The 69,951-nt window shown below is 54.6% G+C and overlaps 1 protein-coding gene across 7 annotated transcripts; it reads right to left on the reverse strand.

Annotated features, from left to right (window-relative positions):
- Positions 1–225: 225 nt before the first annotated feature.
- Positions 226–28,225, reverse strand: CDK18 (cyclin dependent kinase 18). 7 transcript variants are annotated; one of them, XM_045456259.1, is made up of 16 exons: positions 27,775–28,225; positions 9,766–9,915; positions 9,441–9,580; positions 8,719–8,844; positions 7,838–7,894; positions 6,915–7,029; positions 6,627–6,721; positions 6,341–6,403; positions 5,317–5,440; positions 5,094–5,214; positions 4,227–4,324; positions 3,885–3,990; positions 3,712–3,754; positions 2,959–3,049; positions 2,563–2,617; positions 226–1,810 (listed from the first exon to the last, which is right to left on the reverse strand). In XM_045456259.1, exons 2-16 carry the CDS (start codon positions 9,887–9,889, stop codon positions 1,729–1,731), a joined length of 1,440 nt encoding a protein of 479 aa, XP_045312215.1. In that variant the 5' UTR covers positions 9,890–9,915; positions 27,775–28,225; the 3' UTR covers positions 226–1,728. The 7 variants fall into 7 exon arrangements, with proteins under 7 accessions (XP_045312215.1, XP_045312212.1, XP_045312214.1 ...); XM_045456256.1 differs by having other exon boundaries at positions 2,563–2,640; positions 27,775–27,992; XM_045456258.1 differs by lacking the exon at positions 27,775–28,225 and adding an exon at positions 27,662–27,759 and having other exon boundaries at positions 2,563–2,640.
- Positions 28,226–69,951: the final 41,726 nt, after the last annotated feature.

Raw genomic sequence — 69,951 nt, forward strand, 5'->3', positions numbered from 1 at the left:
GGAGCAGGAGGGTCAGCTACAGCAGCCGGCACCCCTCCCCGGGACTCCCTCTCTGGCTGGCTCCACCCCTCCAGCCACCACCCTGGGCAGAGGCCTCCTCCACTCCACCCCACAACACCCAGAGCTGACTTCCGGCCCTGGAGGCGGCAGCATCCGGAATCCAGCAGGAAGGGTGCAGGGAACCCCGCCCAAGCCCAGGGTGGGCTCAGAGATCCACACGCACCAAACTCTCTGTCCACTTTATATATATATACATCTACAAGCACGCCCCAGCCGCACTCACGAGGCCTGGAGAAGGGCCTTCAGTCGTCCATCTTTGGCATCAATCTGTCAAAATCAGCTTTTCGGTACAGACTGCTCGCTCCTTTCTGTACAACATGAATTAAATATATTATCTGTCTTTGTGCTGAGTCACAGGACATTCACAGTACAGTGGGGGAGGAAGGGAGGGACTTGTGGGGAGGCCAAGACCCCCCAGGGCTGCCCCTCAGGCTGAGGGGTCGGGCTGGGCAGGGGTCTTGTGTAGCAAGGCCGGGCCTGGCCTCCTCTTGGCCTTGCCATTCGAGATTCAGCCAAGTGTTGAGAAGACCTTGGGGATACAACAGGCGTGCTCTGAAGGGGCGGTGAGGGCGCCTTCTTTGGGGCTGCGGCCCCTCATACTCCCAGCCTCTCAGGATCAAAGCCTGTGCGTTCTATCCCACCTTCCTCCACCTCAGACCGTGGCATTTACACCCTACCCTCTGGGGAGACGGGTGGGCAGAGGTATGGGGAGGCTGGTGCCAGGATTGGGTGGAGCATGGATAGGGACGCAGGGGTGGGAAGGAGGGAACGGGGCTGGGGGGAGGGGCTGTGCTAGCCCCAAGGAGCCGAGGCCGGCCTGGCACCAGTGTCAGGGTGACCTTGCCTATCTGCGTGTCACCCCCAGGACCCTGGCCCAGGGCCGGCTGATCAGCGCCCGGGCTCGATAAGCAGGAACCGCTCTCAGGAAAGGGTGGATAGGCAGGGGCTCGGGTCAGAGCTCCAAGGGCAGTGAGTGCTCTACCACCTGCCAATTTAAGGCAATCCCGTTCAGACCAGGAAGAGGGGTGGGAGCCAGCTGAGGTGACAGAGTGAAGCTGGTGGTACCAGGGCCACCTCTGGACTCAGCTGGACTCCAGCAGCATATGGGGCCTCTGGCCAGGAGAGGGGATGGGAACATGATGAGGGTGTGGAGAAGGGGGGGTGGGCTGCTATTCTCTCTGTTGCTCCCGGGACACCCTCCCTTCGAGTGGGGGGGGGTGGGCTTTGGCACACACATGGGCACGCAGGACTCCAGGGTCCTAGACAGGGTGCCGTGCTGCTTCCTGCTCTCAGAGGGGAAGAGGGTGAGTGAAGTGTGGGCAGGGGTGGGGGGGGGGCACGGTGCTGCCCATGTCCTGGGCACGGTGCTCAGTCTGGCCCCTGGAGTCTCCCGCCTGTGTGGGTCCCACGCTGGTGCCCGAGCACTTCAGGGTGAGACGGGGTCTGAGGTCCCTCCCCGCCCCCTCGTCTCCTCCTAGGACAGCGGCTCCCGCCCCGGCTCCAGGGCCGGTGACAGACGGTGTGGTGTGTAGGTGAAGGCTGCAGGGGAGGCATGTGGGAAGCAGGAAGAGGAAACAGCCGTGGCCAGAGGTCTTCTGGGCCAGCCATCAGCCTTTGCTCCTCAGTCCTGCTGGGGCCACACAGGCCCCGTCCTGCCTGTGGTTGTGCTCACTGTGACCTGTCGTCTCTTGGGCCGCAGCAGGGGGGGTCACGGCTCAGAAGATGCTCTGCCTCCGGCTCTTCCCTCGTCCTGGACAACAGAGGGGAGAGGTGGGGCTGCAGAGAGGGGCCTGGGCAGAAAGGGGCCCGAGATCGGGAGGGACGGCCGTGCTCCGGTGCCACTCTGACAGAGCCAGCAAAAGTATGGTCTCAGAAGCCAGCAGGTCCTGGGTTCAAATCCCATCTCTGTTACTTACTAGCCGCATGACACTGACTTAACCTCCCCTATGCCTCAGATTCAGTGACTATGGGATTATTCAGCATTAATAGTACCTACTTCAGGGCACCTGGCTGGCTCAGTTGGGAGAGCCTGTGATGCTTGATCTTGGGGTCGTGAGTTTGAGCCCCACGCTGGGTGTAGAGATTACTTAAGAAAATATATATACACACACACAAGCACTAGCCATAAGGGGTGTTTTAGGATGGACTGGAATAACGCACCTGTCACCCCCTCAGCTGTCCTAGAGACATGGTATGGAGGTGACAGTATTCAGAGTGTGAATGCACCAGAGAGAGCACGCACCTTCATCGGGGCTTTGTCAGTGCTGTGTCTGGGGTGGGAGTTGACAAGGGACACCCTGGAGGAGGAAGCCTGGGCAGGAGATAGGGAAGCCAGCCCCTTCCCCGCTCCCCACGGGCTCCCCGAAGGAAAGCCCATGTTGCGGAGGCCATGCTGATTTCCCCGCTGCAGGAGGGGCTGGTGGGCCCCATCTCTGTTCTTCCGGAGGGAGGAGCAGCCTGCCTGGTCTACTCCAATAAGGGGAACGGTGGGGGAGCCCCTACCTGGCTGCTGAAAGGCCAGGCCCCGGTAGCCCGGGTCCTTCTGGAGCTGGATCTCCTTCAGGGAGAAGATGGAGGCAGCTGTGACGAGGGAGGGAAAAGGCAGGGAGAGAGCTGGGTAGGGGCGACCTGCTCCTGGAGCCCGTGGCCCCCCACACCTCCTGGCTGGGGAACCCCTTCATTCAGGACTGGGCCTTTCAGGCGGTGTCTTAGATCCCACAGTTTCTCCCCTTAGTGTCGGACGAGAACCCAAGGAAGAGAAGCCCCGGGCCCAAGGCTGCTCGGCTAGACTGGGACCTGTGGCCTCTTTGCTCCAGCTCTTCCGCCCACACCTGCTGCCCCTTCTCTGGTTCCGGGGCGACCCTGGTCCCCCTCCCCCAGCCTCCCCCAGACACTCACTATCTTCGAGCTGGTGCACACGCTCCCCCAGAGACCGGAAGTAGGGGTGGCTCAGGGCAGCCTCTGCTGACATGCGGCTCTTGGATTCATACTGAAAGGCAGAGGGTAGGCTATTGGGCCCTGGCTGGGGACTCTGGGCACCCCTCTGGGCAGGGCAACTACTGCACTAAATGAGGTGGCCAGGATGCGAGGGGCCGCAGTCTAACCCAGGAGCCCCCGGGGTCAGCCGCCAGCCTCCAACTCCAAGCCAGTCCTAGGTCTCCACTCTTAGGGTCTCCAACTACCAAGAGAAAGACAGAAACGGGACTTCCAGAGAGCGACCTCCTCTTGGGATGGAAACACAGACGCTAAAGCAACCATGACCACAACATCAATAATAGAAACATTAACCTGTGATATCACCAACTACCCTTCACTGCGTATTTCCTTCACGACAGGTCGCATACTGTGTTCCATGATCTCAATTTGTCCTCGTGACCATCTTCAAAACTACGAATTATTAATTCCTCTTTGCAGTTGAGGAAAAGGAAGCCCAGAAAAGTTCTAGAACTTGCCCACGGCTACACTGCTAGTAGGTGGGTCTGAACTGAGGTTCGAGTTCAGAGCACGCCCACTCCCAAGTCCCTCTTGGGCCTGGGTTGGGGCGACAGGGTGGAAGATGGGGGAGACGCCTGAGCTCTGGCGGAGGGCCCACGTGGGGCACGGGGGTTCGGCGCTATTTGGCTGCCTGGGCCCGGCCAGGCGCACACTCACCAGGAGGAGGCTGGTCAGGAGGTGGATGCCTTCGGTGTCCAACCTGCACGAGAACGGAGCGGGCACAAGCCTGATCTGGGTGGGGTGTGTGTGTGTGTGTGTGTGTGTGGCCACCTCCAGAAGGGACAGCCGGGACCACGAGCAGGCCAGGAGGTGTGGGGAGGCACGGCTACCTGGGAGCGTGACTGATGAGCGGCTGGGGGAGGTATCGTGGGAAGTTGTAGGCTCTGAACTCCGACAGGGCCAGCACACCGGGCCACGTCTCTTCCGTAGGGGTCCCTGGGGAGACGAGAGGGGGTGGGAAGGGCATGGTGAGGGGCCAGGGCCAAGGGCGGCTTGGAAAGGTGCAACGAAGGAGGCGGGGGGGGGGGGGCAGAGAATGGCCGAGACCACAGGGGTGGCCGCTCGGGTGAGAGCGAGGGGGAGCCCCTCTTCCCAGTCCCTTTAGGCGCCTGGGCTGGACAGAGTCCTGGCGCCCCCTGGTGGCGAGAGGGAGGGAGCGGCCGGAGACTGACCGAGGAGTCGGAAGATGAGGTGTAGTTCCTCCTTGACCGTGGAGCCGGGGAAGAGGGGCCTCCCCGTGGCCATCTCGTAGTGGATGCAGCCCACGCCCCTGCGGGGAGCAATGGGCAGGGGCGGCGTCAGGCTGGGCCTCCTCGCACCTGCCCTTCCTAGGGCTGCTCCACCAGGGCACCAAGGATGCCCTGCCTGCCACGGTGGCTCGAATGGTCATGGCTCTGGGGTGGGCGGCCCGGGACACTGGAGGCTGGCACAGCCCAATCCGCCACCGTGGCCTGTCTCTGGGGCTTCTCTCGGCTCTCCCCTCACGCTGTGGAGTTTGCGGCTGCACCCATGTGGCATCCTTAAGCAGTGCTGTCTCAAGCTTTGTCCACGTGTGCCCCCACCGGAAGAGGAAAGTCCATAAATCCACTCTCCTGGGGAACCCCTGGCACAGAGCACAGTGGCCATTCATCGGAAACCTGTGTTTTAGCTTTAAAACTGGGCTGATTTTTCATTCGACCCCAAATCATACGCGTGTTAATTTTCACACAAAAACGATATATCCTTTCCGAAATTTTCAGTAGAACCGATGCTTGGGGGAGATTCCTCACGTTTACTCTGGAAGACCTCCCGTACCCTCTGGTCACCTCCTAGGGGTCCCTGGGGGCATGTTTCAGAAGCATAGCCTTGGAGGGTCTGTTTAGAGCCAGGGGAACCCCGGGGTAGTCCAGACTTAGTTTTTCATATCCAGCTACTTCAGCAGGAGGTCACATGGTTTCTAGTCAAAGGTTAGGCAGTTCTTTGCAGAGGGACTTGAGGCCGCAAAAGGGAATGTAGGGGTGTGAATGCCCCCTCACCTTGGCCCCACGGCGCTCACTCACCACATATCGATGGGGGTGGAGTACTCTGTGGACCCCAACAGCACATCGGGGGGCCTGTACCACAGGGTCACCACCTCATTGGAGTAGGTCTTCGTGGGCACCGACTTGGCCCGCGCCAGGCCTGGGGACAGACATGTCACTGAATCGCCCTCCCCCCCCAGCCCCCGCCTCCCGAGGACACCGCGGCGGATCCCCCCTCGCCTTGCCGGGCCGTGGCCCTCACCAAAGTCAGCCAGCTTCAGCTCCCCCCTCTCGCTAATGAGCAGGTTCTGTGGCTTCAGGTCCCGGTGCAGGATCTTGCGGCGGTGGCAGTAGGCAAGGCCCCGGAGCAGCTGGAACATGAAAATCTGCGGGAGGAGGGGAAGAGGACGGTGAGTAAAGGAGACAGCGTGTCCCACGTGGGAGACCCTGCGTCTCTGCCCCACGGCTCGGATGGGGAGGGGGCAGGGACGGAGGGGCAGCGAGGTGTCCGGAGAAGAGCTACCTCATGTTTTACCCATGCTGCTCCCCATCCTGGGCTCCGTCCGTCCCAGGGGATCGCATCCACAGAGGAGGGCATCAGGTGTGCTGGAGGCCAGAGAGTTCTCTGGCCTGGGAGCTGGGGGAGTGGGGGGGGTGGGGCACGAAGGTGCCAGGAAGGGCCTGGGCGGGGAGGTGTGCCCTTGATTCTTTAACAATGACCAGAAGAGGTCACTCATCCTTTTACGCTTCTCCAGAAGGCTCCCTTTATCCATACACTCATTTGACGGATGGGAAAGTGGTGCTCGGAGCTGGCGAGGGGATTCTATGTCAACAGCTAGATGGTGGTAGAGGGTGTGTGTCTACACTGGTGGGGTAGAGAAGGGTGCTTACCCCGAATGGCAGTGACCTTGCACACCCTCATACATTTGAAATTTTTTTTTAACGTTCATTTATTTATTTTTTGAGAGAAAGAGACAGAACGTGACGGGGAGAGGGACAGAGAGAGGGAGACACAGAATCGGAAGCAGGCTCCAGGCTCCAAGCTGTCAGCACAGAGCCTGATGCGGGGCTTGAACCCACGGGCCGTGAGATCGTGACCTGAGCTGAAGTCGGACGCTCAACCGACTGAGCCACCCAGGCACCCCCACCCTCATACACTTGAAGGTCTGAGCAACCTCAGCAGCTGGGCCCCTATTGGTGAGCGTGGGTTCCCACGCTGGGCTTGCAAACAGGTGGGTGCCAAGATAGGGTGTCAGAGGGGAGGCGGCCCTCCTTGAGGCCCTCACCTTGACATTGTGCATGCTCATGAGGTTTCCACAGTGGTCCAGATACTGCTTCAGGTCACTGTCCTGGAACACAGAGCCTGGCTCAGCCCTGACTTGTCCTGACCCCCAGCCGGAAACCCCTCCCTGGGCAGAGCCCAAGCTCCGAGCTGCCCTTTAAGCCCCCCTGGCCCACTCCCGCATGGGAGCATCTGAGAACCTGGTTCTAGAACAAGGCCTGGGCTGCCCCCTCCCGCTGTCCCCACCCCTACCACTGAAAGGAGAAGCCGCTAGCCCCAGCCCAACTCACCAGGTACTCAAACACCAGGGTGAGAGACCGCTCCGTGTGGATGAGGTCATGCAGCGTCACAATATTGGCATGCTTTAGATTCTTCAGAAGAGACACTGTAGGGTGATAGGCCCACCTGGGTCCCTGGGGCCCCACAAACCCCTCATTCCCTCTCTTCCCGCGATCAGCCTCGGGAGCCCCCCCCCCCCCCAGCAATGGCCCTCTGTCCCCAAGCTCCCACTGGGGATCAGGTCAATGAAGCCCTCCTCCCAGGAGCCCCCAGGAGCACAGGACCCTAGGACGTTGTACCCTCTCGGATGGCGGTGCAAGGCGCCCCCTCCTCATGCTCCAGCCGGATCTCCTTCAGGGCCACGAGGTTCTCTGTCAGTTTGCTGCGCCCCTTGAAGACTGTGGCATAGGTACCCTGGGGACAAGAACCCCAGCCGCACCAGCCACACTCAGGGCCCACAGTCCTCTGTCCAGCACCCTCCCCCTCGTGCCTCCGCTTGGGCTGGGCCCTTCGTCCCTCTTCTCCTTTCACTGATATTCTCTGTTTCCTCCGAGGGCCACCTCTCTATGACTTTCTCCCTCCCTCCTCCCTGTTCAGGATGCACTGTCCTCCCCCGAGGCCCCCAGTAGGCGAGGTGCCCTTCTATTCTAACACCAGTTTTGCCCTTCCTCGTGTCGACGTTTACAGGTCGGTCTCCTCTTTGGGTTCCGGGTGGGAGAGGGCTGTGTCTGTAGACCTCCGCCCACCCCAAGGCTCTGACACCAAACGTGGTAACAGAAACTGCGGACGGCACCCAGTGCTTACCGTGTGCCGGGCACTAAGTGTGCACACGAGCTTATTATAGTAACCTGTTCCGGCCTCACAACCCTAGGCGGCAGAGCAATTGCATCTCCGTTTCCAGAGGAAGAAACTAAGGCAGAGAGAGGTCATACGACTGGCCAAGGCGACAGAGCTAGCAAATGCTAGAGCAGGGATTTGAATCCAGAGAAGTACTTTCAGGCAAAAAAAAAAAAAAAAAAGGCTGGATTATGCCCAGAGCCCACGGGCCACTGTGTCCTCAATGTCCTCTCTCCAGGACCTGGGCCCCCCTCAATGCCTGCAAAAGGCTGGGCCAGACTGGCCGGCCAAAATGGTACGCCTCTGTGGGGCGGGGGCAGTGAGAAGGCAGGGAGGGCAAGGAAGGTGCTGACCCCACTCTTGAGCGTCCTGCCCGGTCTCTTACCTCCCCCAGTTTGTCCAGTTTCACGTACGTTTCCAGTTTCCCAAAGCCGATATCTGACTGAGAGGGAGAGACACAGGGTCCTGTGAGCTTCAAGGCCCCAGTAGCCCCACATACATGACACCCCCCCCAACCAGCCTCCAGGAGGGAAGGGAATGAGACCCCCATTGGTGAGAGGGAAGAACAGAGGCTAGCGGGGACGAGGGCAGCCACAAATCCTGCCTCTTGGCCTCTCCCCTCTATCCCTGTGATAAAGGAAGGAGCCTTGGAAGTAAGAGTTCCCTCCTCGCCTGGCAGTGGAGGGTGTGGAGCCAGGGCTGGGGCACACGGGACTGCCGCATACCTTCTCCCTGTCTGTCTCCGCCTTGCTCGGATGACCAGCTCCCCCTGGGCAGGAACTGTGCCTTTCAGGACCCACTTCAGAACCCGCCTCCCCGGCAGCCTCTCTCATCAGCATACCTTCTCTAGCTCAGTGGTACCCGACCCTTAACGACAAGATTCCCGGACCCCACCACCCGGAGTCTGATTCTGTAGGTATCTGGAGCAGGGACCAGAGTCCATGTTTTTTGCAAGATGCTCCCAAGGAAATCTGATAAGCGTCCGCGACTGGAAAGCACGTGACAGCTGGTCTATGGATCTCACCCCAGTGGAGATCCTGCGGCCCAGAGAGGGCTGGGGGCTCAGCCCCAGGCCCGGCGGGACTCCTCTAGGGAAGGGATGTTGACCAAGTACAAGGTTTGTGAGTCTCCTGAGGCCAGCAGGTGGCGCTGGAGGCCCACAGACTACTGCAGGCCTCAGCTGGGATCCTCAAAACGAGGACCGATGTATCCAAGTTGGGGAGAGGATGGTCCACCCTGGTGACCTCTGACCCTTTTAGGACTCACCAGGGATGCTCGGCGGGACATGCGGCTGAGCGGTTTGGGCAGGTCTGGACTCTCCAGCTGTAGCTTCTGCAGGAATTCCTGGGGCAGGCGGATGTCCATGGGCAGAGAGAGCCTCTTACTGATGTCCTACGTGGCCGGGATGAGACAGGGACACTAGCAGTTGCTCCAGGTTACCTCGTGCTGTGGGACCCTCGCCTTTCCCCCAGGGCCCGGCTTTCCTGTACAGTAATCCCAGCAGGGCCAAACCATGGACTGTGGCCCCAGGCTCACAGCTGCTTCAAAGATGTGCTCAGAGACATATGTGAACACACAGGGGTTGCTGTGTGACCTTAGGAGGTCCCTTCCTCTCTTTGGGCTGCAGTATAACCATCTATGGAACGAGGTTCCTACAGACGCTGTGATGCCGTAAGCCTGTTTTTCATTTACTTGGGCACATGCATACGGGTCACAAGAACAATAGTCAAATTGTCCAGCCCTTGCCATGTACCGGGACTGTTCTACGCACTTGGTATATATTAACTTGCCTAATCTCCACGATGGCCATTTTGACACAAGGAGACTGGTATGCAGTGCTTGAGAAACTTGCTCAAGGTCGCAGAGCTGAATAGTGGCGGAGCTGGGATTTGAACCCATGAAGCCTGGTTCCCACGCAACCACCCTCCTTGGGCATACGTTGTAGACGCGTCTGTCACCTGCACAGGGCAGAGCCCTGGGCCCCTCACCTCCATGGAGAAGCGACGCTGATTCTGCCGCCGGTACTGCATGCCCGGGGACAGCTGCCCAGGGTCCTCCCCGCTGTCTGTCGGGGAGAAGGTGCTGGACGCCGGCTGGGGGTCTCTGCTGAGAGGACTGAGCTGCAGGTCTGAGAGCAGAGGCATGAGTTGCCCACCCCGGCCCTCTGCCCCGGAGGGAGGGGAGGGGTGGGGAGGGGAGTCTGCTGCCCCACCTCTGTCCTTCCCCAGCAGTGAGGGCGTGGTCAGGACGGGCCAGGAGGGGCCCTGGGGGAGCATCAAGGATGGGGCGGGGGTGGGGAGGCAGACACCTCACCCTCATTGCGCCGGTTGTGGAGCTGGTTGAACTGCTCTGTGAACTCGGTCAAGGACTCCTCGATGGTCTCTGTGCGGGGCACGGATAAGGAAAGACGACGCTTAAAGTTCTTCATCTTGTTCATGGTCAGCAGGGACCAGGCAGCAGGGCCTAAGACGGGAGAGGGGAGAAGGGCAGGTGAGGACACGGCACCGGGTCCGTGCTGACACCAGATGTGAATTCTGGGTCTTGGTCTCCGTCTGCCCCTCGAGCTCTGGGGCCCTGCATCCAGAAGCTGGGGTTGCATCTTCTTAACCAAAGTTCGAGCCCCCAGAGGGGAGGATCTAGCAGCCCTCTTCTTCCCTGCGAATCTCGTTCCCCCAGGATCCCCTGCCCCCGGGGGAGACGGTCACACCATGAATCAATCAGTATAGCAAAGTACTGCTCATAATAGCCGCACGATGTGCCAGCAGGACCCTGGGGGCCTCACCGGGGCCAGATGGTAACCTTTTAGCTGCTGGAGGTCTAGAAGGTTCTCAAAAGAGGCCTCGAGTGGCAGCAAGGGGACCAGAACTCGGTGACGCTCAGGCCAAATAGCTCTTTACCAACTCGTATGTGAGAGCCTGAGTATGAGAACAGCCAGTAAGCCTTACTGATTGACGCCCACAAGCTGAACATCAGCTCTGCCTACAGCTTTGTGACAGAATCTGGCCCCAACTCCCATTTCATCGTGCTACTGACACCTGGAGGTCCCTCTCTGGCTTGTCCTAGGTCCCTGGGAGACAGGAGAAGACAAGGAAGGGACAAGGGAGGGGACATATGCATCTGAGCGGGCCCGGCCCCATCTCTCCAGCTGGAGGGAGGTCAGGAGCAGCTGAAGGTCTCAGAGGAAACACAGAAGTTTGCTGGAAAAAGAGGGCCCCAGGGACAGGAGGCTGGGCCCGTCCCTCGCCAGAGCCCCGAGGGTGGCAGGGTGTCCACTGCAGAGAACACAATGGGGGAAGAGGGTGGGCTGCTAGACTCACCCCCAAGGCCCCTGTCCCAACCAGAAAGGGCTCCCTCCTTGTGGCTCCCCAGCCCTCCTGCCCTCTGAGTGAGGGGACACCCCCAGCCACCCAGTAAGACTGCTTCTTCCTACAGACCCTTTCGTCTCTATCCTGCCCTGAAAACCAGAGCGGGGCTGGGCCACCTCGCTTCCCCAAATCACCCCCTCCCTGCTCTCCTCCATGATTTCATAAGCTCTCGGTGTGGCTGCCCTCATCCCGCTCTGCCCACACCTCCCTCAGCTGCAGGGGGACTGAGAGGCCTCACAAGGGCCCCACTGACGCCTGCCAAGAAGACACCCAGGGCCAGTCCTGTGATGGGAGGGGGGCACCCTGCACCCTCTCCCAGCTTTTACCCAAGCACCAGGCACAGCCCATCCCCAGGGGATGCTCTCCAGCCAGTCACTAGCCAGTACCCCGTTGCCGAGGCAACCAGACCCCTCCGGAATCCTCCCAGTTTAAGGGATTATGGGTCAGTAACATGTTTGCTTTGCTTAATGATCATCCTCTGTCCTCAGCCAGCCTGGAAAGGGTCCCTTCCCTGGGCCTGCTGGCTCCTGGCTGCCCCCAAATGCACCTGAGTCGTGGCCCTGCAGCAACCCTGAGCCCAGAGACTGGGGGTGGCCAGGCCCTCTTTCCTCAGGCCGGCAGGTCTCAGCGTAGAGGTCTCAGGTCTGCACTGCCTACCGAGCCCATCTCTGTCAGCGGGTCCTGGAGGCTCACTTAGTTCAGTGAGGACTGAGCAAATGAGGACCGAGCACCTACTGTGTCCAGGCATTGTGCTAAGGCACGGGGGTCACGATGGCGAGTAAAGTGCGGCCTGTGTTCTCAAGGAACTCGGGCTGGTGACACCTTTGATGACAAGGTATCAGAAGCTCTTCTACCAGCTTCCTTGGCAAAGCCCAGCAGGCTTGGACTTTCCCGGTTCTCCATCCCTAAGCTCATTCCTGCCAGCCAACCTCAGCCGCTCCTCCATGGCTCTTTGCCATCTCGGGCCTGCCTTCTGCTTTTAAAAAAAAAAAATTTTTTTTTGATGTTTATTTACTTTTTTTGAGAGAGAGACAGAGACAGAGCGTGAGCGGGGGAGGGGCAGGGAGATAGGGAGACACAGGATCCGAAGCGGGCTCCAGGCTCCGAGCTGTCAGCACAGAGCCCAATGCGGGGCTCAAACCCACGAACTGCGAGATCATGACCTGAGCCGAAGTCGGACGCTCAACCGACTGAGCCACCCAGGCGCCCCGACAAGACTAATTTTTAAAAATCAATGTCAAAAGCTCATTCTGATTAGTTTACAAAGAATAACATTAAGGACGGACCAATGTATTTTCTAATCACATACGTTCTATTAAAATCTGTCATCATTGGGGCGCCTGGGTGGCGCAGTCGGTTAAGCGTCCGACTTCAGCCAGGTCACGATCTTGCGGTCCGTGAGTTCGAGCCCCGCATCAGGCTCTGGGCTGATGGCTCAGAGCCTGGAGCCTGTTTCCGATTCTGTGTCTCCCTCTCTCTCTGCCCCTCCCCCGTTCATGCTCTGTCTCTCTCTCTGTCCCAAAAATAAAATAAAAAAGTGGAAAAAAAAACAATCTAAAAAAAAAAATAAAATCTGTCATCATAGAATAAATGCACAAAGGAATTTAGTCCACTGAGGCAGAGCTAAACTCCGTATTTTAATCCAGATTCTTACACTTTCTAGGTTATCAACACATTAACACAAAACTATAGTGCAAAATTTTAAGGATCCGAACAAAGAATTTATCTTAGTTTTAAGGCAAGTCAGAAAAATTTTCAGTTGAGCAGCACAAGATTTATCAACCTTAATAAAAATTTAAGTAACACACATATGAAATACAACATAAAAAGACTACTTTTTCATGGCATTAACAGTTTTATGTCAGTATGATGTCCTTCAGACACCTGAACAAAGTGGCAGAACCGGGCACACCATAATCATCGTAAGTCCCCATCTGTAAATTTAAAAACAAGCAGAGTTACTATTTGTGAGTCCCTCAGTGGAGTCCAATGACCACTCACTGATGGGTGTCTATCAGGAAAGGTTTTGGTTTTTTGTTTATTTATTTTTGAGACAGAGAGAGACAGCACAAGAGGGCAAAGGGCAGACAGAGACGGAGACACAGGATCCGAAGCAGGCTCCAGGCTCCGAGCTGTCAGCACAGAGCCCGACGCGGGGCTCGAACCCACGAAGCGTGAGATTATGATCTGAACGAAATCAATGCTCAACCGACGGAGCCCCCCGGGCGCCCCTGGTGCCTTCTGTAGGACTCACAGATGGGAAGCTCCCAGAGGGCAGCCACCCCACTTCACGCTGTAGTGGCGGCCAGCTGAGGGCGAGGGGGTGTCCCGCGGTAGAAGTTTCGTGATAGCGGCGGCATATGGGTTCCGGGGACAAGAAGATCTAGGCGTGTCCTTCCTGTGGCCTCCCATTCCCAAGCAGGACAGGAGAGTAGAGATGTCCCCACCGTACAGGTCCATTGTTTACCAAGCGGGCTGAACGTTAGCAGCACCAAGGGAGTATTTTTAAAAACTCAGATTCCTGGGTCTCACCCTCAGAGTCTGGAACGGAGAATGGGGACTGGGAAAACGAACTTTTTTTTTTTTTTAAAGAAGCATCCCCAGTGCTCTGGACACGGAGCCCTGGTGAAAAGCATCCGATGTCCAGGTAAGGGATGGTAGTTCACCCCGGTTTCCAGCTTCTGTGCTGATGGGGAATCCTCAGAGCTGGGGAGGTGCAGGAGGGCAGAAGGAAGGCATGCCGAGTAAAGCAGCAGACCCCCCCACCCCTCCCTGCCAACCACCACCGCACAGAAGGGAGAGGAATGTCTGCCCTGCAGACTGATGCCCCAGGCTTGGTCATCGTTATCCTAGGGCCTCGCGGCAGTGGGGGGGGGGGGGGCAGTCACTTGGCTCCTTGAGGTCTGAGCTCTGCCAAGAGGGACTAGTCACGCCCCCTCCTAAAAACAGCGCTCCCCATAAAGCCGTCCTGCAGTCTGGGATTTATGGGATGGCATGCTGGGTTTGTGTTCGGGAATCCACCAGTAGCTGCCATAAATCTTATGCCCTTGCTCTTGTCTGTAGGGAAGGGGGGCTCATGAAAGGCCTTCGGGGAGGGAGGCCCCCAATTTCTGCAAGACTCGAACCTGCTCCTGCTCTCCCCTCACTTCGGTTAGGAGCCAGGAGCCACCGGCTTGGGTCTAGGGTGGGGTGGAGGGTGGGGTGGGAGCTGGAAGGAGGGCGAAGCAGAGGACGGCTTCTCAAGCAGGAATGCAGGGCCACGCGATGCGGAGGGATGGGGACCGGCTGTTCTCCACCCACTCGGGACCCAGAGGAAGTGACTGTCACTGTAGCAGGAGGGATAGAGGGCAGATGTAAGGATGGACTTTCTGATGGTGACAGTGGAGCAGGCGGCAGGGGTGGTGGCCACAGCGGAGAGTGGACGTCTCTCTCTGCTGGGGACAATCGGGGCATTGAGCCGGACAGGGTCTTGGGTGTGACAGGGCAGACGGAGTGGTGAATGGTTAGCTGTTCCCCAGCTCAAGACATAAGATGCCTCTGTCGCTTTTCCCTTGAGAGAATCGGCTCTTCAGATTTGGGGGTCAAGGGGGAAGGGAGACAGGAAAAAGGCCTGTCACCTTGGTGCTGTCTGCCCCTCACCCCCATCTGGGGACAGAAGGGCTCAGTGTGACCCAGCCTGCGGCCGGCCCAAGGCTGGGCACAGTGTGGCCTTTGTCCCTGGGCCAGGGAGCCATCTGGGGCTGCCTTCGTGCAACTGGTGCCAGGGGAGGAGGGGGATGGGCGTGGGGGATGCTGGCCTGGCTGGGCTGTCTGGGGGGGGGGGGGCATGTCGAAGCAGAAGGGCCCCCCTCAGGAACTGTGGGGTAGACCCTCCACAAGCAGATGCCCAACTAGGCCTTCCTTCCTGCACCCCCTGCCAGGGAAGCCTAAAGCTCTCAGCCTACCTGCTGTCACTTCCTCCCGGGCATACACCGGCCAGCCCGGAGCTTCCTGCTGGGGCCAGAGAAGCGGGCAGCACAGGAGGAACCGGCCGGGAGGAAACCGACACTTGCCCAGAGGCCACCATGCACCCAGTGATGAAGGGCTGAACTTCTGGAATGTTAGCCGCGGCACTTACAGATCCACCACCGCACCCCCTTGCTGGCCCAGGCAGGGAGGACGCTGAGGCTCCAAGATGAGAGCTGACTTGCTCGAAATCATGCGGCAACTTCCTGGTCATCGCGGAGTGCACAGACTCCGTGACCACACGGCTCCTTGCTTCTCTTAAGGGGAGCTCTCCCCGCCCCACCCCTCCCTATGGACGAGGCTGTGAGTGCTGTTTCCTGTTCCGGGTCTCTCCCACCCCCGCCCCGAATTAAAAACCAAATTCAAATCCTGGTGTTACATTAGCAGGGCTGGATGGTGGCAGTGATGTTCTAGGATCTCTTTTAGCTTTGGTTCTGGTCCTTCATTTGACAAGTATCTATTGAACAGCTACTACATGCCATGCCCTGTTGTAGACCCTGAGAATCCATTTATGAAAGAAACAGACATAGTTCCTGCCCTCGTGGTACTTATATTTTAATGGTGGGGAGCAGCAGACAAGCAAACAAATACATAAATGCACAGGATGTTAGATGGCGACAAGTGCAATGGAGGAAAACGAAGTAGCAAAGAAGGATGGGGTGTGGGGGTGGGGTGTCGCAACCTGAAACAGGGTGGTCAGGAAGGTCTCCATGGGGAAGCGACACCTCAGGAAGAATTCCAAGAAGGCGTAGGCGAGGGAGTTAGTCATGCCGAACCTGGGGGGAAGCAGATCAGTGCGGAACAGGAGGTGCAAAGGTCCTGAGGCAGAATGTTAGTGTGCTCTAGGAACAGCAGTGTGGTTGCAGAGGAGGCCATGGACGAGCACGGAGCAGATGGTGTTGGTCCCCACAGGGAACAGGAAGGTTCTGGCAGATGACTGACATGATCCCACTTAGATTTTAACAGGGTACCTCTGGCTGCTGTGTTGAGAACAGACCGTATGGGCAAGGAAGGAAGCGGGGAGCCTAGTCAGGAGGCTCCTGTAGAGATCCAGGTGACAGATGGTGGTGGCTGAGACCAGCGTGGGAGCAGTGGAAGTGGTTGGCTTCTGGATATATCTTGCAGGTGGAGCCAAAGGGATTTAGGGACGGATTTGTATAGGGGGTGACCGAAGGGAGTCAAGCGGGACCCTGAAGGGCTCTGGCTGGAGCACGTGGAAGGATGGGGTGGCCATCGGTACAGGTGAGCAAAGCTGGGATGGAGGTTCTGGAGGGAAGCCCAGGAACTGGGTTTGGGGCAAGTGTTGATGTCCCGTGGGCACCTGTGTGCAGGCACAGAGCACCCGGACACGGTGCAGCCCGCACAAGGAAGACACTAGGAGATGTCAGCTCTTCTCTAGCCTTCTCTCAAGCCCCTGCTAAGACGCAAGGATGTGCCGGAAGAGAGGCCCCAGATCCAGCTCATCAGACACGTCCCTCGCACACCTCTTTACAGCCTGTGAAGGGCTCTGAGACCCCGGATGGAAGAGGGGCAGGAGGCAGGAGCCCGTCAGCTATCTGCAGGCCTGAATCCCCTGACAAAGAAGGACAGGCCAGGCAGGCAGGGTCCCCCCCTCCCCCCACCCCTGCTCAGACTGATACAACTCTCCAAAGCCATGCAGGGCAGAGGACCCCGGTCCTCAGAGGGGAGAAAGCTCCCCACAGCAGGCCAGGCCGGTCCACAGGCCCTTTGCACAGGTAGTCCGGACACAGCCTGCTGCCCCCGACCCCAGGACAGTCTCTCCTAGCTCCCCCGCCTACCACCTGCCGGGCCCTTACCGGGAAGCTATGGAGGCAGAGAAGGAGGTTGGCAGAGCATCCAGGGAAGCTGGGTAGGAACGTCCACCTCACGGAAGTGAGACTAACGTGGAAGGCAGGGGTCAGCTCCATCCCTTAACCTCCAGGGAGCCAGGCTTTGAGATTCCTCTCAGCAAACCCTTCCGAGAAGCCCTTTGCCTTCTCCCTAAATAAAGCCCCAATCTGCAGCCTGCACCCAAGGTCCTTCGATCCAGCCCCCTTGCTCCCCGGCTTTGCTCTCCCTGCTCCCCGCAACCCTAGCTCGGCTCCAGCACCTGTACCCCCTGCACACGGTTCAGGCCTGGGGTCTTCCAAGGCTTCCCCGAACCCCCAGGGCCACCGGGCGGCCCTGTGATGGACACAGTCCGAGAACGCGCACAATCTCCCAGGGCCACAGTGAGGACTTTTCAAGTGCCTCTCCCACAGGGGTGCTCTGCTCTCTCTGCCCGGTGCCGGTGACATACAGCAGACAGGCACGTGGTGAGCATCTACCGGGTTCCAGGAACAAGTCAGATGCTTCTCCCAGCCCCTCTTCTGGTTTCGTCCCATTTTCTTTTCTTTTTTAGATCCCTGTCTCCGTGGTCCCGGGGGCAGGGCTCCAAGGACAGAACTCCCAACTGCCCACTTTCTGGAGCCCAGAGGGTCTGAGCCTCAGTCTCAAAGGCTGCCCACTGGCCAGGATCCTCAGGGCACCCTCCGCTGCTCGCTCCCTGCCCCCAATCCCGGTCACTCTGCCGCTTTGGGCGGGTTTCAAAAGAACAAGAGGCCACGGCCGAGCAAGTTTGCAGCCGTCATGAGCTGGGACTTCAGAGACATGCCCTGTTCCCAGTGAGAAGCGGGCCTCAGGGAGCCCTGCAGATATTACCTGTTCTGCCCTCCTCTGGCTGCCCCGGCCCTGCACAGCGTGGGGCTTCGGCTTCTCCAGCTTGTGACAAACCTCAGGCCCGCCAGTCACCCCACAGCTGCCTGGAGTTGCTGCCATAGCAGAAGCCCCGGAGCCCCCATCACGGACCTCACCCCCGCCCCAGCTCCGGCCTGGATGGGAGGCTGGGAGCCTGGCGCGTTCTGGGTGGCCAGCCTCGAGGAGGACAGATAGGCCCACAGCTGCCCCGCCAGTGAACAGATGCTGCCCGCAGCCTCTGTTTGGAATGCAGGAAGCAGGCGGGGAAGGCCTTCCGGGAGCCAGCCGAGCTGACCCGCAGGAAGCATGGTCAGGAGGTGAAGTGTCTGGGGCTCAGGGGGGCCTCTGCTCTCTGGACAGATGCACCATTTACCCCTGCAGGGTTCCACCTGATGGAAGTGTCCTAGAGTGAGGGCCACATGCTGTCCAGGCCTGCTCTCCGAAATTCTCTGCCGCTCGGAGTATGGAAGAAACCCCAGCTCTCCCACCTACCAGCACCGTGACCTGGGAAGACCCCCCCCATGCCTCAGTTTCCTTGTCCGCTAAGTGGAGAGAATACCTAATCCCTGATCCAACTGCCAAGAAGCTGCCAGACTTAACTTTCTTGGCTACTTTCTGACAATATCACTCTCCTCTTTAAAATCCTTCAAAATAACATTGCCCTCAGACAAAAGTCCAAACTCCAGGGCCCAGCCAACTAGGCCTCTTGTGTTTTGATCTGTCTCCTTCTGGAATCTCGGCTCTCACCCCTCCCTGGAGGGTTATGGAGTTAACCCCCCATATGGAGGGTTGGTAAGACTGCTTCTAAACTCCAGTGTTGCTTTCCCTGGAAAGTCACATGTGACCGCACCTCCTTCCTTTAGGTAAAATGGGATGCTTCCTCCTTGTCACTCCCATTCCAGCCTGTGAACATCTGTCCCTAGACTGTGATGTCCTTCGGGACAAGAGCAGGGGCTGTTTTCCCAGCACATCTTACACAGGGTAAGGAACCTACAAGGTGATCAGTCCGTGTTCGTGGAGTAAATGAGACCATCGGGCCACTGCACCCCAATGGCCTGTTTCAAGCTCTTCCCTCTGCAGCTATAATGGGGACGAGGCCCATTGTCCTCCCTCCACCCCCCAAGGTCCCCTTGAACCTCCAGGGTGCTCTCTCTGTGTGAGGCATATGTGATTCTCTTCCTACATCCAGCCCAGCCAAGGCCCTGATTCTAAGTGGTTCTTCTCATCAGGCCAGCTCTACTCTAAGCAGGTAGGCCTCGAGCGCCATGGGGGTGAGCCTGGCCCTGCCCTCCTTCCGGGCACACCAGAGCGAGCCCTGCGGCCCAATCAACCAGCCCTAGTCCCCCGGGACGTCGCTCCTCCTTGGTTCTCCTGACTCTCAGTGGGAACTGGAACACAGGCAGGACTGGTGGGCCAGGGACTAGGGAAAGCCAGGGAAACGCTCACATCTTCAAGGCCTGACAGAGGCGCAGACTCTTCCACGAGGCCCTCTGCGACGGTCCTCCCTTCTCCTCCAACCGGAAAGCCCACTGGCCCCAGCCTGTGGCATGCCAGCCGTCCCCAAGCAGAGCACTTGGCACCCTGTACTGTTCCTGTTCACCTGTCTGCTTCTCCAGTTTGCCTGTGAGTTGTTAGGGCAAGGACTGGGTCTGACTCGTCATGACACCCCCAGGGCCTGGCACTGAGCGAGCCCTCAAACGATCAGTGAGGGAGTACCTGCAAGGTGTGACTTCTGAGTTCTAGGGGCTGTTCAGAGACAAGAGAACAGCCAGGAACAGCCAGGAGACTGTCCGTTGCTCACTGGCCTCGAGGCCTCAGCTGTAACCGAACCTTCCTTCTCTAGCCCTCCACTGATGGCAGTGGTGGGGGCCAGGGGGCCACTGAGGCATGGGGGGAAGCTGCCTGCCCCACGACAACTCCCTCAGTGAGGTCTGCAGAGGTCTCTACTTGGGCTGATGACCCACCATGATGGCTAGACTGGTGACGGAGAAAGTCCTAAGGGGGGGTTCCAACCAAACACCATCCATTGGGGCCTACAGGGCTTGTGGGGAAGGGGGGATGACAGGGCCTGGACCCTCCTCATGGGTTCCCATCCCTCAGGGGCAGACTCCCAGTGCCTCACAGGTCAGGTGCATTATCCGGGATCAGACCTTGACCTTGACCCCTCCTGACCCCCTGACTGCCCCCACTTGTAGCCCCTCTGTGTGGGCCCCACACCAACCCTGCTGATATTCACTCTCTGTTGCTCTCTTTGGCTTCTCACGGTTCAAGGAATGGAGGCTCATGTATCATCTTCTCGTATTTTCTTTTTGACCCTTTTTGAGACCCAGCTAAGTCTAGTCTGCAATCTTTGGGGAGGCTCTGAATTTGCAAGTGATACGATGGGACAAGGTGCCCTTCCGCCAGTTCTAGTCCTGGCAGAACATCCCAGACCAGAGGCTACAGCAAGGGGCCGTGTAGGCAAGACCTGTCCCCACATTGTCCTGCTTCGAGACTGGGCCCGCCTCCCCTGCCAGGTGAGAAGCCCGCTCCTTTCAGCAGGCTCCATTAAAGACCCTCAAGGGGGGCACCTGGGTGGCGCAGTCAGTTAAGCGTCCGACTTCAGCCAGGTCACGATCTCGCGGTCCGTGAGTTCGAGCCCCGCGTCGGGCTCTGGGCTGATGGCTCAGAGCCTGGAGCCTGTTTCCGATTCTGTGTCTCCCTCTCTCTCTGCCCCTCCCCCGTTCATGCTCTGTCTCTCTCTGTCCCAAAAATAAATAAAACGTTGAAAAAAAAAAAAAAAAAAAAAAAAAAAAGACCCTCAAGGATGGGGTGTCTGGGTGGCTCAGTCGGTTGAGCATCCAACTTCGGCTCAGGTCATGATCTCACGGTTTGTGGGTTCAAGCCCTGCGTCGGGCTCTGTGCTGACAGCTCAGAGCCTGGAGCCTGCTTCTGATTCTGTGTCTCCCTCTCTCTCTGCCCCTCCCCTGCTCATGCTCTGTCTCTCAAAAATAAATAAATGTAAATAAAATAAAATAAAGACCCTTAAGGAAGGTCCCTCAGCCACCTAGCCCAGCATTTTCATTTTTTTGTTGTTTTTGTTTTGTTTTTTAGACTTAATTTTTAAGCAATCTCTATAGTCAACATGGGGCTTGAACACACAACCCTGAGATCAAGAGTTGCATGCTCCACCGACTGGGCCAGGCGGCCCCAGTCTAGTGTTTTCAAAATCCCAAGGTCTGGAACCTTTTCTTCAGTCCCAAAGGAAACAGCTCACACCTGTGTCCTCTGCATTTGCTGAAGTTTAGAAGCCGGTGCCCACCAGCTTCCACACGATAAAAAGGAGGAGAAATAAGGCCTATCAAGTTCACCCACCCTGTCCCTCATCCACGGAAGAAGCCCAGATTTCATGGTGGTCTGTCACGGGATCTTTGTTAACATCAAGTGCTAGCATCCCTGGGGACCTCTCAGTCTCAGGAGCAGGGAGGGCAGGAGGGGAGGCTTTCCCAGCATCTCTCGACTCTGTTCCTATTTATATTCCACTCCCAGTCGCGCCCCGTCCCCCCACCCCAGTCTGGCCCACATTCCAACAGGACCCCCGGCCAATATTTCCCAACCTTTAGGGCAAGCTGGCCTCCTCACATTCAGCAGGGCTTCCCTCCCACCAGGCTGGGCCCAGGCGGCCCCCTCTGCCCAGACCTCCTCCCACCCCTCCCCGCTTCCAAGGCGCCCTCCGAACATCTCACAGTTGTTCAGCTTATCCTCTAAATGCCCCCATCAGTGGCCCCTGCTGCCTGGAGCTCAGGCTCCCCCACTGGTTTCTCCTCGTCACTCGCTCCTTCCACAAGTACCTGCTCCGGGCCAGGCACAGTCCCAGGCTCCACGCCCCGTCTTCCCCTCCCTCAGCCTTCCGGCTCTCCTCCTGCTTCTCTCTGCCCCTTGCGTCTGTCAGATTCACTTCCTCTACCTGTCCCTCAGTGCCCGGGCTCCTCCGGCCCTCTGTTCTTCCCCTCCACACACTTTCCTGGTGACCTCATGCTCTCCCGTGGTGGAAACCAGCAGCCACGTGCTGATGACTCCCAGACCCACAGCTCCGGCCCCAGCAAGCCCCGGAGCCTCAGTGCTACCTGTAGATCTGACCACCTGCCGGGCCACCGCCGGCTGGATGTCCCCCCACCAGGGTCTGAAATACTAGAATAAACCTCACTGGGCCCCGATGTAGCAAATAGTTTGAGATGTGTTGTTAAGTGGAAAGGGCAGATGTGTACCACTGGTAAAGCTGTGTGTGTGCTAGATAGGCACGTGTCATACGTATACACTTACACGTGTGGACTTGTAAATACGAACACTAGATACAGTCCAGAAAGATGCAGGTTAAAATGCTAACGGGAGTGAGCTCAGGGTGGCAGAATGGGGGTGACTGTCGCATCTTCTTTTTGCTTATTCGCATCCTCCAATACTTCCACAATGGCCATTCATTGCTTATGTTAAAAGAAGTAACACTTCTTTTTAAATAAAAAGAAAGTATTTTTAGATTGAGATTCCGAAACTGTTTAGTGCAAGCCTTGGGAGGGCTATAATTATCTGGAACAGGGATTGGCCAACTTTTTCTGTAAAAGGCCAGAGAGTCAATATTTTAAGCTTTGGGGGTCATATGGTCTCTGCGGCAGTCACACAACCCTCCCCACCCCCCCCCCCCCACCTTGTAGAAAAGTATCCAGAGATGGGGCGCCTGGGTGGCTCAGTCGGTTAAGTGTCCGACTTCAGCTCAGGTCATGATCTCACGGTTCGTGGGTCGGAGCCCCGCATCGGGCTCTGTGCTGACAACTCAGAGCCTGGAGCCTGCTTCAGATTCTGTGTCTCCCTCTCTCTCTGCCCCTCCCCTGGCTTGCGATCTGTCTCTCTCAAAAATAAATGTACATTTAAAAAAAAATTTTTTTTTTAAATACCCAGAGACCAGATGTAACCAAGTAAGTGTGGCTGCATTCCAGTAAACTTTGACTCGTGGACAGTAAAACTTGAATTTTATGTAAGTCTCCATGTCTTCGAATATTATTTTCTTCTTCTGACTCTTCCCCAACCATTTAAAACCGTAGAAACCATTCTTAGCCCACGTGCCATACTGCAACAGGCTGGACCAGGCCGAGAGCCAAGTCCCTTGTTTCCGAGCGTCCAGTGCCTGTGTGACACTTGAATCCAGCACCCCCTGCTTTGAGAGGTTTTTTTTTCCCCCTCATTATCTGGCTGTGGGGAGGCCTTCCAGGGTTTCCTGGTTCATCTGAGCCGTGGCAGGGACCAGGTCCGCAGGCCTCCACTGGGGAAGCCCCTGTCCGTGCTCCAGAGTTTAAAAGAACAGCAGAGAGAGTGTCTCTCCTGGAGTCTCAGAGTACAGCTCACCTGATTAGCACGACCAGCAAAAGCTGGAACCACAAACCAGCAGTCTTGCATGGAGCTTTAGAAATCCCTTGATCTGTGCCCTCATTTTTCAGGCGAAGGCAAGACTCAGGGGAATGGGCTGCCCAAGACCACTCAGGCTGAAGAGGCCGAGCTGAGACCAGAACTGAGGGCCTGTGACTATAAGTGCAATGCCCTTTTTGCTCCCTCAGGGACTGCAAGGACCTGCCCAGAGATAGCTCTCTCTGCACAGAGCAATATCACCTAGACAATCATCAGCCCACCCAAGGACCCGCTTGCCTAGGGAAGAAGCCATGTCAGGTATGGCCTCAGCCCAGAACATGGCACCCAGCCCAGCCACAGTGGAGGGTACTGCCCGCTGGGCTCCGTGCCAGGAACAGGGAGGGGCTCTGGGACCCCTCGTCTGGCCTCATCCCAGAGGTGGTCTGGAGACCCAGCACTGCTGACGTTATGAGGGATACCCTCCAGCACGGGACCTAACTCCTACCTGCTTCCAGGCACCGAACCCTGCCACGGACACAGGGAAGGACCCAAACCGGTCACCCAGCAAGGGTCTCCTCTGCTGGATGGCTGGGGCCAGGGAAGAGAAGCAGCCTCGGTTCCTGAAGGGACCCCCAGAGGCAAGAAAGGGTGGGTTTCTTTAGGGAGGCAAGATGTAAGGACAGAAACCATTCTGGAGTTCTGCTGGAACTTACCACGATAACAATAAAAATGCAGAAGGTGCCTGGAATGAGGGAGGGTGGAAATGGCTTAGGAATACTGCCCTTCTGGATTTGAGGCCGAAGCCCTGGTTTCTACAGGGGCCATGCAGAGGCCAGGCTACTGAGAACTGCTACGTGTGTCCCAGTGACTCTGCTGGCCACCGCTCCTCGATAATGACACGAGGTGAGGCAAAAAGCTAGGAGTGCTGTGGCCACGACCTCACGGACATCCTCGTAACCACACGAAGTAATACTGCAACTCTCCCCGTTTTCTAAATGAGGAAACTGAACCTTGGGTGAGCAAGTCCCTTCACCTAGACCCACCGCTCACTGAACAGCAGGGGCAGGATTTGAACGAACCTCAAAGTCTGTAAAGCGCCCCCACCCACGCAGGACATTAGACGGGCACTTGTAAAGAATGAGTGAAGGCATCAGCCGTTACGGAGTGCTCTTGTCTGTCCCCCGGCCCCCCCCCGCCCCCCCCCCCCCCCTAATTCCAGGGAAGACCTGAACGTCGGTAGGTGCGGTGCCAGCACAGGGTGAACCATCCTCGGCTCCAAGAAAGAGGCTCTCACCACCGTCCCTTCAAAAGTTCTGGCCAGTGTCTCCGCCACCAGGGTGCCCTGTCTCAGCGGGGACACTCATGCCTGCAGGGAGCTTCAGGACCCTTTTTGGTTGTAAGCTAAACCTCTTCCTTGCCTGCCCACCCCTCCCCCTCTGCAGACGAAACTGGGAAGATTTCAGAAGCAGATGGGCTCTCCTTCAGACAGGAGTTCTGGCTGAGATGCGCCTACTACTTTCCTTCTTCCTTCATCTGCTGCCGCACCACTGGCCAGCTCCTGCCGGGCCCGGCCCCCAGCTCTGGGGCGACCCCCGGGACCCCAGCCCCCTGCCCCAACTGCCAGAAGCCCAGCCTCAGCGCTGGGTTCTGTGGGTGTGCCCGCCGCTGTGGGGACCAGGACGAGACAAGACTAACCGTGGCGTGTTCGCACCCCCTGGAAATGGCAGAGTGCCCACTCAGCAGCTCACGCAAGGAGGGCAAAGGCAAAGGGTCCAGGGTGGGGGAGAGAAGGGGTTAGGGCAGGACACAGGGCTAGAGAAGAGAAATGTGACTTGTTCCCAACGAGGTAAAGCTGATCAGGTGAGTTTGGACCCAGGCCAGCCACTCCCTCATGGACAACAGAGCCAAACAGAGACCGTAATTAATTAAGTAGCGAGCAAGGGTCTCCTTACCCCAGGAAATGGAGGCCCCGCCAGAGGCCTGTCAGAGCAGGAGGCTGTTGGTTTTCCAGCTTCCGGTGCCCCCCTCACTCATGCTGGGAACTAGAGGGCGGAGTCCCTACCACACAGACTCCTGGTCCCCTCCTGGCAGGTTTCCATCCAACCCTTCTTTCCCAACTTGCAAGAGCAGAAACGATGTGCAGGGCCCAGCCTGCTGGAATTAGGAAAGCCTGCCTCAGTCTCTACCCCAGAGCCAGGCATGGTGTGATAACTAGGAAATTTCCTTCCCAAATAACCTTCCACGGTACAGCTAGCAGTCATTTAACATCTGCTGCGTGCCAGGCACTAGGAGTTGTTTTATTTAACTCATGTGACAATCCTCCTTACGATGAGCCCCATTTCACAGATGAGGACACTGAGGCTGAGAGAAGCTCAGGAGTTTGCTGGGGAGAGGGGAGTCACACAGCTTGTATGTTCTGGAGCCGGAGTCCAACAAGACCCTGGGTTTGCCCTCCCGTGTAGGTCTCAAACTCAGGGAGGAAAGGAATCGGGAGGGATAGACGGACATGCCGGACAAAAATCCCAGACAGGGTGACCCCCGAAAGAAGAGGCATGGCTGGAGTAGCAGCTGAGAAGACAAGCCAGGCTCCACCCTACAGCATGGGGCGTGTTTGCTTGGGCCCGGCCGGCCGACGACAGAGTCTGGGTCTACAGAGAAAACAAGTACAGCCGTAAAGGCAGCTCCACGTCCCCTGGGCCCTGGGGGGTGGCTTCCAGGGCAGGCGGCTGGATCCCAGGAGATCTCAGACCAAGAACCCACTTGTTCCTCAGATCTGGTGCCTTCTCTCCTGCGACCCATGGAGAAGCCTGGCTCTGCCTGGCACAGGACAAGCACGGGGGCCTCATTTACTCGGAGCACCACACCCATCCTTCCTTCTCCTGAGGACTGATGTCAAACCAGAGAACCCCCAGAGTGGGCTGGGATCTCCCTTGATGGGGCAGGGACTGCGAGCAGGGAGCTCGGGGTCGGATGAAAGAAGGCTGGATCCCACTTATGTGGGACTCTGGGAAAGTTGGCCCCTCAGACTCTCTGTTTCCTTGCCTGTAAAACGGGGCTAGTAATGCCTACTTTATAAAGCCGGGTAAGACACTGCTTGGCACCCAGTAGATATTCTATAAATGGTAGCCATCAAGGCATTCAGAAATCGGATGTAACTACTGAAGTCTACTCTGGTTCCGGGAAGCCCCATGAATATGGGAAGAACAAAGGCTCCAGGCTCCTGGAAGGGCATGGGCAGACAGCGGGGAGAGTCCCAGAACCCTAATGGGCAGTGAGGTTGTAGGGGTGGGGGGAGGTCTGCCTCACAGGTTCATCAGTCCAAACAGGAGGTGGCTGGGGCAGAGTAATCCGAGCCAGTAGCTTTGCTGTGGCAAGGTGACCCTCTCTCCAGGCCGCCTTCAAGATGCAGACCCAAACCCAGAAGCCACTGTTGCCTGGGCCCATCCTTGCCTCCCCTCCACCCTCAGCAATTTTCCCAGCCCCCTCCCAAGGCCACACTAAAGGTAGGGGCTCTCCCAGGGCCGGCAGTGCCTGTCAGCCCGTCCTCCCAGCATCCTGGAGGCCTCTGCTCCCTCAGGCCAGCGTCCTGGAATGTGCTGTGTGCCCATGCCCAGTGGAAAACGCCACCGAACATGCTGTATCTCACAGGGTACTGACCAGGAGGGGCAAGCTGGTGTTGGTAGTGAGTCACAGCGCCCAGGCCGCAGCTGGGGAACTGCTGAGGGTTAGGCTGGGGGGAGGGAGGAGATTCGGGGAGAGCTGACCTCCCCCCACTCCTCACACCACCCTAACTTTGCAGCCCCCCACCTTCCCCCCCTCTTCCCCACCGCCTCCCTGTCAGGAAAGGGTTTGGAGAGCCTTAAAGAGGCCACTGGTGCCTAGGGGCGTGCTGACCCCACAGCACAGAAAATCAGTCACTGTCTCAATAGCCAGAGGCCCACAGGGCCTGCAGACAGCTCCAGGGAACCCCTGCCACCAACAGGGAGAGAGGAGAGGCTTCCAGCCCATTCCCGATTTCAGATCCCCGATCCTCTCCCTCCAACCCCCCCCCCCCATACAGCAGAATCCTCCAGCCACACAGCGCAACAGGCCGCCCGCCCTTCCCCACCGCTGTATTATTAACCCTTCGCCCACGACTGCTGCGGGGTGGGGGCCGCTGCCCCCGTGGTCTCCCTGGTGGGCAGAGAAGAGGCAGCAATCCCCAGAGGCCCCAATCCATCCCCCTCTCCCCAGCGCTGGAACCTGCAGGGCTTCGCGTGTCCTTCCACCTTCACCCCAGGGCTCTGGTCTCCCACCCTCCAGCCTGCCACTCTGGAAAGTTCACCGGAGCCCAGAAAGCCCTTCAAGGCGCGATCTGGCCCCACATTCGCGGGTTCTCCCGTCACCCGGAGACTCCTGACCCTTGCCCTTTCCAGAAGGAAGGGCGACTAGAAAGCGCCTGGTCGGAGCCTGGGTGGAAAACTTTGCTTCCTAGGGTTCTGACCGGAGCCCGGGGGCCAAAGTGAGTCCCGGCGGAGACTCCCTGGGTGGGGGGTGGGGGAAAGCTTCGGCTGCAAAATAGCGCACCTGGAACTTGGGAGGGGGCCGCACGGGGCATCACCCACCCCCGGCACACTGGCCCCTACGCCTCGTGATCTCCGATCTCCCCGCGGCGCTCCGGCATTTCCCTCCAACCTCTCGCCCCAGGGCCAAAGCAGACCGGCGCCTTTAAGAGCCGCTCCGCTTACCTTTGCTCGGTTTACCCGGCGCCGCGGTGCCCCCTCCTCCGACCGCCCCCTTCCTCCCCCGGCGCGCCGCCCGCCCAGCTCTCCGGACACGGCGCGTCGCCCGCGGGACTCACCGCGCGTGTCTTGGGGGCCGCGGCGCGCCGGGTCCCGCCCGCGACGGCCGGGGTGCCGCGGGGCTGGGCGCCGTGCCCTGCGCCCTGCTGGGGACCCTGCCCGGGCGCGGGGCTGCTTCCCCTGCTCCGGAAAGGTGAGCGGCTCCCCGGAGGAGCCGCAACCTGAGCTGGAGGAGGAGGAGGAGGAGGGAGAAGGGGAGGGGAAGGGAGGGTTGGAGGAAGGTGGGGAAAAGGAGGGAGGAGGAGGAGGAGGAGGAGGAAGGGAAAAACCCGGCCCCCGCCAGAGTTTTTCACGTGTACAAGTTGACTCCTCCCCCGTGCCTCCCGCCCTGCCCACAGCCGCTGCCAATCCCCAGGGCTCCCTCTGCCCGAGTGCCCACCCCTTTCTCCCACTCTGGGAACCAGGGTCCAAGAGCTTCTTCCGGTTTCGTTCCTTAGGCCTGGCCCCTGCCAGCCCTGTGGGGCTGGCCCGGTTAACCCCCGACTAAGCGATGAGACCCTCTGGACTGGAGCACCCCAGGACTGGGGCCAGACCACCACGGGTGATTTGCTGACAGTGCTTTTCTGGAAAGGTAGCTTTCCCACCGAGGCTGATCCTGGATCCCAGCCCCTGGCACCCCAGGAGCTAATGTGCAAAGACTGATCCTGTTGGCTACGTTTGCCTTTTGCGTTCTTGGCAACAGTAGCCCTAGGGCTCTCCCTCCGGTGGGACTTGTCACTAACGTTTTGGGACAAAACTCCCACCTGGTTTCCCCACCTCTCCAGGGCCTGAATGAAGCTTCCCTACTAGTCATCACGGCCACTTCCTACCCGGGAGGGTAATTCAGTTTGTCCTTTTGGAATGAAACTCTGCAGGCCGACTGAGATTCATCCAGGAACCCTTACAGAATCGCCAGTGCCGGTCCCGCTTTTATTTTACAGAAGGGGAAACTGAGGCCCAGAAAGGTGATTGGACTGGCCTACAGTTCCACAAAGAGTCAGAGACAAACCATGATTGGGACTCAAGCCAATGACCACACCATCTAACTTCAGGGATCGAAGGAAAACTGGGATGGAGTGAAGGGCACACCTGTCCCATCCGGGCCCGCCCAGCCTTGCTTCTTTGCGGGGGCTATCAGAGAGCAGGTGGTACCTCAGACCGTAGGGGCACCGAATCAGAGAGATCTGTGTCCTCGGCCTTGCCAGTGGGCGTGGCCTTTACAGTCTGGGGGTCTTCACGGGGGGGGGGGGGGCTCTTGAGGAGGGTGGTCCACAGTGTGGATGTGTTTCCTTCCTGGAGGACATGGGCCTACCTACCATCTGCCCCCCAACACCAGCCCGCATCCAGCTGGCAACACGGATCTCTCCAGACTCCACGGGGACTGGAGATGGCAGAAAGAAGGAAGACCCTGGGCCCTTGCAGTAGAGTGACTTGTGGGTCGTCAGCGGGGGCACACCACAAAGGGCGTCCCAACTCTGCCTCCTGTTTTCTCTGCCAGGGCATGAGATTTCCTGGACACGCGCACTTTAGGAAGAGAAAACTGCCTGGTGCCGAAGGGGTGCAAAAAGTGGATGGATCCATAGCCTCCAGGCTATGGGAACAGCCAGCTGCCTGGCTCCATAATCCATGTGTATGATAACACAGGGGGCAGAGAGGCCATGCAGAGGCAGGGAAGGGACAGGGAGGGCAGGGGAGAGGGCTATGGCTAAAGAACTGTGCATACTGGAGGGTTCAAGAGAACGGGGCCAAACTAGAGTTTCAAGGAATCAGGGGAATGGATGGGGTCGAGAGGTTTCAACAAAAGTTTTCTGAACATTTCTTATATGCCAAATAATACCCAGAATTCCGGGCACCAAAGATCGATGGAACACAGGCCCTGCCCTCCGGGAGCTTGCGATCTAATGGGACAGGTAACAAGCGACAGGGTGTTGTCTATCTAACCCAGGTTAGAGCTGCGGCTGCCTGGAGAGTTTGTTTTGCAGCTTGAGCTGAAGGTCCAGGGATAAGAGGACAGTGGAAGGCAGGAGGGGGGTTCCATTTTCTCAGGAAGGGTAACACCTGTGCAGACTTCACGGGTGAGAGGCCAGAGCTTAGAGTTGCCGGGGCTAGAGGTGATGTGCTAGAAGGAGGCAGGTGCTGGGTTCTGAAAACCCTCCTAACATTCGCCCTGTCCCGAAACTACAGGGCAAAGTGGAACATGTCAGAGGAAAGAGAAATCACCAGGTCTGTGATATAGGATGATCCCTTGGACAGCCAAGTGGACGCTTGACAGTGGGACAAAATCTGGAGGTAGAACCCCCAATTTGCAGGCTGATCCTGACGATGAATGTCGCAGGCTTAGACTGGGGCAGTGGCAGCAAGGACAGAGGAGGGGGCTGACTTGAGAGACGGTTTGGGAGCCAGGATCATGGAATTTTGTGCCTATTTGAGTCTAGGAGATAAGGGAGCAAAGAATGTCAAGGTTGGAGCCCCTAGTGTGATAGACCAAGCTAGAAGCTTCTTCGGGTTGCCTTGATTCATACAACCTCCTTTTATTGGTTGTGTGACCTTGGGCAAATGACAACCTTCCGGAGCCTCGTTTTGCAATCTGTAAAACAAAGATACTGAAATCGATCTTGCGTGGTCATTGTATATATTAAAGATAATGTATGCCAAAGCGTAGGGCTTAACTCGTAACAGGAATTCAATAAATAGTAGATGTAATTATGATTGTTTCTCCTTTCCACAAACATTTGTTGAGCACCTGATATGTGCCACGGATTGTCCTAGATCTTTGGGACGTAAGTCTCATTCCCTAGTCACGTGTAGCTCACCATCTAGTGGGAGAGAGCTCTGCAGAGGATAGCCATATAGCCGAGCAATACGGGCTGGTATGGGCCGGGGCAGAGGAGGAAACTGTGCCCAAAGAATCAAGGACAACTTCACCGAGGAGAGATGACAGCTTAAACCACGTAGGGCCAGCTATCGGCTCAGGGGCTATCATATCGCCCCCGTCTCCCAGACATGGGATTGTGTTTCAGAATCTGAAATGTTCCGTTTTGAAGGCATTTGACATGCTCCTCGGGGTTGGGAGAAGGGGGTGGACTGCAGATGAGTGTCTATATGGACCCAGGGAGTGGTACGTAGAACCTTGGCAACCCCAGGGCAGGGCATGAGCAGATGGGCAGATAGAAGAGGGGGACCAGGTAAGCGTGAACATGGGCACGTGGCTGGAGCTTGCTAGCCGGGTAGGAGCCTATATGTGTGTGCACTTGGGCCGTCCTGATTTTTCTGCTCCCTGTCTGTACCCTTCTAAAAATTCCCCGCAAAACCATTTGGTGTCCTCAGCCTGCCTCCCATGCCAATTTTCTTTCCATCCCTCTCTTAACGAGCCCAGCTTGGTAGAAGCCGCGCTCCCTGGTCCTCCACTAAGGAAGGACTCCTGCCTTGCTGTCCCACCAAGCAAGACTCTGGGCTTTCCAGCTAGATGGACTGTTACATCTCCGATTTTCCCATCTGTGACATGGAGATAGTAACAGTCCCCTTCTCGTGGAGCCGTTGTGAGGTTTCAATGTGACGTGAAACTTGGTGGACAGGTGATGCTTATTTCCCTTCTCTGCCCAATAACTGCCTCCTTGCAGAGGGTCAGACGAGACTGTCAGCTGGGGATGTCCCCTGGCACACCGGCCTCTGGGGCCCCACGCTATAGGCCTTCCCCTCTGCTAGCCTAAATGGCATCCCTGGATGGCCCTGGTCACCGTAGGGTATCGTGCTGGCAGGATGACAATGGGGGCCCAGCAGCGGCCCAGCCCACTCTCCCACTCCGATCCTGTCTCTCCTCCCTGCTGCCGATCACATGCCACTGCTCTGCAGATAGGACAGGCGTCCCTGGGCGCCCGAGGGCTGGCGGGGAAGCTGGAAACAGCTCTCCCTCACAGACTGTGTGGGCAGTGCATTCGAATAGCTTCTGAAAAACCAAAGTTCAAGCCCGCCCTACTTTCCCCTGGGAGGCTCAGCATCCAGACAGGGAGACCAGCCAACGGAGAATCTCCTTTCTGCACGTTGCTGCAAACTCTCCTCCCTTCTGGTGCTACCCACACATGCGACACAGTCTCCAAAAGCACTGCAGGGACACTTGGGAGGCCCGGAGACCCGACTCCGCCCCTAAGGTGCCAAGAGCCGTTTCGTTTATCTGGGCCTCAGTTTGCCTCCTCTGAATAATGGGGAATAATGTGAGTGCTGCCGCTCCAGAGGGTTAAATGAGAGTGTGAATGCGAAAGTTTACTTTGTGAAAACACCTGCCTGTGTATGAGATCATTAGTGTTTGGCCAAAGAGACCTTCTTAGGGTTCTCAGGAGACAAGTGAAGACAAGAGAAATGGGAAACTCAGAACAGAGAGAAGTCTTCCCCAAGGACATCTGTGACCTCAGCAGGAGGAGGGAGAATGGCAACACGGAGCTTGGCCCATGGACCACCCCGCTGTGGGCTAGCTCCTTATGAGTGTGTGAGTCCGTAGGGGCGGCAGGACGTGGCCGTGCTCAGCCGATGCTTACTCCTCCCCTGAAGAAACTCAGACCATTGTTTTCCAGTGACTTATGGAGAGTGAGGGTGATTAGGGTCAATGTCATTTACCTGGTTCCAGTGTGATGCCACTACAGAGCCCGGGAGCTGCCACTTTGTCACTGCACCAAGCATCACGTCCTCTCCTCACTGCTTGTGCTAAATGCACAGGCGCGCATGTACTCGTGCGTGTGTGTGAACACACACACACACACACGCACACACCCCATGCACAACCACTCCAGACTTCCGATGGAACAACAGCTGCATCCCCAGAAGGTTCTAGAACAGGGTAGGCATGTAAACGGAGTAAGCCAATCACAGCCCTGTTGACCCTAGCAACCATCAACTCGGTTAGAACCCCCACCCCCACCCCGAGTCCGGCAGTGCCTCCCAAACACACCATATACACACACAACCTTCAGGTTGCTGCATTGCCATGGCAACGAAACCATCACACAAAGCAGGGAAAATGGGAAAGTGGCCCTTAGCAACAAGACCGGACCAGTCATTGGGGTGAGCACGCCAGCAGCACTGGCTAGCGTGAGGTCACAATGCGGAGAGCGTCCCCATGCAGGGAGGGGAGGAAAAGAGGGCTGGTGTGTCTGGACCTTCGAAGCCCGGTTTTTAGCCCTGGGCCTCCGCTTGCTCACCTTTGACCTGTAGGGTCACAGACGCCTTCTTGTATTTTAGTGTATCCTCAGTGCGTGCCTGTATTATCGCGTTGCAATTACTTTTTAACCAATAAATAAGGATAGGAACTATAGATGATCTTTTCAGAAAACTTCCAGAATGTTGAGACTCCTGGGGAAAAGAAGACTTCCGGTTGATCCTCAGAGAGACCCTAAAATCCAGCTCGTGAGTTCCTCGTAGAGTTGGGCCTCGATTCGGTTTGAAAACATTTCCTTGGTATCTACCCTGTGCCAGGCAGCGATGCTGACTTCAGCCGTGGCCGGGTGGGCTGGGCGGGGCCTGCACAACGTGTCGGTGGTGAGAGCGTCCTGGAGGTCTGTCTGTCGGGCGGGTCTGGAGCAGGTGCTTATATGGACAGCAGGCTGCCTGGAGGAGATTTTGCTCCGGGCCAAGGGAGAGGGCTGAAGCTGGGACCCTGCGGGCCCCCTTGGCGAACTGGCTTCTGACGTCCATACCTCATCAACCTCCCTTCAGCCAGCTCCCAGAGAGACCTTAATTCAAAATGAAAATTTGACAATGGGCTCCTCTGCCCAGCTTCTTCTTCCCGTGGCTCGCCAACAGCCTTGGGTCCCCTCCTTCAGAATCTGACGACAGCTGAGAGACTCCCTTCCTAGCCTCCAAAACATACATGCCCAGCATTTTCCATTCATTTTGGGGAGCTATGGGCCTCTTCAAGCTCATTCATGGACTTGATTGGGGGGGGAATAGCATGTGAAGGCCCGTGTGGCCAGCCTCTGCCTCCCTCATCAGCTCACTTGGCTTGCCCCGCCCCCGCCCCCGCCCCCGGTATATAACAGGCCACACCAAACAATGTGCACTCCCCTTGCGGGCACCACCATACTGGCCTGCTTCATGCCTTTGTGCCTGTGTTCCCACCAACTGGAGAGGCCTCTTCCTTCACCTGTTACCTGGTAAACTCCTATTCATGCTTCAAAACCCTGTTCAGGAGTCAACACCTCATAGTTTTTGATGCTGACCAGACAGGCTTGATCACTCCATGGTCTGAAGTACTCTCATTACCTGTCTCCCACTGCATGGGGGATCTGTGTCTGTCTTCTTTATCGAGCTTTGAGTTTCCTGAGGCCACACACCACTTCTTAGCCTTTATATCCCTAGTTCGTAGCATGTAATAGGTCTGGGGAACCAAAATAGCAGGACCAAGTTGGCAGAGGAATCAGAGCTGACAAAGGAGGAAAATAAGCAGACAGGAAGTTAGGACAGGAGCCAGGAGAAGAGAGGCTATCAAGGAGGAAAGAGGCATCAGAAGCTGGAGGTCAAAATGGTTAAGGACTGAAAGGCATCATTGAATTTGCAACCAGGAAGCCGTTGGTAGGGTAACCAGCAGCCCCAGTTTGCCGGGGACTCCCCCGGTTCTGGAATTGGAAGTCTTGAGTGAACGGTCATGGTTGGCCGCCCTGCAGGTTGGTCATGGTTGGTGACCCTAACGAGGGCAGTGCTGGAGGTGAGATTGGGGCAGAAACCTGCCTGAGGCTGGCTGGAGGACCAATGGCAGATGCGGAAGGACGACTGGGGACAACTGGTGACCGACTGCAGAGCCAGTGTGCTGGGTCCGGGAGGGAGAGTAGCGGGAGCACCAGCCTCTCAGCCTCTCTCTCCTGGTCCCACTGCCCTGCGGAGGAAGCAAACGAGGCTCGTGTCAAGAACATCGCGTGCCCCTTGACGACTTCCTCCTGAAGGGCTCCAGGGTCACTACCTCTATCACCTGACCGACCCTCCCCACCACCTCAATGCCCACAGCACCAGTGGCCCTCTGTCCCTTGTATCTGTAGTATTTTGTCCTGTAGGCACAACAGATCCAGCTACTCCTGGTCGACTTTTCTTCTAAACTTTTATTTAAAATCTTCCTTTGGGGGGGGCGCCTGGGTGGCTCTGTCGGTTAAGCAACCGACTTCGGCTCAGGTCATGATCTCACAGTTTGTGAGTTCGAGCCTCGTGTGGGGCTCGGTGCTGACAGCTCAGAGCCTGAAGCCTGCTTCAGATTCTGTCCTTCTCTATCCCTCTCCCTCTCTCTCTACCCCACCTCCCTGCTCGTGCTCTGTCTCTCTGTTGCTCTCAAAAATAATTAAAAAAAAATTTTTTTTAATACTATAAAATCTTCTTTGGGGGCACCTGGGTGGCTCAGTCGCTTAAGGATCCAACTCATGATTTCCCCTCAGGTCATGATCTCATAGTTGTGAGTTGGAGCCTGTGGCAGGCTCTGTACTGACCATGGATCCTGCCTGGGATTCTCTCTCTCTCTCTCTCTGCCCCTGCCCCCACACCACTCTCTCTCTCTCTCAAAATAAACTTTTTAAAAAATAAAGATTCTTGCAAAAAATAAACTAAAGATAAAAAATGATAAAAATCTTCTTTTAGTTTGTATTTCTTTAGTCCAACTAATTAAACTCTGAACTTCTTAAAGGCAGGGGTCACGCGCTCCCTCCCTGCCTCCTCCTTTCCTTTCTCCTTCTTTCGGGAAACACTAATTAAGCGCTGTGTATCCAGTGGTCAAGGTGACAGGCACAGTTCCTACCCTCAGGTATCTCGGTCTGGGTTCAGGCCTCCGAAATGCGGAGAAGCTCATACCCCTGAGCAGCAGGAGACAGTCCACGCGGGGCTTCAGCGAGTCTGAAAGCCCATAACGTCATCTGGAGTAGAGACGTTCGAATGGACCCAGGTGCCGCGGAATAGTGTGTCCGGATCGGAACAACGCATTCATTAGGAGACACCCGAACTCTGTTTCTCCCAGTTAGATTAAAGAGGAAAGAGGGAGGAAAAACAAGAAGGAGGTCGCTCTTGATCGAACGAAGAAGCAATAGCCCCCCACAGCCGTGATCACAGGGCCCGCCTCCGTCGGCCTCCGGGACACCGTCTCATTAGCCAGGGTGCCCAGACACCGCACGCCCTGCTGGAGCCACCTCCTTGCCAAGTGCCTGCTCCATAATTAAACACAAAATCCCCGTCTCTTCAAGGCACTGGCTGCCCCTCCTGTGGGGGATAGGGAGGCAGTGGGGAGGGGCTGAGCATGGGTGAGGCCTCCCTCTGGCCCTGCTGGGGGAAGGGAAATCAGAGGGGTGTGGGTCGTGAATGGGGATCCCCGGGACCCTCCCCTGGGGAGGAGATGTGGGAAGCTCTCAGGGAAAGGAAGTGAAAGGGCATGGAGCGAGAGGAGGGACCCCGCCTTCTCCCTATCTGACACCAGGACGGATGGAGGGCAAATGGGCCACACGGGCCTTCTGCAGGGTTTCCGAGCTGGACTCTAGAAAGTGAGGTCCTAGAAAGAGGGGTGTTATAAAGTCTTTGCTCCGGGTTTGTCTGAGAACATCTCAGCGTCCACGCACCATACACACACACACACACACACACACGCGCGCGCGCAGACACACATACACACACACATACATCCCACATTTACACATCCCACATATACACACACACCCCTACATACACACATTCCCACCACACACACACACACACACACACACACACACACACACACACACTCCACTGGTTTGTAACCAGAAAGGGGCTGACATGGATGGATTCTGGGGGGAGAGGCCTGGACAAGATGGACCCCAGAGACCCTAGTAGCCAAAGTTGGAGTAAGGGGTGGGCTGGCAGACAGGGGCACAGGCCATTCCTAAAAATGTAACAAGATGCACGTAGGAGAAATCATTTGGTAGGCCTCTTAGGGTCAAGGTGAGCTCTCCTCATGCTCAAGACTGCTCTAGTGACAAGATGGCGGGTGGGAGGGCTGAGCACTTTTGCTTTGCTATGTGGGGGGCACGAACTGACTGGGAAAGCCAGAGGGGCCGAGCCTGGCCCAGCGGTCCTTCTCTGCCCAATCCCACCCAAACCTTGGCTTCTCTGCTAAAATCACTTTGAACAAATATTGCGAAGATACCCTGATGAAGAGGTGCCACGTAATTGGCCTGCCCTGGGCACCCACATGTCTCCAGCCGAACACGATCTCCAGCTGAAGGGTAGAGAAGATGCCACGGGGCTTCTGCCCCTACCCAAGTGTGGCTGCTCGGGGGCGCAGCATGAGGGTGGAGTAGAGGCAGAAAGGAGATTGGAGAGAAGACAGGTGCCTCGGGCGTGGGGATGGGGCGCCCACACCCTTCCAGAGTTATCCGGTCCCTCTGCCTCAGTGGCTTGGGCCTGAATGACCCGATGCTCCAAGCTCCAAGCCCCGGCTCCAGCAGCTGGATCCTGATGGAGGACAGAGCCACGGAGCACATCATTCTGCACAAGCAAGAAGGTGAGTTCACAGGGGGCAGAGACGGGGAGACCCAGAGGCCAGCGCCTCTGAAACCGAGGCATAGATAGAAAATGTGGATGCTACACGTGTGCGAGGCATTAAATGTCAAAGTGAGCAGCTGGACTGGTGGCCAGCACCCAGCTACAGCACAGAGAACTAACTGCCCATCATCAGACAAGTGCACCCGTCTGGCCCCTGCCCCTCGCCCCTGGGGGTTACCCGGGCTCGGACTGACCCGACCACCACAGAACTGCCACCACCAATCTGGGAAGGAGGGAGAGGCGAGGACAGCCTTGCAGTGCCGACTCACGTGCTGGCCTCTGAGGCTAGGCCGCCCTGAGAAATGCCTGAGCAGGCTGTGACTACGGCCTGCTGGGACCAGCGGGGAGCCCTTTGTCACCACACCAGGTGAACCCAGCCCTGGAGTGGCAGCTAATTTCCTGGGGGCTCCTCCCAGACCAACTTCCCCTTTTCTTGCAGCCTGGGAGGGGCTGGGGCCCCAGAGCAGCCAGGGGTGGCCTAAGGGATGGGAGTGGGGCCTGGCAGATGGGAGGGGTCAGGAGGGATCTGGAACCAGAAGGAATCGGGACAGGCCTGGTGTTGGGGGTACAACCAGAAGAGGGAGAAAGGAGTAGGGAGCTTGGCTCACAATCCTTTTTCTCTGAGGTAAGCCCGTGACCAGAAGGGTGTGGATGACTGGGGCCTCCCAGGAGCACACCCTGTCTGAGTGATGGAGCAGATACCAGGCCTGCTCAGGTCAGACACACCCGAATGATCAGCTAGGTCCAGGGACCCTATACCTGAATGAACAGGTATGTCCAATCAAAATATATCTGAATAGGTCGGGTACTATCAGGTGAAAATGTACCTGAGTGGCCAGGCAGTGGTGGCCACAGTGTGGCTGAGTGAACAGGCGTAACTGGCTACAATGCCTGGATCCACCAGGCTGCCCCCGCTCAGACTAGAGTGCCAAATGACCTGGCAAGAAAGACCCAACCCAGGGGACCGGCTGCTGCCGGTGAACAGCCCAGTCTCACAGGTTGGTATCTAAGAGTGCTCAGCACAGCCCGGAGAAGGAAAGGATCGGTGAACAGTCTGGAACCCGCAGGCCTACTGTTTGCCCCGGGGCACTTGCCCACGGTCCCTCTGCGGGGTTGATAGGGCTCAGCATTTCTTCTCCAGGATCCCAGCCGTTTGTGAACCCACAACTTCGCTCTTTGTTAAACAGCTGGTGACTGAGGCTGATCCAATATTTACTCCTGGAGAGAGGGCAAAGGGGCAGGCGTCACCCCAGGCAGCCCGAGGAGGCAGTTGGCTGGGTTCTGGGGGAGGGGCGATGAGAAGAAGGGAGAAGTTGCTGCGTTTTCTCAGGTACTGGAGGGTTTCTCAGGCCTTAGGTATCCCCGGACCCAACCATCTACTTCCTCTTCCCGCCATGGGCTGGGAGGGACTAGAAGGAAACTTTGGGACCAGTAGTGGATGAGGGGGCTCAGGGTTCTCTCCCTGAGATCAAGAAGGCACTGCCTTCTAGGGGCACCTGGGTGGCTCAGTCGGTTAAGCGGCCGACTTCGGCTCAGGTCACGATCTCGCGGTCCGTGAGTTCGAGCCCCGCGTCAGGCTCTGTGCTGACAGCTCAGAGCCTGGAGCCTGTTTCAAATTCTGTGTCTCCCTCTTTCTCTCTGACGCTTCCCTGTTCATGCTCTGTCTCTATCTGTCTCAAAAATAAATAAACGTTAAAAAAAAAAAAAAAAAAAGGCACCGCCTTCTTGATCAGGTCCTGCCACGGTACCCAGTTGGAGGCACCCATGGCAGGAAGGGGACACTTTTCCCTGGAAGGGGATGGGGACAAGGAAAGGAGGGGCGTTGGCCTGAGACCCCGCTGAGGAAGGAAAGCACGCGGGTGCCAGCATCAGGACCAGCAGCTGCCACACACAGAAGAGATCGGGCCCACCGTGACTCTGTAGGAACCCCAAAACTTAGGGGGCGCCTGGGGGCTCAGTCAGTTACCCGTCCAACTCTTGGCTTGGGCTCAAATCATGATCTCACAGTTTGTGGGCTTGAGCCCCGTGTCCGGCTCTGTGCCGGCCCTGCAGAGCCTGCTTGGGATTCTTCTCTCCCCACCCCCCTCTCTTTCTGCCCCTCCCCTGCTCACGCTCTCTCTGTGTCTCTCAAAATAAACTTAAAACATCATTTAAAATGTCTAACACCCCTTAATACATGATCGTTCTTGGCAGGGGTGGCTTTACAGATACTCAGTCATGCAACGCACGGGGTTGGGCCCAGGTGGTCCCACACTCAGAAGGCCCCACGCTTGGTTTAATGCCTCATTGTTGCCTTCTTGAAATTCCTCATGCTCTTTAAACAAGGGGCCCTGCGGCTTTCATTTTGCTTTGGGTCCTGCAAATTATCTAACGAATCCTGCTTATTGGTTTGGGTTCAGTTCCCTGAATCCAGAAAGAATTGACCGTGTCCCGTGCCGGAACAAGCCTCTACCGTTTCATCATTTCAGGAGTTTCTATGCCCACGAAGTTTCTCTGCAACAGAGGGTGGTCTCCGTGATGCCACCAGCCCCATTTGGTGTTAAGTACCCCACAAGGTTGGGAGCCTCCACTCGTCCTAAATCACTTCCTCCAAGAATGCATGGCAGGGCCACGACACTTGCCGAGCCCCCCTCGGCACCCACTGGGGTGATGAGGGCTACAGGCCAGGGAAGAGACAGAGCTCTGAGTAACAAGGTCAGAAAACGACGACCAGGTTAGACACTCCAGACACGCTTGTCCCAGGACTGGAACCCGAGGCGGAGCCGGAGCCGGACCCGGAGCCGCCTCCTCCCTCCGACGCAGACTGCTCTGAGGCATCTGACCTCCACAGCGTCTGCCCCTTAGCTGTTTTTAGACTCCTGTTCCCAAGGGGCCCAGCCCGTTTGCTAAATTGGCAGTCTGGGCCCACCTACTGACCCCTGAGAAGCATTGCTGCAGGGGAAATGGAAACAGATAGGCTAGGAGGCTGACTGTCTCTTCCTATTCGCTCTCAAAACAGGACTTGACCTGGGATCCTTTTACAAGGACACGGGAGTGGGTTGGGGAGGATGAGGGAGAAGACACTGGGAAGAGGAGTGTGGCATCCCACACTGCATGACGGGGGGTGAGAAGTCATAAGCCCCCCCCAAAGACCATGACATGCCAGAGCCAGAAGGGACCTCTGAGAAATAGATCAGAGAGGGAAGGTAAGTCACCCTAAGTCACAGAGCCAGGATTGGAAGTTGGGTCGCCTAATGGCAAGTCCGGGGGTCTTTCTGCCTCATCATTTGAATTCAGGATCAGAGACAAACTGGGAGAGTGGGGGACATGAGAGATGGAGAGGCTGTCTTCTTCCCATCCCCCTCCTTCTACACACACACACACACACACACACACACACACGGTTCGAATTCCTCCTGGAGACTGGTGGGGACCCAGGTCTGGTAAAATGGGCTCGGAGTCAGGAGTCAGCAGGTATGTGCCCTCTGACCCTCCTATTGGCATGGCCTCTGAAATCTGAGTCTCCTGGCCTGGTAAGCCATGCTATGCTTCTGCCAAGGGCCCTTCTGCTAATGGCTGATCTGATGTGGCTACTATGTTTCTGAGTCCCCAGGCTGAGATTGCAGCACCTCTTCATGGGAAGTAAGGAACCTGGGGGATTCCCATTCAGTGTGGCATTTTAAAGTTAATAACATTAACTGCTGATATTTAAGCACTTTCTATGTGCCAAGCACTGTTCTAAGAGCTTTTCGTGTATCAATTCGTCCAGTACTCAGACAGCCTTATGGAAATAGATATTATCATTATCCTTATTTTATAGTTGAAACTGAAACAGAGAAGTCAAGTAAGTTGCCCAAGGTCACACAGCTAGTAAACATCAGAGCTGGGATTTGAAACTAGGCAGCCTGGGAGTGTGTACCCTGTGTTCCTCCAGCCCTCCCCAAGTGAGTGCTACCCTTCGGGCTTCTAGGTCAGAGCTCCTGGCAATATAATACCTGCTTGATTCCAGGGAGTTTTTAGTTGGAAAAAGCTACATGTGTTTCTACCCACATATACATAAACCCCCCTGATTCAGCTCTCCTCCCCTCTCTCCTCCCCTCCTATACCTGGGTACCAGGCATCTGCCCAACCAGTTGGCAAATCTGAAATTTGGGGGCCTACCCCTCTCTCCCAAGCCCCTTTCCTGCCCCTCAGAACACCCCTTAAAGGCCTATGCTGCCACCTCCTGGCCACAAAGTGTTAAGACTAGCCCAGGGGTGTTTTTCAGGATTCTTCTCTGATGTCATCCTCTCCCAGGGCTATGTGACCATCTACATGCTGCTGACTCCCATATATATATAACCATTGAAGGTTTTGTTTTGCAATCTTTATTGAGATGCAGTTGATGCATAACATTGTGCAAATCTGTGGTGTGCGAATGATGATGCGATATATGTATATGCTGTGAAATGATCACACATCCATGGCCTCGTAAAGTTATGGGTTTTTAATTTTTTTTTCAAGTTTTATCTATTATTTTGTGAAAGAGAGAGAGAGAGAGAGCAGAGAGCATGAGCAGGGGAGGGGCAGACAGAGAAGGGGAGAGAGAGAATCCCAAGCAGGCTCCACACTGTCAGTGCAGAGCCTGACGTGGGGCTCGAACTCACAAACTGTGAGATCATGACCTAAACCGAAATCAGGAATCAGATTGCTTAACCTACTGAGTTACCCGGGTGCCCCTAGTTATAGGTTTTTACATTTTACTTAAAATTTTTTTTAACGTTTATTTATTTTTGAGAGACAGAGAGAGCAGGAGTGGGGAAAGAGCAGTGAGAGAGGGAGACACAGAATCCGAAGCAGGCTCCAGGCTCTGAGCTGTCCGCACAGAGCCCAACACGGGGCTTGAACTCACGAACCGCAAGATCATGACCTGAGCCGAAGTCGGCGTTTAACTGACAGAGCCACCCAGGTGCCCCTAAATTTTACTTTCAAATTTATTTAGTAATCTCTACACCCAACATGGGGCTCGAACTCACAACCCCAAGATCAAGGGTGCAATGCTCTACCAACTGAACCAACCAGGCGCCCCTCGTATAGTTACATTTTGAATGTGGGTGGGGGGTGGGGAAGGGGAAGTGAGAACATTTAAGATCTATTCTCAGCCCAAATCTTCATCTCTTCTGAGATCCAGGTCTGTGTGTCCTGATGCAAAAGGCCCTAATACCCCAGCACCCAGCACCCCGTAATTTCCCCGAGTTCAGAGCTGGAACCAGACACCAGGTGGCCTGGCCCATAACTCAGTTCTCATTGCTTCTCCAACATAGCATTGAGACACAGACACAAGGATTGTGCCCCGGAGGAGGACAAGATAAGGATCACATGCTAGCTGGTGTCAGAGTCAGGATGCAGACCCAAGCTGGAGTGGAAGCAGCACCCTGCACGCTTTCTGGAGCAAACCACATCGCTGCTGGGGGTTGGGAGAAGGGAAACGCCTTCTCCAGGTAACACACAGGTAAGGAAGGGTAACGTAAACTGAAGGGCTGGTGAACCATGGGGCTTTTACATTTTTAAATGGTCGAACAAATTCAAAAGAAGAATATGTCATGACACCCCAAATTACGTGAAGTTCAAATCTCAATGTCTGCAGATAAAGTTTTATTGAACCGGCCGTGCTCATTCACTTATGCATTCTCTATGATTGCTGCCAGCTACAACGGCAGACTTGAGTTGTAACGCAGACCATATGGCCGCAAAGCTTAAAATAGTTGCTATCTGGCCCTTTGCGGAAAAGTGTGTGGATCCTGAGCTGAGAGTAAAAGGGCCTTGAGCCACAGGACCTGCCCCCTTGTTGCAGCGGAAGCAGCCTGTCCGCTGGGTGGGATGGAGTTGGGGGGAGGGTGGTAGGGGGTAGAGGATGCGGGATGTGCAGGCTGCAGAGAGCAGAGGAAGGAGGGGCCGGTCAAAGGAGCAGAAGGAGGAGATAGGCTCTTGGGAGACCTTCACCAGAGCCAGCTGCCCTGATTTTCCCATGACAAGACTCCCCAGTGAAGAACCTACATCTTCCCAGCTTCCTGCTAACTCCCTAGGGGAATCCTAAAGGTGCCCAGACCCCTCCCCACACCCTCTGGTCTGGAAATCCCGGCTCCACCATTGTGAACTGCTGGGCTTACACAATCCCATAACCTCTAAACCCTAGGATTTTCACCTGTGAGAAGGGGATCATAACACAGACCTTGGAGGACTGTTGAGAATTCTACAAGGTGACAAATCTCACAGCACAGTTCCCAGTGCACAGTGGCTTCCTGCCATCCACAGACCTTGCTGCTGTTGGGGCAGGCGGCCCTGCCAGGGCTACGGAAGTGGGTGCACATCCTAATCGCGCCCACTAGGGGGCAGGAGGGCCCTGCTGGCTGCCAGGAGGGCGTCAGCGGGAGTCGGTCTGCAGCTTCCCCGCATGGGGAGAGGTGTCTGCCCCTGCTGTTTACAAGCCTGGCCTGTGATCAGCTCCTGCTCTCCCTACAGCCTGCTGAGGGCCAGACTGACGCAGAGCTTCCTGCCGGGGGCAGGCCAGGCTTTTTTCTTGCCCTTTCTGGGGCCGGCTGGACTGAGGCCAGGCCGCTGGATAAATAAATATTCCTTCTCCCATCTATTTGCATATCACCTCTCGTCAACCTCCAGTGCCCCTGGATGCAGGCCGAGCAGGTGGGATGATGTCGTCCCAGAGAGGGCACCGGAGCTCAGAGGGGGGTGGAGGGGGGGGGTGACTTGCCCAAGATGCCACAGTTCATTAGCAGGGTGGCTGGGATTATAGCTCGGAGCGTATCTTCGGATGCCAGGTGTGGCTCTCTCCTGGTCATCTGCGGCCACACTGTCCCTGAGGCTCAACCTGCCGCCGCTTCCCTCAGGGTCCTGCTCCTGCCGATGAAACACCAAACCGCTCCTCTGTGGAACTCGGGAACGTTTCAAATGCTTCCCCGCACGTGAGCTCATTTCAACTGAGAACAGGCTCTCCCAGGGGGTTTGAGGCACAGACTGTTGGGTCCAGGGGTTTGTGATACAGTTGGGAACGCGAGGGCACACTGGCACATACACACGCGGACGGGAGGCTCAGCTGCAGACTGTGACAGAGAGGTTGCTGGGCTGAAGTGGTCGGGGAAGGCTGTTGGGAGAATGGCCCTTGGGGAGGCGCAGGAAGGAGAGCGGAGAGGCAGAAAGGCTCATGGTCTTTCAGGGGCTGCAGCGAACCAGACGGGGGTTCTGGACCAGCCAGCAGAGTAGAGGGGAATATGGGAGCCCATAAAGTTAGAGGCGGCTGCTTGGCAAACAGCCTTGAATGCCAGGCTAAGGGAGGTAGATTTGGTCATGTGGGCAGCGGGGAGAGCAGAGAAGGCTTTTGAAGGAGGGTAGGACAGTAAGCGCTGCGGAAGTTTCGGGAAGGCTGATGTGAAAGTGATGAGGAGACTGGACACATCGGGAAGGAAGCAGAGGAGGAGGCTTCTGTGCTACAGGCTGAGGGCCACCAACGGCACGGTGGAGAAGGCACGGGTTCCAGGTGAACTGCCAGGGTGTCGAGCCCGATATGATGTGGGAGGGCGAAGGAGGAAGACTAGCCCAAATTAGGACCAGCTGGAGAGCCACGTGGTGTCTACGAGTGAGGGGGCAATGGTAGGGACAAGAGGACGAATTCTTTTTATAGGAGGCAGGATTTGAGGACATGAGGTAGAAACGCTCTGTGACCACTTCAAGATACCCTAGTGCCCCGCTTGTCTGCAGTTTCACTTACCTGGGGTCCAGAAGCAGATGACCCTCCTTCTGAGTATCATCAGAAGGTCAACAGCAGCCTAACGCTACGTCCCGGTGCCCACGTAGCTCATCACGTGGCCGTTTTGTCATCTCACATCATCACAAGGGTGAGTACGGTACAGTAAGAGATTTTGAGAAAGAGACCCCATAACTTTAACTACGGTGTATTGTTATAATTGTTCTATTTTGTTATTTTTTGTTAATCTCTTACTGTGCCTAATTTATGTTTTTAATTTTATTTATTTATTTACAGAGAGAAAGGGAGAGTGAGAGCGAGTGGGGGAGGGGCAGAGAGAGGGGAGAGAGAATCCCAAGCAGGCTCCGCGCTGCCAGTGCAGAGCCCGATGCGGGGCTCGAACTCACAAACCGTGAGATCATGACCTAAACCTAGGCTACGAGTCGGACGCTTAATGAACTGAGCCACCCAGGTGCTCCTACGGTGCCTAATTGATACATTAAACTTGATTGTAGGTACGGATGTACAGGAAAAAACATAGTATACGAGGGGTCGGTACTCTCTGTGGTTTCGGGGTCTGGGGACGTAACCCCCGTGGGCATTGGAAGAGAGGGCTTGAGACACAGATAAGGAGGGAAGTAGCCACATGGACATGACCTCTGGAGCTGTGAGAAGGAGTACGGATGCCAGGTGGGCAGGGTAGGGGAAGGCTGAGGCCCAGCAGGAGAGGGGGTGATCAGGGGAGGGCCCAGGGGCAGGCTGTCTGTATGGGTCTCCCGGGGGGGGGGAGTCCCCTTCTTCATCCCAGCAGCTCCTGAGTGGGGCGACCATGGTTGGATTAGGGGGAACATTTGTCCTACGTCAAGCCAATCAGAGAATTACGGCACTTTTGGTGGACATGCGGGACAAAGATCTTTCCATGTACATGAACAAAGAGGCATGTGGGACCAAGAGAACTTGACCCCCATCTGGGAGCCCCAGGGGAGCCAGCCTAAGGCTGAGGAAGACAGCGGGAGATGGAAAGAAACTTGGCCCTTGGGGACATCCTAGAGTTGCCCCATCGATCCTTGCCTGAACCACTGGTGAATGAAAAAGTGTCCATTGTGGTTGAAGGCAGTTAAGATAGAGTTTTCTGTTTCCTGTAAATGGAAGATCCCTCATTCACAAGAAGGAGGAGAACCTGAAGAATGTCACTTGTTAGTAATCAAGGGAGAAGGTTTCAAAACGGAGGGAAGATGAATAGTATCAAATGCTGAGGGTGTCAGGTCTGAGACGGCTTTTTAGCCAAAAATTGGGTGACAGAAGAGGAAACAGTGGGTCAGACAGGTTCCTGTAGGCAGACTCACAGCCGGGACTCAGGACTCACAGTCAAGTTCATTACCTCAAAGGGCAAAGGGCAGCTGAGTCTTGGAGAGCTATTCCTGGGGGTATTCCTCACTAATGGTTTTGATATACACCCCGCCAGCCCCTACTCAACTCCTTTCCAGAAAGTTCTGGAGGCTTAATGGCCATCTCCCTGCCTTCATGCCAAACTTCCAGTCAGCTAAGTTCTACCTCAGACAAGAAAACAGCTCGTATTTTTGACACTCGTTAGACAAAGAGGGACCACATTGCTTCTTACTCAACCACCCCAACTTTCAGCTGAGTGCGACCTGTCAGCCCTCCCACTGATGGGCGCCTGTCGGTGGGTCTGTAGGGCATCTGGAGGTGACACACTGGGCGAGGAGAGAAAGGAGAGCGGAGGCAGACAGGCAGGAGTGGCTGCACGGGCACCCGGGCCCCCTGTCCCAAACGCGGCCCCTGGGCTGGGCTGGGCTGGGCTGCGGTAGGGCCAGGCTCTTCCTGAGCCGATTACCCTGTGGTCTAAGTGAGTAGAGCTGCTGAGAATGCTATTGTAGCAAGAGGCTTACCGAAATGCAGACACCCAACCCTGGCATGTCCTGACACACAGACGGGGGAAATAAGCAGAATAAAGCTCCCAGCTCTAAGCCGCCCTATTGTCCGGCTTGTTGCTAAAATACCTTGCTGAGCTTTCTGCCAAGTGCCCCGCCCCCCTCTAGAACAGCCCTGTGTGGCCCTATGGGCTCCCCCTCGCGAACTGGGTGGGGGAGGCTCCCCACGGGGAGGTGAGGGCAGAGGCGTACAGCCTAGATGTGACCGAGGAGACCTGTGCAGATGAGTATGTGGCCCGAGGTCACGTGGCAAGTCAGTAGGAGGGCCAGGATGGCATCAGGGTCTCTCGATCCCCAGGGAGAGGACCCGGCCGACCTTCCTTCCAGAGCTGTGCCTGCCCGACACGGCTCTTCCTCATCTCCCGCCACAGACCAGGGGGGGTTACCCTCTAGGAACCCCGTGGCAGCTCCCCCCCAGCCACCGGTGCCAACGCTCTCCCCACCCCACCCCACCCCACCCCTGTGCACACGCCGCTTGGGGTCGTCCTCAGTTTGGTGCTGGTGCTGGGTGGAGTCACATAAAGCGAGATAACTAACGTCCCGCCCACCGCTGCCAGGGGAAACCAGAGTGGAAAAGTCCCATCCCACCGTCAGGGGGCAGGCAGAAAGTGGGGGAGGGTCCGTGGACCCCCCATCGACAGGAGGCCGGGAGGGGCCCTGGAAACCACGGGGCCCTGGAAGTCCAGAGTAAGCTCTGGGGCTTTCCATGAAGCTGGTGGCTCTGGGGTGCTGTGGAAGGCGGGCCGGGCAGTGGCTGGGGGTGGGGAGGCCAGGGCAGGTAGGAGGAAGTGGGGCCTGGGAGGCAGCGGGCGGTGGGACTCTTGTGTAACTTCCGCACACGGCCACCTGGGTGTCCCTAAGGTACTTCAGAGGTAACGTGTCCCAGCCTGAGCTCTGGCGCTCCCCTACAACCTTCTCCTAGTTCTGTTTCCTGGCTGGAGAAGCACCGGCCCCCCAGGACCCAGCCAGAAATCAGGAGGTCCTCCTCCCCATCTCCTCTTTCAGATTCCTCACTTCCTGCCAGGCACCACGGTTCACCAAGTTTACCTTCTCTGTGTTTCTCCAACTCAACCTCCCTCTCCCACCAGCCCCTGCTCCCCTCTTCTCACCTGGATCACAGGAACTGGCTCTCTTTGCCGGCACCCACAAACCCGTCCCCCCAGGGGGCCTCCAGGCCCAAACCCCAAAGGGGCTCGCCTAGCCGCTCTCTGTCCCATTTACATCTCCAGGGTCTCCCCATCCCCCCTGGGATCAGGTTGGACTGCTCAGCATGACCAAAAAGGCACCTGTGGTTTGACTCCCGCTTGCCAAGGCGGTGCAGGATGTGATCCGAGGCACGGATGCTAGAGCCTGACTTCCTGGGTTCAAATCCCACCTGCTACTTCCTAGCTTGTGACCAAGGGCAAGTTACTGAACCTCTCTGTGCCACCGTTTCCTCGTCTGTGAAATCAGAATGTTAAGAGTACCTGCCTCATAGACTTGTGAGAATTCCATGAGCTTCTCTGAGAACTGGGAGCGTTACTACTGCCTCCCCCAGCTTCCTCTGCTGCCCCTTTCTGCCACACGCATTCGCTTCGGCAGCTTGGCTCAGCTTGGCACTTCTTGTCATCACTCCCCCCCCCCCCCACCATGCAAATTGCGTTATTTCTCAACTCAGTGTCTGGGCCCCTCTGAGAGGTGACTTCCTTTTACCCGCCTCGCCGTACCCACCACGTGCTTGCTGCTTGTCCTGCTGGCGTGTGACTGTCTGTCTGTCTCCCTTGCTAGACTGCCAGTCCCTCCTGGAGCCCTGGTGCCCAGAACCGCATGGTACACAGTGTGCCCTTGATACATGTGTGTTGAGTGAGCGAATGAAGGAATGGAATGAAATGTTTTCCCTGAGAGTCCAGCACATGGGTCGTCACTACAGGGAAAGTGCTTGTGTAGGAGGACTTTGCTGGCATCACCGTGGCCTCAGGGATACAGGTTATTATTTGCGTCCCTCCCCAGGCACATGTCTGTCCCACTACAATGGCCACCAAGAACACAATGATGGGCCAAGCCAAGGGAAGGGATGGAGCCATCTGGGGTCTATGGACCGCTGCTGGAGGGACCCGCAGAGGGAGGAGACAAAGAGGAAGGAAAATGGGACCTGGGGCTGCCAGAAGCCAGCTGTCCCTTGATTCTTGTGACCCTGGGGACCTACCCCTAGTGTGACCCAAAGACGTTCCCTGGGCTGGAGTCAGACCAACACTCTGGTCCCACAGTTGCTCCAGGCCGCCACTCTGAACCCCATAAGACGGGACAGTAATACCTACTCTATGTTCCTGGGGTGATTGTAAGGCTCGGATTCATTCACTCTCCCATCGTTCCCCCACCCTCCATTCATTCAATAGCGTTACTGTGTGTCTTCCATTCCAGGTAAGGGCACTGGCTGCAGAGGGCATGACCTGGAGTAAGACACACGGAGCCCCGGCCCCCAGAGAACTTGGAGAGTGTGAGACAGATGGACAGCGGAACAGTGACGTTCAAGTGTGGTGAGTTATGACCAAGAGAGGGTAGAGAATAATGAGAGAGAAGGAAATAAGAGGGGGATAGTCCTTGCTGAGACACCAGGATGGCCCTCTGCTCGTGCGGTGGTACCGGGTGCCAAAGGCATGGGGTCTTGTAGTCTCTCATGGTCGCTGATTCCTGGCATCATGACCCTGCTCCCTCCCTGCCCTCCCATGCCAAGGACCACATTGCTGCTCTTCGGTTTGCAAAAAACCTTTGACCATTAAGGGCTTGATATTGTGAAGCTCAGGGGTGCCTGGGTGGCTCAGTCGGTTGAGCGTCCGACTGCGGCTCAGGTCAGGATCTCACGGCTTGTGAGTTCGGGCCCCGCGTCGGGCTCTGTGCTGACTGCTTAGAGCCTGGAGCCTCTTCAGATTCTGTGTCTTTCTCTCTCTCTCTGCCCCTCCCCTGCTCCACTCTGTCTCTCTCTGTCTCTCAAAAATAAATAAACATTAAAAAAAATTTTTTTTAAATATTCTGAGGGGCGCCTGGGTGGCTCAGTCGGTTAAGCGTCCGACTTCAGCTCAGGTCACGATCTTGCGGTCCGTGAGTTCAAGCCCCGCATTGGGCTCTGGGCTGATGGCTCAGAGCCTGGAGCCTGCTTCCGATTCTGTGTCTCCCTCTCTCTCTTCCCCTCCCCCGTTCATGCTCTGTCTCTCTCTGTCTCAAAAATAAATAAACGTTAAAAAAAATTAAAAAAAAATATTCTGAAGCTCAAAGGTCTTATATATATTAATATATTAATATCTATATTTATATATGTATATATTTATGCATATCGATATATAAATGTCTATATTTAGATATTGATATATTAACATCTATATTCATCCATATTTATATATCTATATACATATATATTTATGTATATAGATATATAAATATCTATAGATACATAAGTTTGTTTGTTTATTTACTTATTTAAGTAACCTCTACACCCAACATGGGGGCTTGCACTCATGACCCTGACATCAAGAGCTGCCTGTTCTAACTGAGTCAGGCGGCCCCCTGCCCCACCTTTGTGTTTAGAGCCAAGTTTAAGGTCATTCACGGCATCTTGGAAGAGAAGGTGGATGGTCCCGTAGTCCTTCCCTACTCGTCCAAGCAGCTGAGATGGCCTGGCCCCTGTGTGTCTCTCCTGTACACATCTGGAGGCAAGCTAGCATTGTTTAAAAGTTCCACGCTGGAGCTGGATGGCATGGGTTTGAATCCCTCCTCACCCCCTGTGCCAGCGGGATGATCTTGGACAAGCTACCTAAACTCTCTGAGCCTCAGCTTCTGTCTTTGTAATATCCGTACTACGGGGTTGTTGTTAGACTTCGTGACTTAATATATGTGTGCTTGAAATAGTAATTGCCCAAAAAACAATGATTACATGTGGCAAGTTCTCTTATAGTGTTTTATGAGCACTGTCCTTGCTCTTACCAAGACATGTCTCTCTTTTTTTTTAGTGTTTATTTATTTTTGATATAGAGAGCACCAGTGGGGGAGGGGCAGAGAGAGGGAGACAGAGGATTCAAAGCAGGCTCTGTGCTCACTGCAGGGCGCCAGAGGCAGGGTGAGATCTTGACCTGAGCTAAAGTCGGATGCTCAACTGACTGAGCCACCGGCCCCCCTCCCCATCTCTTCTTTTTTTTTAATATTTATTTTTGAGAGAGAGAGAGAGAGAGAGAGTGAGAGCAGGCTGGGTGCGGGGCAGAGAGAGCGGGAGACAGAGAATCCAAGGCAGGCTCTGAGCTGACAGAAGAGACATCCACACAGGGACAGGCAGAGAGCCCCCATACCGGGCTTGAACTCATGAACCTCAAGATCATGACCTGAGCTGAAATCGGACACTTAACTGACTGAACCACCCAGGCGCCCCTTACCATGACAGGTTATGTGACCTGTCTGCTTCTCCCAAGGTTCTTGAGGGCAGAGACCCTCCCGCATCCTCCTTCATCTTGATATCCTCGAGACCTGGCACAGTGCCCAGCTCAGAGCAGACAGGACAAAAGTATTTGTTGAGTGCCGACTGACTAAACGGTCAGTAGGAGCGCTGGGATCGGCTGGTGGGAGAGCCAACACTGCCCGGACACGGGCAGGGCTCTCTGTGTGGGGAGGGGTCCAAAGAAAGATGCCGGGGTCACAGGAGGCAACGTCAGGGCGAGCCTGGTCCGGGTGCCATGCTTCTTTTCCTGCTCACGGCGACCCAGGGCGCTGTGGCCATCTGCTGGGGCGGGAAGGGCAGGTGCCCAGGGAGGTAGAGTTTGGAGCCAGCCTAGAGGATTTAGTCTCCTGCCACTGAGCTCCTGGACCGGGGACAGCTAGAGGGAGAGTCCACATGGCCCTCCAGAATGGATGGGGCACTGGTCAGTCACCCCTGGAACCGCCGGGGGCGTGAGGAAGTAGAGGGTGGTCCTGGGGGCTGCCAAGATGGAGAGAGGAGGAAGGCTGTCCCGTGTTGGACAGGACACAGAATGTCAGCGTCGGCAGAACCCAGCCCCCTGCCCTCACACGCTGTGAGGAAGTGGGACCTGCTCAGGACCTCCCAGGGCTCACACTCTGGTCACCCATGTGCTTTCCACCCAACCCACGGACTTGCAGAAGACGCGTGCAGAGGCGCGGGTGTCAGTCCTTGAAGCTCAGCGGAGCCCTTGGGCAGCGCGGTGGGGACTCTGAAGTCTCACTCAGTTGAGGGAGATGATGAGTCACAGACAATTGGAAGCACATTCTAATGGAGATTGTGTTCTAAGTCGATTAAGGACTGGTCTTGTTGCTAATGGACAAGAAAAGGTCTGAAATACTGGATTACGGCTGTGGAGGGATCCCTCTGCTCCCTCAGCCTGCTCCCACTTAGGCTCCTTTTGCTCCTCTCAGCCCCCCACCCCTATGCACGGGACCCGCCGACCAGCCGAGCGACGAACGGCTGACAACGTTGCAGGTAGGAGCGTCCTGCTGAAGTGACAGCATCTGCTCCGGGGACCCCAGGGGGCCTCCAATAGAAGGGGCTTCACGGGCCCAGAGGAGACCCAAAGGGGGCTGGGATGCACGCCCTGGCTCTCGGGGATCAGGAGGCAGCGCTCAGATCCACCCCACCCCCCAACAACCAAGGGTTCTGTTGTCAGATTCCTGACAGCTCCTAGCCTGACTCTGGTTCCCCACCCAGCCACCCCCCCACACACACACACCACACATACCACACATGCAAACACACTTATATACTCACCATGGGCACACCCTCACACACAGATACATAACACATACACAAACACATATAAGCACACAGCCACACCTTTCCCACCCTCACCATCTCATGGTGGACACATACCCACATCACTTTGCTTCCTTCTCGTGCTAATTCCAGACAGACATGCCCGTGAGATGCGCTATTTGTTCCCGGTGGCACATGAGGTAATGGCTGAGGGTGAACTTGGGGGAACAGTTGTAGCTCTGTTTGAAGTTATTTGCGTGGTTTTCATCAAGTCTTTGCTGGCAGCTATTTTCCATTCATTTCGTTATTCCACCTGTTATTTGTATGTCGATCGAACACCTACTATGTGCTAGGCACGGTCCTAGGTTCTGATGACCTTCCTTTGGGTTCCTCCAGAAGTGGGCCTTGAGAAAAGGGCTTTAAAAGAATTAAAAAGCTTGATTGAGATTTCATTCATTCACTATAAAATTTACCCATTCGCACTGCATATTTTGGTGATTTTTAGTGTATTTTCAGAGCTGTGCCACCACCACCACACTCAATTTTAGAACAGGGTCATCACCCTCTAAAGAATCCCACAGGGACACCCGGGTAACTCAATGAATCAAGCGTCAGACTTTGGCTTAGGTCATGAGTTTGAGCCCCACATAGGGCTCTCTGCGGTCAGCGCGGAACCTGCTTTGGATCCCGCGTCCCCTCCCTCTCTCCCCCTCCCTCTCTCCCCCTCCCTGGCTTGTGCTGTCTCTCAAAACTAAATATTAAAAAAAAAAAGAAATCCCACATGCCTTAGTCGTCTTTCCCCGTTGTCCTCTCTCCCTGCCTTCCTGGCAACTACAAACGGACTTTGTCTAGAGATATACCTACTCTAGACATTTAATATAAATGGAATCGTACAATACGTGGCCTTTTTTTTTTTTTTTTATTAAAAAAAAAATTTTTTTTCAACGTTTATTTATTTTTGGGACAGAGAGAGACAGAACATGAACGGGGGAGGGGCAGAGAGAGAGGGAGACACAGAATCGGAAACAGGCTCCAGGCTCTGAGCCATCAGCCCAGAGCCCGACGCGGGGCTTGAACTCACGGACCGCGAGATCGTGACCTGGCTGAAGTCGGACCTTAACCGACTGCGCCACCCAGGTGCCCCAATACGTGGCCTTTTGTGACTGGCTTCTTTCACTTAGCATACTATTTTGCAGATTCACCCACATTGTAGCATATGTCAGTATTTCATTCATTTTTGTGGCTGAATACGGTTCCACTATATGGGTCTGCCACATTCTGCTTATCCATCCCTCAGTTAATGGACACTTAGGTTGTTTCACTTTCTGACTATCATCGATTACGCTGCTATGAACGTGTGCGTGTACAAGTTTTTGTGTGGACATATGTCTTCAATTCTTTCGGGTGTGTACCTAGGAATGGGGTTGCTGTGTCATATGGTAACTCCATGTTTGACATTTTGAGAAACTGCCAAGCTGTTTTCTAAAGCAGCTGGACCATTTTACATCCCCACTAAGCAATGCATGAGCGTTCCAATTCGAGATAAGATTTGAACTGTAGGATTCTATTTGGGAAGTGATCCCAGGAAACACCAGTAGGAGAACAGGGGAGGGAGAAAGAGAAGGGAAGGCGGCCAGGTAAGGATTATCATCGAGCAAATTACCACTGAGAACAATTGAAGCTTAAGGCCACTGCCCAGCTCTGGGAGTGAAGAACTCGGCACTTCAAAGTCATTCTGCCCGAGGAGGAGGGGGCAAGGGGATGTATAAACCGATTTCCAGGAGGCTGGTTTGAGGGCTTCTGGGTGTGTCTGCGTGTGTGTTGATTTCCCGTCAGTTCCCTTTTGCTTGATGCAGATGCAGGAGAAAGCCATCCTGCAAAGAAATGCAGAGCTGGCAGCTGGAGTCAAGCCTGCTGTGCACTGACTGTGGTGGGGCGGAGGAGGTGAGCTGGGGCACCAACAGTAACTGCTACCTTCAGCGAACAAAACTCCTGCCCTCGTGAGGCTTGCCGTCTAATGAGAGTGATGTAAACAAACCTATGTAGTGCATAGCCAGGTAGCATTGGGGAAAGGAGGTGGAGGGGGATGAGGGACGCCGTGTTAGCTCAGGTGGTCAGGGCAGGCATCTCAGAGAAGACGAAATTTTAGCTGAGACCTGAATGAGGTGAGAGACAGGCCATCTGCAGGGGGTTGAATGTCAAATGGGGAACAGCACTGGAATCAGGGCGGTGGAAATAGCAAGTGCTGAGACCCGGGGTGGGGGCAGGGAATAACCTTAGGAGGCTCGGGAACTGCAAGGGGTCCAGAGTAGCTTCCACAGAGTGAATGAGGCAGAGTAGGAAAGAGCAGAGACACGGCCAAGCTGGGGAATAAGTATGGATTTTGTTCGATGGGTAATGGAGGGCACCGGATGGATGAGAGCAGGAGAATTTCCGATCTGATTGATACTTTTGTTTCTTGCTATCACAGCCACTGGGTTCCAGAAGTACTGAAAAGCCCTCAAAGTTGCTAACACCTTGTTGCTGGGCATCCAAACCCAGCCCCCAAACATGCATTCATTCTACTTAGTAGTTCCGGCACTGGTCCGGTCGTTGGGTGTGCAACAGTGAACACGTGTGATGTAAGCCCTGCCCTCACGGAGCATACATTCTAATAGGGGATGAGTAACAGTAAACAGCATACATATATTATACCTACAACCTATAAATACTATAGGATATTAATATATAACTCATATTAGAAAATGATCGATGCTTTAGACTAGAGAAAAATGAAGTAGACACGAGGAGTCCAGAGTACTAGGAAGTGCTTAAAAAGTTCAAATAGAGGTGCGAGGGTGGCTTCTCGAAGGGGCCGACAACACTCAGCACCTCTCAGCCTGTCTGGCTCCCAAAGCCCCCTGCACACCTCCAGGGTATCCAGAGTCCCTGCAGCCAGGGAGGGAAGGCATGGCTGGGGATCTCCAGGGGAGACAAAGGAGAGCAGGGATCCTGGGGTGTGTGTATCAGCTGGTCCAGGCTCATAACCTGGGAAGAGGAGAAGTAGCCAGTGTGGGGGCAGGGGAGGGAGGGGGGCTGGGTCTGCCAAGCCACAGGGGAATATTGATGAGTTTTCTGGCAAGAAGCGATGGAGCTGGTAGGGATGGTGTAATGAAGACAGATGATCCCAGGCCAGCTCTGTGCATCTTCCTGCTGGAGGAGGGAGAGTCACAACTAGGTGTGTGGTGGGGGAGGGCTTGCCAAGTGCCTGGGTGCCCTCTGCTCTGGTATCCCCATCCTTTCCCCTTCTCCCCGGCCATCCTTCCTCCCTGCTTCTATAGGAGTGCCACAGAGGAAAGGGAATGGGATTCCGCCCCCCCCCCCAACGCCCCGATTGTATCTTTCTTCTTGACTGTGGTAAAATACACATAACATAAAATTTGCCGTTAGTGACATTTAGTGTAGTCACAAGATTGTGCACCATTGCCACTATGTATCCAGAAAATTTCATCACACCAAAAGCAAGTTCCACACTCATTAATAGGTACCCCCCCCCTCCCCCCACCAGCCCCTGGCAACCATTAGTCTGCTTTCTGTGTCTATAGATTTGCCTATTCTGGGGGCGCTTGGGTGACCCAGTCGGTTAAGCATCTGACTTCAGCTCAGGTCATGATCTCATGGTTCATGAGTTCAAGCCCCACATCAGTCTCTGTGCTGACAGCTCAGAGCCTGGAGCCTGCTTTGAAATCTGTCTCTCTCTCTCTCTCTCTCTTCCCTTCCCCTGTTCTCTCTCTCTCTCAAAAATAAATAAACATTAAAAAATTAGATTTGCCTCTTCTGGATATTTCATATAAATGGAGTCATGCAATATGTGGCTTTGTATGTCAGCCTTCTTTTACTTCATGTTTTCTCAAGGTTCATCCGTGTTACAGCATGTATGAGTACTTCATTCCGTTTTCTGGCTGAATAATATTCCACTGTATGGTTACACCACGGTTTGTTTATCCAGGCATCAGTTGATGAACATTTGGGTGGTGTAGGCACTGAACTATTTTTTTTAATGTTTATTTATATTTGAGAGAGAGACAGACAGAACTTGACCAGGGGAGAGGCAGAGAGACAGAGAATCTGAAGCAGGATCCAGGCTCCGAGATGTGAGCTGTGAGCTGTCAGCACAGAGCCCGACCAGGGACTGGAACTCACAAACCGTGAGGTCATGACCTGAGCTGATGTCAGACGCTCAACCGACTGAGCCACCCACGCGCCCCTAGGCACTGAACTTGGAAACAGAAATCCCAGCATTGTGTCCCATGCCACTTCTACCTCTGTGGCCTTCAGTAGCCCTGAAATGTCTCTGAGCCTTGACAGTTTCGCCTGTAAAATGGAACCATAAAAATTTTAATCTCTAGTGGCTTTTAGAGCATCAGAAAAATTGGAAATTGCCTCTCTCCCCCCTTTCTCTCTACTCTCTTCCCACTTGCCATTGAATCTAGGGTAAACATTCAATAAAAAGATTCATGTGCCAAAGGCAGGTGGACCGATGTGTTGTGTTGTGTTCTCTGTCATTTATACCCTCCCACTGATTTTCACATGCGTTATTTTTCAAATTTTAGCATCTTTGAAATCGGCACACAGCGCATAACTGGTGGTTGCATCGTAATTGGCAAACCTCTTTATTTTCTTGGTGGCTTGTAAAATAATTATGCTTTTGTTGTATGGTCCAAGGTTTGTGTAGTATGCTAGGCAGAGGTTAGTGACTATCACTATGAACAGTAGGAGAAATGAAAACTGACTCCGTAATGAAACATTTGTGATGGTGGGATTGTGTGAATTAACCCATATCCTGGTATTTGAGCTCCCAGCTAAATTAGTTGGTTGAGCTGGAAATACTGATTTACTTGCACTGACACGATGCCAACATCATTGTAAAGCCACGCGGGCACACCTTGCTGGTGCGAACAGGTCTCGAATGCATGGCCACAGCGATAGGGCAGCAGCACTGATGAGAAAATACACGTGAATGGACCTCGTGAACGGAGAGGCTTGTGGAAGTGAGCAGTGAGGTTAGTACTCTCCCATTCTCCCAGGGAACCACCTCCCCGCCCTGCCCACTCCAACCCTCTCCAACACAGGAGAAGCCTGAATACAAATACTGAATATGTTTGCCTTCATTAAAACAGGCCAGAGAGTGTAATTATATCCCACGGAGCAGAGGGCTCCATCTGGAAGGAGGAGGTGGGGGTGGATGAAAGCCAGTTAGATAGACGTGTAGGATTCACGAGTGTGGCTAATTGAACACCTCCACAATGGAGCATATCTTAGCTGCTTGGGGACGAAGACTGTACCTGACTGTCGTAGCCCTGCCTGAACCTAGCCTCCTTCCCAAAGCTGCCTCCGACGGAGCCAGCCCTCTGCTAAGCTCTCACAGCACAAGACATCTGTCAGGACCTTAGCATTAATTGCTCCTGTGGGTGTCTTCTTTCTCTAGCTGGACCGCGAACTCTTTGAGGATGGGGCATTTTGTAAATTCTTTTTTTTTTTTTTTAAGCTTCATTTTTTAAAGTAATCTTTACACCCAACGTGGGGCTCAAACTCATAACCCTGAGATCAAGAGTTGCATTTTCCACCAACTGAGCCAGCCAGGCACCACGAGGGCGGGGCATTTTGCAAGTTTCTTATGGTCTCCCCAGAGGTCCATGTGTGTGGTAGGAATACAGAGAGCCATCGCCAATCAGAGCAGTGTTTCTGAAAATGTCCACCCAGACCACCCACACCCACCACCCCCCTGCACACACCATCACCTGCTGGAGCTGGTTATAAACGACATTTCCAGCTATCCATCCCAGAGACTGTATTTCAGTAGGACTGGGGTGGGGGCCAGGAGTCTGCATTTTAATCAGCTCCCCCAAGTACTTCTCTGCTCGGTATTTTTGGAAAATCACTGATGCTAAGGATTAAGCATCCAGTCTCCGTCCTCCTAGTCATTAAAAGCCTACTGTGTGTCTTGATCTTGCCCGTGTACGAGACTGACACTCAGCCAGAGGTCAGGGAAAGAGCCAAAGACGAGACTAGCATCATTGTTCCTGCTCCCACCAAGAGAGCAGGGATGGTGGGGGAGGAGGGGTGATGGGGCAGTGAACTGGGGAGGGGGAGAGACAGGACAGAAGGGCTCAGTAAGCAAATGGAAGGAGCGCTTGGACCTAGCAGTCGCTGGGCCCCAGCTTGTCGTGTGCCCTCAACTGCCCTGCCCACCCCAGCAGCCTGCCAGAGGAGGGGGGAGCACCGTCCTCTAGATACCTCTCTGCTTCGATCATTAAGAATGGGCTGTTGGGGGCCGCTGGGTGGCTCAGTCGGTTAGGCGTCCAACTTCGGCTCAGGTCATGATCTCGAAGTTTGAGTTTGAGCCCCGCATCGGGCTCTGTGCTGACAGCTCGAAGCCTGGAACCTGCTTTGAATCCTGCGTCTCCCTTTCTCTCTGTGCCCCTCCCCCATGCGTGTTCTGTCTCTGTCTCTCAAAAATGAATGTTAATTTTTTTTTTTTAAAAAGACTGGGCCGTTGGGGTTTCATAGGACTAATGTCAGAGGATGAGGAACAGGACCTGAGGACTTTGGATACGCTCATGGAGTCCATAAAAGCTAGTGGCTCTGGACAGATTGATGACATGGAAGGCCCCGTCCTTGACCTTCCAGTGTGTCTCTGATGGTTTCTCTTGTTTGAGGTGAACATGCTCAGTGTGTAATAACAGCTGCTGCAGCCGACATGCACCGCCACACGTATTCTCTGTGCCGATCCTACTATCCACCCCCTTTCACGGGTGAGAAAACCGGAGCTGTCCTATCTGCGTGACGCAGGTTCACCCAGCCCTTCAACGGGCGAGTGTTTCACCTCTTCCCTGATGGCCATCTCTCTCAGTCCCAGCTGCTCTCCTCCGAGCCCGGCCCTGCCCTGGGCACCGCAAGGGGCTCAGAACTCAACCCAGCAGGTGCTCTGGGGCTTCTCACCTCTCTGGTGTAAGACCCTGCCCTTCGGTCCGTGCTGCCCTGTGGTGGGCTCTTTTAGAAGCCTCCCTGGTGACTCAGCTTGAGTTTGATGTCCGGTGAAACGCCTAACTAATGGCTTTCTGGTCCTAATGCCCCCCCCCCTTCTTATATAATGGGGATTCTGTGCCCCGTGTGCAGGAGCTTACATTCATTCCTATGGAATATTTTCACCTATGTGCCTTGTGGTTCTGTGTGTCACATCCTACATCCCCTAGAGACAGACACACACACACACAGGCCCACACTCCTCTCCTCTGGAAGCCAGGTGTACATTTCGGACAGTCCACTCCTTGGGGACCGCCTGTTTCCTATTCCCCTCCTTCAAAGCGGAGAGGTGGTTGTAAACAGGCTTCTTGCTATGTTCTGCTCACTGCGCACACACAGGCAGGTGGCTTCGCGCCCCAGAAGGCAAACCCCGGGGGCAGACCGGCTGGGCTGGAGTCCCAGCCTGAGCACTTGGTTCTGTGACCTCGGGAAATTAATTCAGCCTCTGTGCCTCAGTGTTCTTCCCTGCGGAATGGGGAAAACCCTATCTACCTTTCTTGTTTTCAGGATTAAATGCGATAGCAATTGGTCAGTAAATAGTTCTTCCTCCCTGCTTCTGGCTTCTCCGGGCCTCCCAATTTTGCTTTCCTGCCCTCACATCTCCCATATCTGCTTGATCACGCTTGACCTTAGTTGCAGAGTGGAACGCGGAATTTCAGTGATGAAAGGGCTTTGGATACAGTATAATCCAGCCCCTTTGTTGTACCGAAGAAAAAAGCACTGTCCCTCCTGCCATTCCTCTGTTGCTTCATTTTGTTCCAAAGTGGTGTATTTCCAGCACTCCAGCTACTACCTTTTCTCTCTCCAGCTCACGTAGCAATCAGATCGGCGGCTTCTCCCCCAGTGCCGCCCGTGAGCTCCCAGCTTCAGCTCCCCGGATTTATGGCTCTCTGCCGTCTGGCGGGGTCCTTTGGGGTCTGTGAGGCTCAGGAGTTACGGGCGCACAGAGACAGGGCTTTCAGTGCACTTGGCCCAACTTGTCAGTCACCTCCTGGGACCGGTCGCACGTAGGGGGGAGGGGGGAGGGCAAGTACCAAGGCCAATACGCTGACCACATTTTTATACTCCAAAAATCACCCCGTGAGACATGCTGGGAAATCTTTAGAGGGAAAAGGCAGAGACTATTCTCTGGCCAGGGAAGGACCACGACAGGGAGGGTGCAGCCTGTCTGAGCAGTTTGGTGTTCCTTCTCAGAAGAGGGTGTGCCCGTGTGCCAGAACGCTGCAGTGACAGAAGGTGGCTGGGTGGGGCTCTGATTTCTCTGAAATCCTGGTTAATTCTTCCAAACCAAGGTAAATAGTTATGCAACCAGCTCTAAGTCAATTCCCCCCCTCCTCCTTCCAACCAGACCACTGGTTGCCCCATTAATGCAGAAGTCCCAGGGCCAGTCCCCGTCACGGGGAGATGAGCGGCAGCCTATGTAAGATATTTGAGGCAGTTTTGTAATAGTGGGGATACGTGTACAGCTAGCTTTGTTTCCCAGTAAGAAAAAAATACATCATTTCTTCAGATAAAGGACATTCTAACACTAAAGGAGAGAGAAAGAGAGGGAGTGGGGAGGGTAGAGAGAAAGAGGACAAAATGCCAGACCGAAGGACAAACCTTTAAATTGAATTCAGGGTGCCTGGATGGCTCAGTCGGTTAAGCGTCCCAACTTCGGCTCAGGTCATGATCTCACAGTCCATGAGTTCGAGCTCGGCGTTGGGTCTGTGCTGACAGCTCAGAGCCTGGAGCCTGTTTGAGATTCTGTGTCTCCCTGTCTTTCCCCATCCCCCGCTCACACTCTGTCTCTCTCTGTCTCTCAAAAATGAATAAATGTTAAAAAAAACTTTTAATTGAATTAATTTGGCTTTATTAAAAAGTCACTAGATTGTCTTTCGCTGCAGTGCCAGGAGTCCTGGGTCTGGAGTCCAAGATCTGGGATTTAACTTGGGGTCTGCCACTTAGCAGGGTGTGACTTTATGTGAATAACCAATAGACTCAAACATCAGAAGACTTGCCTTCAGTTTCTCCATTGTAAACTAGAAACCACACTTATCTCATGGGGGGGGGGGGCGGGGTGCAGCAGGGAAGGGAAGGGAAGGGAAGGGAATGAAACATTTCCTGCGCATCTATGAAAAGACGGGCATGTGACTTAGGATGTTTGCTTAATTCTCGGACAGCCTAATGAGGTAGGCGTTTTCATGACCATTTTACAGAGGAGGAAACCAAGATTCAGAGGTTAAGCAATTTGTCCAAAGGCACCCATGTCTCCCTGAAGGCAAAGCTCACATTCCAGAAGGGCAGACAGGAAGGAGAAAAGGGAAGGAAATAAAAGGAGGACTCAGGAGTTCCTGATCTGGACCTCAATTTTCTCTGTGAAACAGAAAACGAGAGCCTCTACTGAGCTGAGGAGGCAGGGAAGTGTCAAGAGCGCTGTAGGTTTGGAAAGGCTTCTCTGGCTAAGAGAGAGGGGGCTTACCCAGCCTCGGAGGCAGTGTTGCCATGGAGCTGCTCAGGAGCCAGTTACCCTGTGATATGCTCCTCAGCAGGTGCGGCCCTGTCCGGTTCACGGAGAAGGAACAGATTTCGTTTGTCACTCATCGTTGAATCCCCAGGTCTTAGTACAGTGCCTGGCACATAGAAATAAGTTTATTTATTTATTTTTTTTAATTTTTTTTTTCAACATTTATTTATTTTTGGGACAGAGAGAGACAGAGCATGAACGGGGGAGGGGCAGAGAGAGAGGGAGACACAGAATCGGAAACAGGCTCCAGGCTCTGAGCCATCAGCCCAGAGCCTGACGCGGGGCTCGAACTCACGGACCGCGAGATCGTGACCTGGCTGAAGTCGGACGCTTAACCGACTGCGCCACCCAGGCGCCCCAAGTTTATTTATTTAATAAATGTTACGGAGCCCCTATGATGTATTGGATCTGTTGCAGGTACCGGGGATTCAGCAGGGGCAAAGACATATATCAAGAGCTTGCCACTCTCGATCTCAGGGTCGTAAGTTCAAGCCCCACATTGGGTGTAGAGCTTACTTAAAAAAATAAATGGGGGCGGCTGGGTGGCTCAGTCAGTTGAGTGTCCGACTTCGGCTCAGGCCATGATTTCACGGTTCGTGAGTTCGAGCCCCGCGTCAGGCTCTGTGCTGACAGCTCAGAGCCTGGAGCCTGTTTCAGATTCTGTGTCCCCCTCTCCCTCTGCCTCTCCCCTGCTCATGCTCTGTCTCTGTCTCTCAAAAGTGAATGAACATTAAAATAAATAAATAAACAAATAAAATTTCTTAAAAAATAAAAAATAAACATATATATATATATATATATATATATATATACATACACAGATATACTCCCTGTCCTTATGACATTTGCAGCCTGATAGAAGCCTGACAGTAAACACAGGACCTAACAAATAGTAATAAAGGTATGAATTAAAAAAATAGAATAAGTAGCTAGACAGGGCTTGTCACAGTGGGGACGGTTTCTCAGGAGGTGACATTAGAGATATGACTGGAATGAGAGAAGAAGCTGTTCATGCCAAGATGGGGGAAGGGTGTTCTGGACAAAAGGAACAGCAAATGCAAAACCCTGAGGCAGGAACAAGCTTGGAACGTTTTAGAGAGACAGAAGGAAGGTTTGTGCAGTTGGAGAGGAGGCGAGAGTGGGAGAGAGTGGTAGGAAATGAGAGACGAGGGGTCAGAGCCTATCAAACCTCATAAGCCAAGTTAAGAAGCTTGGATTTTAGGCTAATTCTAGTAAGAAGTCTTTGGAAGGTTTTAAGCAGTGGGAGGGATGTGATCTGATTTATGTTCTAAAACAATCCCTCTGGCTTTTTGATGGAAAGTAGACCCCGGGGGGGTGGGGGGTGGACAGGGAGCAGAGCAGGAGGCCTGTGCAGCAGCCCAGGAGAGAGGGGAGAGTATGGACTCCCATGGTAGCAGAGGAGCGGGAGAAGGGCTGGGATTTGGGCAGTGTTCTTGCTGATAGGTTAGATGTAGGGCATGAGGAAAAGAGAGGAAGCAAGGATGTTCTCTAGGCTTCTGGATGGAGCTGATGATGACGGGGAAGGTGGAGGAGGATGGAGGCAAGAGGTATAGAAATCAAGAATTGCATGATAGACATGTGAAGTTTGAAATACGTAGTTGATGGGGTGCCTGGGTGGCTCAGTCAGTTGAGCTTCTGACTCTTGATCTCAGCTCAGGTCATGATTTCACAGTTCGGTTTGTGAGATCGAGCCCCACGTGGGGCTCCACGCTGGCAGGGTGGAGCCTGCTTGGGATTCTTCTCTCCCTCTCTCTCTGCCCCTACCCTGCTCGTGCTCGCTCTCTCTTTCTCTCTCTCTCAAACAAATAAACTTAAAAAAAAAAAAAAAAAGAAATACCTAGTTGACATCTGTTATGGGTTGAATTATGTCCCCCCCAAAAGATACATGGAAATCCTAATCCTCAATACCTATGAAAGTGATCTTATGTGGAAATAGGATCTTTGCAGATGTAATCAAGTTAAGATGAAGTCATTAGGGTGGCCCTCATCCAATATGACTAGTGTCCTTAAAAGAAGAAGAAAGTGGTGCCTGGCTGGTTCATTTGATGGAGCATGTGACTCTTGATCTCAGGGTTGTGAGTTTGAGCCCCACGGCAGGTGTAGAGATTACTTTAAAAAAATAAAATCTTAAAAAAAAAAAAAAGAAAGAAGAGGAAAATTTGGGACTTACAGAAAATACCATGGGAAGATGGAGGCAGAAATCAGAGCGGTGCTGTCACAAGCCAAAGAACATCTGGGGCTCCCCAAAGCTGGAAGAGGCAAAAAAAGGATCCCCCCTAGAGCCCTCACAGGGAGTGTGGCCCTGCCGGCACCTTGATTTGGGATTTCTGGCCTCCACAATTGCAAGACAATAAATTTCTGTTGTTTTAAGCCACACAACTTATGGTACTTTGTCACAGCAGCCTTAGGAAGCGAATACAGCATCCAAGTGGAGAGGTCAGGGTTGGATATGCAGGCCTGCAGCTCAGGGAGAGGTTGATCTTTAAAGTCACAGGACTGGATGAGAGACTGTCTAGAGAGAAAGTTAGAGAATGTTGAGAGAAGAGAGCCCTTGTGTTTCAAGGGAAGAGTGTTTTAAGAAGGAAAGAGTAGTCAATTGTGTTAAACACTGATGGTAAGTAAGTCAGATTGACTTTGGCTCTTGGATTTGGTAAGAGAGAAGCTGTTGAGAGAGAGAGAGAGAGAGAGAGAGAGAGAGAGAGAGAGAGAATGTTGCTGATGACCTTGGCGGGAGATGTCAGCAGGTGATGGAGACAGAAGTCAAAGTGGAGTGAGTTGAGGAGACACCGTAGGTAAGGAGGTATAGAGTGATTGCAGGGAACTGTTTTGAGGCTTACTAGAAAACAATAAAGAAATGGAACCTTGCCTAGAAAAAGATGTGGGGGAAAGGGAAGGTTTTTTAAGGTGGGCAATATTAAGGCATATTTTTTATGTTAGTAGGTATGGGAGAGACCACTGACTCAGGAGACAGAGGGACAATTGCAAGAAGCAAAGTCATGGAAGGAACAAATGGGGTCCAGTGCACAAGTGGGGGGACTGGCCCCAGAGAACACAGAGCCTCTTCATCTACAGGGAGGGCAGAGAATACAAGTAGAGATCATGCAGATGGGTTGGTGGGGGAAATGAAATAGCTCTCATTCATTTGCATTTTTTAATTATATCAGTGACGTAGGAGGGAGGATATGGGAGGGTTGAAGAGAGAAGGAGGAGAAGGGAGGCATGAAATAGTTACTTGAGAGGGAGGGAAAGGGGAATACACCGGGGAAGTGCAGAGGTGTGGTAGGCAGGACCCAGTGCGCTCAGGAGATTTCAAGTTGCAAGTTCAGAGTAAGACCAGTGGATAAGCAGAGCTGTATGATTTTCCTCAGTAACGTTCGGTTGCTTGGGTACAGGTGAAGGGTAGGTGGGTAGCCACGTTTAGCCAGGATTAGGATTTTGCCAGAAAAGTACAACGGAGGTAAGAAAGAGAGGCAAAGCCGGTGAGGGCATTTGTAAGAGATCACAGCAGTAGACGTGATAATGAAGCTGGTTAAGGGATAAAATGGTCACATGCAGGGCACGGTGGACAATAAAAACTGTTTTGGCACATCAGGTCCCTATGAGATTAAACAATAGGCAGAATGGAGGTCTTACTGAAAGTTAACGGGGTTGATAAGAGGCACTGGGGGGCTGGGATGCCTGAAAATGGGATAACTGGAGGTAAACATATTGATGAGGGCAGGGTTTAGGGGATGACCTTGGGAGAGACTGGAGACGACAGCAAAAATGTAGCCTATGAGGTGAGGTCTAACCCCATTCGTATCAAACATGCTGACGTTTTTGCAGGAGGCAGGAGGAGAAGTAGTTTGGAACAGCACTATAGACCCTGAGGTACGTGGGGTACTAGAGAAAAGAACAGCCTTCACTGTTTTTGTTATCCTTCATCCTTGACAGTAGACAAGGCTATTGGGAGGCAGTGTCTCCAGGGGACAGCCAGGTGTCAGTAGAGCAAGACAGTCAAGGGAATGCTCAAGGAAGGGTCTGAGGACAGAGGGGCATTGGCTAGTGGCAGACTGAGTTCCAGAGGTTTTAGAGGCAAGGTGCGAGAATGGGAGAGAGGTGGGAGATGGGATGCAGTCGGTAGCTATACAGAGTTATTAGGGGTTTCCAGTCTTTGGAATTATGGACGATGCGGGAGGTTAGGATTTGGGATATGAGACATGATGGAGCATGTCTTGACATTGTCATTAAAAGAAGGGGTGGTCAGGTAAGGCTACATCTAGTCTAGAGTATGTAGCTGGCACATACGAGGACTCGACTGGAGAAAAGGATGCATGAAATTAATCCACGTATCCCTGAGGTGTTTAGTGCTGTGAGAGGCACTCGATGTATTCATTAATTTAAACCGCCTATGGCTGATGCTCTGGTGACTGTAATAGGGGCAGGTCACAACCTAGTGCACTGAATACAATAGGTACTCAGGATCCTGGGGGTGATGACAATCTCTAAGTACTTCTGAGTGCTGACTATATAAATAGCTTGCACTTTGTCCCTTCTAATGAAAATCATTCCTGTGTTCAAGACTGACCAGGGACTGGACTCTGGTTGTGTTCTGCCTTAATTAGGAAGAGGTGGACAGGAGGCAAAGGAGAGGACCAGGAAAGTGACCTATTTCAGGTTGAGCTTCAGGACATCCCCGTCCCCCACAGCCCTACCTCAGATGCTCTGCCGAGGCCCTTCTCTGGAAACTCACAACAGAAAAAGGGAGCAGCCACATCCTTCCCTTAGACTGAAAGATGGCTATTCCAGGCCTGTGCCTTTGACTTTATTTCCTTTTCTCCCTTACCTGCTGTTCGTCCGGAAGAAATGATTTCCATTTCTTTTGATTTCTATTTTTCTAGCTTTTCTGATCCTGTTTGCCCTCCCTTTGTTTCACTGAGGCTCGGGCCACTTTTTCTTTCCCTCTCCAGAATCTCCCACGACATGCTTCCTTCCTGTCCCAACCCCTCCCCCAATACTACTACATGTGACAGTCCAAAGCCTTTTAAAAGAGGCCTCTAAAGTTCCCACTGATGTTATGCCCCAGTGTCTGAGGTGACCTGGCCTGGTCTCCGTGCAGCTGAGAAAGTGTCTCTTTGTGTTGGCTGATGAATGGCTGCCCTGTCCTGCCCTGGGACCTCAATACCTAGAGGGTAACAGGAGAAAGCCCACTCCCCTCCTTAGGCTCTGCACCTGCTGCTCTCAGCTTTCCTTGGGGGCCACGGGGTACCTGGGTAGGTAGCTCGCTTGCTAAGCTCTGGAAGGGCAACACTATAAGGGTAGGTCTGGGAGCCCTTTCTGCCTTAGTGTCTCTGGGCAGCATGGTGCCTACGGGGGGTCTGCCCCCACCCCACAGCTTTCCTTCCCCATCACCCCTGCTCTATCCTCCTCCAACTCCTGTTACTTCCCAGGATTCACAATAGAATAATGAGCCTGCTGGGATGCTGTTTCCCTCTGTGACTAAGGGTTTGAACTGTAGCATTTCTGGGTTGGTAAATATCTCGCCTGGTTAGACATCTTTGCCTTCGCCTGCCGACAGGGCAGTGTGCAAACCTTCAGGCCAGAGTCATAGGTACCTCCTGATGTTTCAAATGGCAAAACTCAGTTCAGTTCAACAAATGTGTGTAGAGTGCCGTTTTTATTGCTGTTGTTATGTTGCTGCGCATATTATCTCATTAAAATATTTTATTGCTCACTTTAATTACTCAGGCAAAACATGCACATGGTAACACATCACAACCGCTGGAGGTAAATCATGAAAAGTGGGTTTCTCTGTATATTCCTGTGCCATACCCACTTGAATCCCCTTCCCAGAAGTAACTGCTGTTACCAACGTCTTGTGTATTTTTCCACAGATATTCCGCATATACCAAACGTCACTTAATCTTCGCAGCAGCCTTCTTTGGTGGGTATTATGAATCCCATTTGGAAGACAGGGGAACCATGACTCGGAAAGTCTAAGTGTGTTAGTAACAGTGGCAATTCTAACTGAAGTATGTGTGAATCCAAAGCCCATGCAGTTTCTGCTATAACATGTTCCCAGTGGGTTGTATCAGCATCTCCCAGCCCCCACCCCAGTCACTCGTTCACTCATTCCACAAGGTTCACTCATTCCACAAGGTTGGCTCTGCGCAGGGCCCTGTCCTCGGTGCTGAAGACATTCTCGTAGAGACAGGGGATCACTGAACCCCTACCCTCCTGGGGCTCACCAATGAGGAGAGGAGGCTGGCAAATACCTAAAATCTGGTGGAGAGAAGATGGGGAGCCATAAACTCTGTCTGGCCACAGCAACTGTATGTGGCACCAGGCAGGCCACTCCGTTTCTGACTCTCAGTTTCCTCATCTGTCTGTTGGAGATAAACTTAACTCACAGGGCTATTGTGAGAATCTAGGGATTATAAATGCAGAACTGCTTGGAAAGCATCCAATCTCAGCACATGGAAAGGAGTCGAGGCCAGTTCTAAGGACAGCTTCCCCATGTGAGGGCCACAGGTCACCGAATCACTGAATGACAGAGCAAATAGTGGTCCAAGCCTCTGAGAAGTGATACATTGAAGCAGGGCTGCCTTCGTCTCTGTTCTTGGTTTTAATGTTGTCTTTAGAAGGCACAGAGTTGGTCTGGTTACAACAGACAGTGACTAGAAGCAAAATGGCGGTGGGTTATGGGGTTGGCCTAGAATGAGACATAACAGCATACAAGTGAGCCTCTTCCAGAACATTAAGCTGTGGGACATGGAGAAGTCTGCCCTGGGTTATATCTGTAAATACTAATCCAGGCAGCTCTCCTAGTTCTTCTCCGGCCCATCTCCTTCTCTGCAAGGTGGCGGATTACTTGCCTTCTAATGAGCCAGTTACCAGCAGCTCAAGGGCCTTTCTAGAAAGTTCTTTCTGCCCAGAACTCTTCCGTTGTCCTCCGCCGCCCCCCCCCCCCCATCCCATCTTCACGTAGTTATCTCTTTTTCATCTTTTAGGGCTTGACTTAGATCTCATTTTCTCACACAAGCCTTTCTGGGCTCCCCAGAGGAGATTAAGAGCCCCTGCTATTCGCCCTTTCCCCCCGTGCCTCTGATTAGCTCATATCACACCAGCCAGTGCCCATCTTGTCCACCAGACTGTCTGCTCCAGGGGGGTGGGCACCAAGCCCACTGGCTCAGCACAGAGCCTGGCACTTAAGACATGCTAAATTATTTGTTGAATGAATGGCTGAAGTTAGTCACTTCTGCCTCTGGGTTCAAAGTGGCCTGTGTATTGATATAGCACCTCTTGCACAGTTGTTATTTTATTTTATTTTGACGTGACTGTGTCATCTGAATCTTTCCCCTTTGTATTCCTGGTGCCTAGCCCATGTCACAGCACAGGGGTGGTCCTGCATGTTGCTGAATGAATGAATGAATGAATGCATTCTTGGCAAGGAGCTGCTTTGAACCAGAGCACATTTCCTTTGCAGTTAATGACCTGTCTTCCCAGGTGGGCCACGGAAAGGCTCAGGAAAGTGGGGAACAAGATTCTGCCGGAGCTCGTGGGGCTGGACGGAGGAGAAAGCAAAGACCTGAGTGCCGTCTCCTCTTTGTCGTTACAGCCGGGTGGAGGGCAGGGGATGACTCCCAAGGAGGGGGACTTGGTCCTGGGAGGTATCCTCTCAGGGGGCTCCCAAAACTC

Source organism: Leopardus geoffroyi, chromosome C3, assembly GCF_018350155.1.
Source record: "Leopardus geoffroyi isolate Oge1 chromosome C3, O.geoffroyi_Oge1_pat1.0, whole genome shotgun sequence".
Lineage (NCBI taxonomy): Eukaryota > Metazoa > Chordata > Mammalia > Carnivora > Felidae > Leopardus > Leopardus geoffroyi.

Coding starts and splice junctions, on each gene's coding strand:
- CDK18 (XM_045456254.1), bottom strand. CDS start 27,531: ATGCCCCGTGCGGCCCCCTCCCAAGTTCCAG. Junction 9,916..27,500: donor GGCCCCCTCCCAAGTTCCAG/GTGCGCTATTTT, acceptor CTCCCGTCTTAG/GCCCTGCTGCCTGGTCCCTG. Junction 7,895..8,718: donor TGTCCCGCCGAGCATCCCTG/GTGAGTCCTAAA, acceptor TCTCCCTCTCAG/TCAGATATCGGCTTTGGGAA.